Here is a 68,031-nt window from a genome sequence, read left to right on the forward strand (position 1 = left end):
GCCTATTTTAACTTCTTCTTTTAACAATTTTAGCCCATGACTCCATAATCAATAAGTAGTTTAAAAGTAAAACTTAAGAACGTCACGTGAAACGGAATTTAAGAAAAAAAAATGTCTAAAATTAATATTTGTAGCGACATCTCTCGATGATGCGACTAACTTTTATAGATTAGTCTTTGATCGATGGGTCGTTAGTTTTGATTTATAATGATAGATGGCGTTTGCTATTTTATAAAAAATATTATATAATTTTAATTTAATAAATGCATCATAAAAAACAATATCATCTTTAATAATATCATTATTTTTACATTTTCCTAAGTAAAACACTGGGCGGTGGATACATTGAAAACACAAAAGTCGATTTTTAACGCATTGTTTTTTTAAGCGCTCATTCGTACGGGGCTTAAAAAACTTACAACCGTAACAAATAGTAACAATAATTGATGATGGCGACTACAGTTTAATTCAACACAGGATGACAGGGATTTGTCAAATAAAATCACTAATTAATGTCATGACTTTTATTACTCTATATTTTACAGGTGATATTCCAACGATTAGTATAGGATATAAGAGGCTTAAATTTCGGAATAAAATGCATAACTTTCATATAATACAAAGGCAAACATTAAACACTATTCGTTATAAATTCATTGTCATTAAGATTAAATTGTATAATCTTTGTTATTTCAGAAATTCATATTTTAAATTGCAGAACTTACAAATATTGCAATAAGAATATTATTATGTCTTAATTATTCGTCTATTTGCGTGTTTTAGTGTATAAAATAAATATTGTGACTTAAGTTAGTAAATTCGCTTAACTTTAGGAGAATTTTAATTTTGTATCATTTTAAAAAATACAATCGCTTGCGATTTGGGCAACCCTGAAATACATTCTAAATTTAAATATATTTTCCGTTCATTATGTTGTGTAAAAAGAAATGCTGCGTTAATTGTACTGTTCATAGAAAAAGTGTAAAAATATTTATTTTAAATTTAGAATTAAATTCAATGTTGCCCAAACTATAAAGCCTGCTCCACATTCTTGCGAGAAAACGAGAAAACCGCGAGAAATGAGAATATAGCGCCTATACGGAACGGGTTTTTCTCGCGTTCTTGCGAGATTAACGCAAGTATCTCGCGAGAATGTGGAGCGGGCTTTATAGTAAAATTTCGATCACAAATATTTCTTTTTCGAGATGTGGAAGTAAACAAATTGAATAAAATTAAAAAGTTAACGTAATTGTAAAACAACTACCGTAATTTGCCGCCAAAGTTATCAAATACATTATGTCGTCATTTTTAAGCATGATTTAAATATAACATGTGTCCAGCATTTTAAGTTAAAATAAATGTTTTGGAAATGTATGTGTCGAATTACATAACTACTATTAAATATAATAATTATTATAGTTTACTTTATAGGCTGCAGTGTTTCAATTATAACATTTAAAATTTCGAGCGTTTTCTCACAATTTTCGATAATAAATAAAGACACTGAGATAAACAACATAAAAATTAATAATTTAATTAGAATTTATAAAAACAAAAATAAATTGTACGATCAAAAATTTGATTTAACAAACAAGAATTTAATATGAGACATTATTTCTTGGTTTTTACTATGTACCTATTGTGTTGCAGTATTTTTTAAAATCCATTTGTTGTTAATTCAATGAGTATGGTCGTTGAATAATATATATTTAATCATAGATTAGATACTAATCTATGTATTAAATAAAAACTTTTTATTTTTGGAAAATATATAACACAAAGAAAACTCTTACACACCTACCATCGAAAACCATCCTCGGTTATATATTCCCAGTATAAAAATATTATCGAAAATCGCAAAAAAACGCCGAAACAAAACATTCACAGACAAAAACAACGTCACATACATAGTATATATATAAAAACGCGTACAAACATCGCATTGTAGAAAACGTAACGATCCATCAACATCGGGCAATAATCCCCCGCCATATATAAATCCATCGCCGCAAAATATCAAAAAAACATTACAATACAATACAATATAACTATTTAATTTCTAACAAGTTAACACTATTCACTAAACATTTTAAACAATATTTCCTTCGTTTTCGCGTTTAAATCCGTTTTGTAACGAACGGACCGACAGTAATTTTATATAGTTACGTCCGGGTCTCCTTCAAGAGCATATTTTTGGACTGAAAATTTTCACCCTCGAAATGGAGGTGCCTTATAACTTTTCTCACTAAAGATTGATATCCAAAATACGTTATTATTAGTCTCTCTCTTTTTTAATAATGTGCGAGTGATAACGTCATTTTAGATCTTTATCTTGACAATTATTTATTTATTTCCAATAAATATATTTATTAAATTATGTCACATACGGTAGTGGGGTAGCGTCAAAATAATAATAATTGCCGTCACAATACATTTCAAGCCAACAGACAATAATTCATTGATTACGATTTTCAATTGTCATTATTAGAATAAGGGAATTGGACCCTGAAATATCAATCGAAGCGTCTCAACCACATTAAATCCTTTTGAAATGAAACCTTTATACAGGGTGAAGTACAGTCAATTTGACCATTGCACATCGAAAAAGCTTGAACACTACTGACCTGTCTGTATATCGACCCCTCCTACGTATAATATCGTAACCCACAAAAGTACCTTTTCGTTTTTTTTTGCATTAATTGCCTTATTTTGTTGCCTGTTTTATCGACATAAGTAACGTTATAAAGCGTTTAAAATAAAATATGTATACCAAATTTCATGAGATACCTGAAGAAATGCAGATTTTAAACGTATTTTAGCATATTCGAAACTTTGAAACGCTGTCCTGTAAAGTTGTCATTTTACAGTTATAATATTTTACTTAGGAGCGGTCGATATAATGATTCGTATAACATAAGTATTCGATTATATCAACGTGTGAAGTTTTCAAACACAAGTTTTAACAACTTTATTACTTAAAAACAGTACTTGAACTTTTACGCACAAAATGATACAATTTGACCTTAAATGCAAAATAAAACAACAAATTCAGATATAGGCGACTTTATACATGATATATCTATGTTCATACGCTTCATACATTTCTTTATTCATCACGGTCGTATATGGGCATTACATTTACCTACCTTTACGATACTTCAACAATTTTAAGCCAAAATTATCACTGGACAGAATAAAATACGTTTGAGCAAAATTATTAGTAAATTTAAAGTTAAAATATATTAATAGTTATTATGTTAAAATATCAAGTTAATAATTTATTATTATTATATTGTTCAATAATATTATAAGTAGCATATTTGGTCGTAGTATTCTATTTTTATATTGTTTGTAATAAAGATTTTTATATAGAAGATTGGAGTAGCAGACGAGCATGCAGTCCACCTGATGGTAAGTGGCTACTGCCGTATGGACTTCTGTGATCAATTCTATATAGAAAAGGTTCTACCTGAAGACGACCACAGATGCTTTGGGACAGAACTCCTGGGGGCCTACCACCATCTTTTAAAAACCATCATAGTTCAGGAAAGTTTTATTTCCTCCCTAAAACAGTAAAATAATCCGTCATACACAGTTGAACAAACTTAGACCCTTATTCATTTTCCGCTTATCAATTGTATAAAACCAATTGAAATTGTCATATTTTGCATAAAAAGTTAAATTTCCTGCAAAAAAATGTAAAAGTATGATTAAAATAATATTGTTTTAAGAGATGGTAGTAACCCCCCTGAGAACTAAAGTATTACAAAACGAAAAATATAAGGGAAAATGCATACAATTAAAAAAATCAAATTATATTTACATAAAATGCAATAGTATAATAATTATTGTTTCATTTTTGTCATCACTTCATAATAACATAATAAAAACAATTATAAGACAACTTGCACAAGAATTTGATTTATATTCATACCTTATATTCATTGAAATTAAGCTCATTATAAAGATAACCCTGCAAGTAGTCAATGAAGAAATAAAATATAGTTTTGTAATAAAAATAAAATCAAAGTACCACAATTTTCAAAATCAAAAGAAAATGACAACTGTATATTTTTTTTTGTTTATTTAAACAATTTTGTCATATTAAAATCACATATAAAAAAGAAAACTGTCAAATAATGATATTAAACTTTAAAAATTAAAATGTTTCCCTAAAATCATATCATTGTCAATATTTTAAAATTTTAAATCATTTAGGTGCCAGCCTTGAATAAATTAAATAAGGGTAACACTGGAAATTAAATAAAAATAAATGTAAATAATGAAAATCATCAGATTGGAAAGTAAATTATTTTCTTCAACGGCAAATATTTAGGAATTTTTATTCATTTATTCATCTCTAAATACATTGCAAATTACTAGACTTTTTATGAGGATGAATACAAAATAAAATATTATTTCATATGGGGAATAATTGCAAATTGAATTAATTTATACCCATTATTAAAAACCAATCTATCCAACTATTTACTTACCAAATATTGAAAAATGACGAATGACGATGTGGTATGAAAAAATCGACAAATATCATTATTTGGTAGGCAATTCATTGAATATATTGATTATTAATAGATCATTATTCATCTTTGCATACGTCACAAACTAGTATTTTGGTTACATTTCTACAGTTAAATATATTTGTGTCATGTCAAGGAATTCTGCATTCTACTCTACGTTAAGTTAAATATTCACATCATTGTATAGTCCGACAAACTTTTCTATATGTGTGGGAGGGCGCCACTGGCCATCATAATGTTGCTAGCTTTGTAAAACTATCTAAGAAGTGGGAAATTTCAACGATTCTATATGTCAATATTTATCATATTTTTACTACTCTCTGAAAATAATGGTAAAAACTATTAATTTTACTCACAAAAAACATAATTTCTCGTTTTTAAGACCGTAATATTATTGAATGAACATAAAAACTAAAAAGCAATAACTTTTTACTTGGGGAAATTATAAAAAGTAGCTGACAACAAATTACTGTTTTAGAAAATCGTTACACGCATATAAAAGTTTGTCGAATTATATGTAAATAGAACGCGATTCGACCCGCTAGTATAGTCCGAATTAAATAAGTCAATTTTAATATTTTTAAGGCCTTAGTAAATTAGTTGTTTAAGCATATTTTTATTAGTAGCCTAAGTCGATATATTTTATTACATGTGGACTATATTTATTTCATCTCATAAAGCGTAAACTAACTATAATTTTTTATATGTTTTCAGAATAATAGTAATGCTATTCAAATTCCAAAATGAATCGAAATATGCACAAAGTCTGTCTAAAATTGGTTGATTCATTGATTCATAAAATGGATAAGTTGAAGTATAAATTAATTCATTACACAGTAAATGTGAATAAATTAATTGACTGATAACAAATTAGCCTATGTAAAAGTCTGCTAAAATTGGTTAACTCATTTATTCATAAAAGTTATTAATTCAAGTTGTAAATGACTTCATTCACAATGAATGAATTGACCAATAACAAAATATGTGAATAATTAATCCGGTGATTTTTTTTTATTTAATTGATTTTTTTTTCATACACTTATGAGATAAATAACTATAGTAAACATATCTCACAGACCATACATACAAAATAAAATCCAACTAATATTTAACGTGTGCAAAGACATTAAGGTCCATTATTAATAACCAATCTATCCATTGTTTCGCTAACCAAAGATCGAAATTAGAAAATTTCTTTATACTAGACATTGTGAAATTTCTATCCTTGGTATAGGTAATGGATTGAATATTAATATCAGGCGTAAGAGGCATTTGCCCAACAGTGGTATTGTGAGCATGGATCACTAAGTCCACTGCTGGGAATCATGCCCCACTACACTACCCTAATTAGAGTTTGTAGATATTAATGTGTTATAGAGATTTTTGATTTTTTTTAATTCATTTTAAGTTAGAAATTATTTAATACTGGTATAAGTAGTGATATACGAAAAATATTGTAACTAAAAATATTGTATTAATTGTCTGTCATATAACTCAATTAATTAGTAGACCAAAATAAATAATTTTTGATTTTCTATTTTTCAGTTTAAGTATTTCCCAATTAGTATGTTTAATAAGACTATACTAAACAACATATTTTTATTTCATATGTAAGGTCTGTGGTAAGCGTCGTGTCCGTTGATTTTTTTTTAATTTTTGATGTGCTTTTACCGATGTGGTTTTATTTTTGGAGCAAATCAGCTTTCGGGAGCGTCCTTATTCGGCGCGGTGCAGTCTCCCATGGGCGCCTCCTTTGAAGGCTTTGCGTTTTTGCCCACGAATATTTCTACCTCCTGTAAACAAGAAAAATGTTATACTAATTAATATTACAAGTGCGAGTTTGTTTGTTATGTACATTTTCACAACTTAACTTTTTTTTATAATATAGGAGTAGCAGACGAGCATACAGTCAACCTGATGGTAAGTGGTAACTGACGTCCATGGACATCTGTAATCAACCCCAGATAGGATTAGATATGCCCACCTGAGGTCAGCCACAGATGTGCCGCTACCCCTGGAATATCTAATCCTATCTGGGATTGATTACAGGTGTCCATGGGCGGCAGTAGCCACTTACCATCAGGTGGACTGCATGCACGTCTGCTACTCAATTATAAAGAAAGATGTGGCGGTGGTGCCGCCGGAGTCGAACCACAAAGGGCTCTACCACCTTCAAAAGCAGCTCGGTGGAGGTAGAAGACTACCTATATAAGAATATCGGTATCGGTAAGATACCGATATAAGAATATCGGTATAAGAATATCGGTATCTTCTACTATTAATATATTTTTATTGTATACAACAGTGTGTTCACCTGGCTGCCCTCGATGCCCATGTCGTTGTCGTTCTCGCGGCTGCTGCTCGGCGCCGACGCGCGCGCGGCCAGCTGACGCTCACGAGCGACCCGTCTGGAAATAAACAATTCTATATCAACTAGTCGTCCCCGCGGCTTCGCCCGCATTTTAAAGAAATAATATGACATACATAAAACGGAAAATTTGTACCTGCATTGGAATGACAGTGGTGCCATCTGTCGAAAATTGGTCTTACCAACTCCCAAACCCTCGTGGGCTCTTGGACAACAACTTCGCTAAAGATCATCACTTGATCAAATGCATAGTTTCCGATTCTATAACTACTTACGTATTAAAAATTAATTAAAAAAAACCTTTTCCCACGGACTAAATTGTGAATCTGAACCATTCTCAAGTCCCCTTGAACACATACAACAAATTTCATCAAAATCAGTCCAGTCGTTTAGGAGGAGTTCAGTGATATACACTAGCGCATAAGAAATATATATATATATATATATATATATATATATATATATAAAGATTATTCTATATTTCTGTATCTAGAAAACTGAGGAAATTTAATAAATCAAGTAAATAACAGTTTAATAAAACTATTAAACCAAGTAAATTGAGCAAACACATTAAATCTTTAAATGGAAAAAATCAAAAACACACAATAGTCAATCTAGTAAACTCAGAAAACCTTTATAATCTAGTATAGTCCACGCCAAACTTCTAGTCCGCTCTGAAGTTTATACGTGTCAGAGAGCCAATGCGGTCGAACACAACTACAAGCATATAAAAAAGTAAGGGCATACTAACTGCGCGATGTGCCGTAAGGCGAGAGCGGGCAGCGGAGGGTGCCGGGGCCCGCGCTGTCTTCATCCCACTAATATCTAAAACTTGCTATTACGATGCGACTCGTTTATATATTCAGAGCGGACTAGCAATTTTGCGCGGACTATACTTCACAATCTAGTAAACCCACCTGCGGTGCTCCAGCATGGCCTTCCGTTCAGCCTCGCGCTTCTCAGCCGCGAGCCGCGCCTTCTCATTCTTCACCAACGGAGTAGCTCGAGCTCTTCCACGAGCGGGTGACGTCGTCGACACCGGCTTCGTTACCGGGGATGCTATCTGAAATGGAAATATTGCATATTGAACATTACGTCGAAATATATGATGGAGCAGACGTAGTTAAAAGAAAAATGTTGTTATGGAAGTTGATATTAAGTAAGTAGCTGTAGTACTCAAGGGTCAGCAAACCCGTGGTATACGATTTGCCTTCCTCTGGAGATCCTCTTACCATTTTCTTAAAAGAAAACCTATCGGCATCTATTGCTTAACAATAAGATTATAGGTATACCAGAAGTCCGGTAGATTTGAAGAAGTTCAGAAAGACTAGACCAATTTCGATTATATTAAACTAGTTATGAGCAGATCAGAAGACCAATAGTCATGTATTATTCAAAGATATTGGTAATGAGTAGACCAGAAGCTTCGTGGTCATAAATAATCTAGACAGACTTGAGATTACAAGGAGGCCAGAAGACAAGATGGTATATGTAGTCTATCAATTATGAGAAGACCAAAAAGACCGGTAATTTCGAGTAGACCAAAAGACCACCCACCTCTTGCCTCTTGCTAAAATATTGGTAATGAGTAGACCAAAAGACTCGTGTTCCATAATCCAGACAGCCTTGTGTTTGTGTTGTGTTTGTAATATAGACGAGAAGAGTACATTGTATGAGTAGACCTGTTTAGTCTACCAATGCAGACAGAATTAAAATTATGCAGTAGAACAGAAAAGTAAGTAGATCAAAAGACTAGATACTATAAGTGGACCTCTACAGGTCTTTTTCGTTGTTCATTGGCTACGAGAACACTAGAAAGACCGTTACTTTAAAGTAGACCAAAAGACCAGAGGATCTAATTCTAAACTCACCTCTTGCCCGATATTCTCCTTGAGAATCGCGATACCAAAGGTTCACAACTCACCTCTTACCAGTTATTCTCCTTGAGAATCGCGATACCAGAGATTCACAACTCACCTCTTGCCAGTTGTTCTGCTTGAGCGTGGCGATGTGCTGGAACAGCGCGTCCACGTTGCGCACCTGCAGGCACACCATGTCCCAGAAGCCGCACAGGTCCTCCACCGTCGTGGGGAAACGCTCGTCCAGCCGCTCGTTTATGTTGTTGTAGCAGAGGCCTGGAATTGAAGATAAGGGCTCGATTACAGTAGTAAGTCATGTGGAACTTTGAAGGTGGTGGAGTACTTTGTGGATCGACCCTGGAGGCACCACCGCTATACCTTTTTCTGTATAATAACAGCAGTGTTGAGAGTTGCTGTGTTCTGGTTTGAAGGGTGTGGTAAAAAAGACCTACTTATCTGAGGCGTTCCAACTTAGTCCTCAGAGGTAGCACGGCTCCTCTACAGCTAAGCTTAGGTAGGACTCTTTCTATTTTATCGGGGTTTAATTACAGATGTCCATGGTTCTTCAGATGGATTGCATGCAATGCATGCAATATTGTAAATTAAAAGAGAACATGGTTTAAATACAAAGAAACTTGCATCTATTTTTGTTTCATCTTATTTGTTAGATGATGCTCTGTTTTTAGTGGTGTTCAAAACTTACATGTACCGGCCATATCAACTTAGTCCTCAGAGCTTGTAAATCTTATGTGGCTAATCTCAGGTATGACTCCAAAACCTATTCAGGACTGCAGTTTCTTTCAAGAACATACTAAGCAGCTACTAAGGCAGAAGCATACTTAAGAAGTTTTAGACTTAGACCTCAGTTAAAAGATCTATAATATAACCAGTACCTTCAAATTGTTGCATCTTTTGCGTGGCCAAGAGCCGTGCTTTGCCCGACGCGGACCTCAGCAGACCTAGGACCTCCTCGCTTATATTTTCTTGGTTCTGAAAAACAAAAACACAAGAAATTAATAGCCTTCATACACCACTTACGTGCATAATTCATACAAGTAAATGAAATTATAGAATTGATAACCTAGTGGTTGAAACTTGGTTTCTGGATCGAGGGGTCCGAGGTTCATATCCCAGGCTTGTACCTCTGATGTTTCAGAGTTATGTGCATAATTAGAAATTAATTATCACTTGCTTTAACGGTGAAGGAAAACCTACCAAGGAAAACTGTATATCTGAATGATCTTTAAAAAAAATCTCAAAGGGATGTAAAGTCTACCAATACGCATTTGGCCATCCTTAGCAATGAATTTGTGGACGTCAGGTACGAATCTTATTGTAGCCGAAGTTAATTACAGATGTCTATTTATCTTCTGTTTTAACATTTGTATAAGTTTATAATTCCACATTCCTAACCTTTGATGATCCTTGAAGACAAACAATTCCATATTTCTGTATGTTATTGGATGGGAGGGCGGATAGCTTACTAATACAGTTTACAAAAATTTCCCTCACAACAAACTTGGAGCGTTTTATTAATAGTGCTATATTACACTGCTTAAGTAATGAAACAACATCTTGAATGAATATTTTGTTTACAAATACTAGCAAGGTCTTAATTTACAACAAAAGACCTTAGCCTTCAGTCAGGTCATTGTATCTAATCACTGGCTTTGAATGTTTAAGGATTCTAGAAACTATTATTGTGGTTTCAGGTATTTTAAGAACATTAAATATGAAGTTGATGAACTTTGTGGTTTGAACCAAAACAATGATTAACATTGCTCTTGTAAGAAATTGATGTGACCGTGGTGACATAACAGTCGCCTGAAGGGTCCAAATACATTTGTTCATACTAATGTCAATTATATAATATATTAAACAAGTGGGAACACACTGGTTTGAATTTGTGCACTCAAAAGGGTGGTCCGGGGTTCAAATCCCAGGCATGCACCTCACATATTTATATTATGTGGGTGTGTTAAGTATGTAGGTATGTTTATGCCATGGATACATATAAATACAAACACACAAACACCCAAAAGCAAAACAGATATCTCAATTAATCATTTAGATATCTGCCTGGCCGAGGATCGAACCCGGAACCATTTGCACATCCAACCGTTAGTTATGGTGACTGCTCCACGGGTCATATTAAATTTAATTCTAAACATATTTCTACTAATTTTTAAAAATATATTTATAAATTTATAAAAGAGTTAGCTTTGAATGTAGAATAGAAAGTATTGCATTGTTCTTGAGTAAACTAGTAAAAAACTAAATTACTTACTTGCAAAACCTCCAGCTCCTTTTCAGCGCTGACAGCGAGCGCGATCAGCCGTTCAGTCTCCTTCTTCTCCAAATCTATGAAGTAATGCGCATCCTTTACAACATCACCGTTCGCGTCGCCGTTCACACCGTTCACTTCCTTCACCACATCGCTAGTGTCGTTCAAACTTATCACAGATACACCGTTAGTCACTACGTCACACGCGGCACTCACTACCTCCTCAGTCTTCGCTGGTATTGGAATGTCATCTGGCTTTTGAGGCGACAGGTCCGACTTGAAGCTCTTCTTCGGGGAGAGTATCGGCAACTGAGCTCTGAACTCAGGTCGCAAGTGTCTTAAAACTGGTAGAACTGTCGCGTCGACTTCAGTCGGACTGGATAAGTTCTCGCTGTCGAAACTTTCGTTCGACTTCCGGGGCGACACCAGCCTGTCGTTGGGGCAGTTTAAGGATTTCTCTGTCAAAACTTTGGGGTCGTCATCCTCGCTCTGACTCTTCAACTTGTACCGCTTTTGGTTGAAAAAACCTTGCGCCAACGCGCCAGGCCCGTACAGTCTCTCCACGCGTTGCTGTATAAAACTCTTCATCGGACTCGTCAGTTTCTCACCGTTCTCTTTAGTGATTTCCACTCGCTTCGACACACCATTCGACGAGATGGTGTACGACTCCGAACTGAACCTGGTCTCTTTACCATTACTCGTGACAGTTTGCCTGAAATTCGTTTCAGAGTAGCTCGACTTGAACATTTCCTTCGCATTGTCGACCTCGTCCTTTTGATGGAGCATCGACGCCGCGAAATTCTTGCTCTCGCTGGATATGTACGGACGACTCGCGGTCGTCATGCTGGGGCCGAGGAAGTCGTTCTTCAGCTGTTTGTTCTCCGCCGCCATGTATGCATGCAACGGCGACGCTAGGTACGGATCGGTGTGCGCCTTGGAAGGCGCTTTTGGTGTCAAATCGGCACGGGTATCATGGGGCCCGAACGTCGGCACCAGCAGTTTGTTCGCGCTGACCGGAACTGGCACGAGTAGGGAAGTATTTTCACTTCTGTACTGATAGTTGTGTGTGATTGGTCTGATTGGAGACGCTTCCCTGCTTTTGTTTATGTCTTGGCGTAGCTTCGAGTCGTATGTTGTAAGATTGGTGTAGCCGTTGACTGAGCAAGCGAGGTTTAAGTAGCTGGGCTTCTTCTGTGGGATCTCGTCGCGTTTTTTGTGGTGCGATCGGGACCTATGACTGGCCGCGTCTATGTGTATCTTGGGCGGTGGTTTGAGCAAGTTGTCCGACTTCCTTGGGGTCGGTGTTTGGTCATCTGGCGTCCTGATGGGCGTGACCGGCGTGGGCTGGCCCAGGTAGCTCGGCTGGAGGTTGGACGCTGCTCGCTCCTGGATGCGCGAGGTGAAGTCCCGTATTCGGCTAGTCGTCGACGAGGGCGTCAGTAGGTTAAGGCTCCCAGATGTGGTATCTGGAAAGAGAATAAGAATTAATTAAATTTGGAAATAAAGATTTTCAATGTGGGGTTGGGCTCAAAAAATACATTGATATTATTTGGCTGACACACAGAAAACATACAAATGAGATTGAAGATGATGATATGGAAGACATTTAGTGCTGGAGATGCATATCTGCAGACATAGAGCGTATCAGACTCGTCTTGTGGCAGACAAAAATATATTCTGCTATACAGTGTGTTACGTTTGTGATATGCCCTTGTAAAATAGGATTTTACCTACCATTGTTTGTGCCTAACAAGTTCTATGTCTGTACATAATAACGAGGCAGAAAACGTATGTACAATTTTAGGTATATTTATAAAAGTATAGGTTTTCAGGTAAACAAGAAGTAGGTTTAATGACTATGATGAGTTTGTAAACTAAATGGATATAAAGTTACATATATTTACATGGACATATGAAAGAGAAATAAATGAACACAATAGGTATATAATATTTCAAAAAACTTACAAGAGAACATCAGAAAGTAATCGCACATATTTTTTCAAACATTAAAAAAATTGACACCGCACATTTTTTAATAACAAAAAATACATTCTCCGCTTAATATTACGACATAGTGAATTAATCGAACAGATTAGTGCTTTATCGATTTATCAAGGCCGGATAGATAATTATGTCTATTGGTGTAATCATTTTTTTATGATATGGTAGGAGCTCATTAACGTACCATTACTTTTATATTACGAGCATACAGTTCACCTGATGGTAAGTGGTTATTGCCGTCAATGGAGATCCGAAATCAATCCCAGAAAATATTAAATTCCTATCTGAGGTCTACCACGGATGCGCCGCTATTGCCGAGGACTAAATAAGAACGTCTTGGATAAGTATGTCTCCCTTACCACACCCTTCTAACCAGAACACAGCAGCGCTAACACTGCTATTATTAGGCAGAAATAGATATAGCGGTAATGTTTCCGAAGTCTTACACACACATATTTCTGCCTCATAACTGCAGTGTTAAACACTACCGTGTTCTGGTTTAAAGGGTGTGGTAAGGGAGACATACTTTTTCGAGGCATTCAGGCTTAGTCCTGTGCCGCGGTGCATCTGTGACCGACCTTAGGTAGGAATATCTAATCCTATTTGGGGTTGATTACTGATGTCCATGGGCGGCAGTAGCCACTTACCATCAGGTGGACAGCATGCTCGTCTGCTACTCCTATATTATAAAGTAAAATATAATCACAGAGGGTTCTACCACTTTCAAACAAACACAACCATTTCGCTTCATACAAATCTTAAACCCAACAATGATATCGCAGTGTGCGTACATGAATGAATGAATAATTAAACGGTATGCAAGTGTTGAATGTGTGCCAATTGTAACAATGGGGGCTAGTATGCGAAGATATGTTAATTTATTTACACTAACATACCATCGACACGTGATATCATCTGATACTTGTTATTCAGTATTTATGCTCTACATTATATTAAAATCAACCATATCACGAGCCTACTGAATGCGCTATTCGGCGAATAATTTGCTGTACAATGACAAATATGTAAACGCAGGGCACAAATACAGATGCTTTATTCGCGCCAAAAAGCAGATATTAAGCGGAGTACGGCAGAGTATTAGTGACAAGTTCCGAATATATCCGAGTAAGTTATTTACATACATGTATTCACGCATACTTGTCTTAATCCGCGAGTATTGCGTTAGGAGTAGTGGAAGAAGGTTGACCGCCTATTATCTACTATTTAACTACTATCTGCTAGTTTGAGTAACTGATAACTTTAGCCACTGAGTAGTGGTTAAAGCGACTGTGAAGTTACTTGACGCCTGTATAACATCGTACGCTTCCATACAGACGCGGCTTTATCAACTTTGCAATTGATTAAGCGTCAAAATGGTAGCCTACACAATTATCGCAGCCAATGAAAGGACAGCCGAAGAAAGTCAGAGATGAGAAGGCCAGATTGAAATGTAGAAAAAGGTTAGAGTAGTAAGTGCAAGTATGCATAAAGAGTCAAACTGGTTGAATCCTAATTAATCCTTCAATTGCCTCCTACGACACAGGAAGACAGTTAACTCTCTACACAGCTAAATAACACAGTATGTCACAATTCATGGTAATTCAGACCACTATTTTACTTAGATTTCTTATATACATATTGAAGTGTTTTTATTCTAATAGTTAAGATTATTCATTAATAAATATGCCCAAAGTATTATATTTAGTTTTATCCTTATCTTTAAAAATATATCACCAATTATATTAAATCTTTAATTTAGTGTATGCTTAAATATGTGTAAAGAAAAAGTTTATTTTAATTTATTCTTTTTTTCTATGAACTATTTTACTATTGTCTATTTAGAATATAGATTAACAGAATAAATTCTGTATTTACAGAACAACATTCGTTTTTTCCTCAAGAAAGATCACTAAACTATTATAATATATATAGTCTAAATATTACTGTGGTTAAAAAGTTACTCGGAATTCTCATCATAAATTTGTTACATTTGAGTGAGAACTCTATGCTTCTTCTCCATAAGGAACCTTGTGAAGTGGCGGTAAATATATTGACGTTAAAAAAGAGTTCTGTAAAAGAATTTATTTTGAAAAAAAGAATTGATTTATTTTTGAAAAAAAACATCAGTTAAACAGCTGGAAATCCATCCCTTGAGCCCAACTACTAATAAAACTGTACAAAGAATCAAACAGAAAACAGAAAGTATTTTTCAAAACAGATACATTCAAAATACAAGACATTATGAAGACACACTATAATTAAAAAATCTGATTTAGCAAAAAAGACAATAACAATTTTGATATAAATTAAAACAAAGTGCAAACTAATGAAGCAATCAAATCATATGTCTGTCTGTCTGAATTCCTTAATTAGTCCAGCTATTTCCTGCCAGATGTTACAATTGTTCGTAGTTGCAACATCTTTCACCATTATGGCAAATAGGAACTTTGCCTTTGGTTTCACTTGCTCTTAAAAATATAAAAATCGCTTTTTTATCCTCTTACATATTGTTTCTTATTATTTTTCTTTTGGTCCTTATTATTTTAAGTTTGTTCACACCACTTTTGTTATTTCAAGCAAATTCCAGAGGTTGGCTAGTATTTAATACTTTTTAGCTTGGTTCAATAAAGTATAAATAAATAGGTAAATACTCTGGAGATAACATTGGTTTTAATGTTTTTGTGTGAAATCCAAATCTTTTTTTTAAATAAAAATTGTCTAAGTTACTTCCATTTAGTAAAAATCTAAATTACAAACTACAAAATGATAGACACAATTTTTTTTATCTGTTATTTTAACATTACAGACAGATACTCCAATTTTATATATTCGAATAGATATCTATAGATGAGAAGATTAAAAATTAACATGTGGTAATTTATGTGTTTATTTTAAGATATGCTGATTTTAAATTTTTTATTTTAATTAGGACTATGTTGATTCAGCAATGGTATGTAAAATCTTGGACAGCTGTACTTATGCCATATATATTATACATATACCAGCTGACCCAGCAAACGTTGTTGCCATATAAATAAAAAAATGTTAAGGATGAACACAACCCTTATCACTTATCATTAGCAACCCATTATTGTCCCACTGCTGGGCACGGGTCTCCTCTCAGAATGAGAAGGATGAGGCCATAGTACACCGCGCTGGCCAAGTGTGTATTGGTAGACTTCACATACCTTTGAGATCTTTTTTTTTATATAAATCTCCCAGGTATGCAGGTTTCCTCACAATGTTTTCCTTCACCGTTTTTAGCAAGTGATAATTAATTTCTAATATGCACATAATTTCGAAAAATCAGAGGTGTGTGCCTGGGATTTGAACCTCGGACCGCTCGATCGAGTAGCCAAGTTTCTTAACCACTAGGCTATCACTGCCTTATCACTTAGGGGTATGAAAAATAGATAAAAGCCGATTTTCAGACCTACTGAATATACATATAAAAAAATTGGTGAAAATCGGTAAATCCATTTCAGAGGAGTACGGTAACTAACATTGTGACACGAGAATTTTATATATAAGATTACTGCCTCACAATAACAGTGTTTAGGGCTGCTGTGTTCTGGTTTGAAGGGTGCGGTAAGGGAGACATACTTATCTGAAACATTCCAATGTAGACCTCCAGGATATATACATATATATATATATACAGGGTGTCCCGTAAGTACCACGACAAACTTGGGGAGAACATAGGTGAGGGTCTGACCTCTCTGGGAAAAAAAAATTACCTTAATAAAAGTGTCACTGTTTTTGCACTATCAATTGTTTTAGATTTTTTGAGAAATTCAGCCCTCTTCATCTTCTTTCGTTAACTGCGTGTACAAATTTGGTGATGCAGTGTTTTTTTTTCTGTTAAATACTATCAGATAGTTGGTCTATCATACTGAAATGTAAATTGGTTAAAAGATGTAAAGGAACTATGAAAAAAATAGGGATATTTTTAGATTTTAATTTTTTTACTATTTTTCCCTCAACTTTGACTCGTAGCGGTGAAAAAAAAATGTACTGGACTATAAGTGTACGTTGCACCAAAAAATATGTCCAGTTAATAAAGATTTCAAAAAGGTACCACACTTACTATTTAAAGTTGAAAAAAAAAAGTTAAGGCCGTTTTTGCATGAAAGGGAGTGAAACCAACTAAAACGTAATGATCGAGTTCTTATTTAAATTACGGTTTCTACCGACTCACAACGTGTCAGGCAGTACTAAATCACATTATTACCTAGTTACACACTTAAAAATATCATTCTTCATTTGTAAAAAGACAATTTAGTAACTAACTAGCAAACAAAGTATTACAATTGATTAAGTCAATTTTTACCTACTTTGAACTGTCGTTTCGAAGTAAAACTTCGTACATGTATGTAATTTGAATGACAATACCATAATTTGACATCTTGGAACAGATCTGATGATGGAGCCAGCAGGTGCATGGTTCATTTCTTCGTAAATCCCTCGAATTTGGGCTAAATTGGTAAGAAATCTACTATCCATATCCTGGCTCCATCATCAGATCTGTTCCAAGATGTCAAATTATGGTATTGTCATTCAAATTACATACATGTACGAAGTTTTACTTCGAAACGACAGTTCAAAGTAGGTAAAAATTGACTTAATAAATTGTAATACTTTGTTTGCTAGTTAGTTACTAAATTGTCTTTTTACAAATGAAGAATGATATTTTTAAGTGTGTAACTAGGTAATAATGTGATTTAGTACTGCCTGACACGTTGTGAGTCGGTAGAAACCGTAATTTAAATAAAAACTCGATCATTACGATTTAGTTGGTTTCACTCCCTTTCATGCAAAAACAGCCTTAACTTTTTTTTTTCAACTTTAAATAGTAAGTGTGGTACCTTTTTGAAATCTTTATTAACTGGACATATTTTTTGGTGCAACGTACACTTATAGTCCAGTACATTTTTTTTTCACCGCTACGAGTCAAAGTTGAGGGAAAAATAGTAAAAAAATTAAAATCTAAAAATATCCCTATTTTTTTCATAGTTCCTTTACATCTTTTAACCAATTTACATTTCAGTATGATAGACCAACTATCTGATAGTATTTAACAGAAAAAAAAAACACTGCATCACCAAATTTGTACACGCAGTTAACGAAAGAAGATGAAGAGGGCTGAATTTCTCAAAAAATCTAAAACAATTGATAGTGCAAAAACAGTGACACTTTTACTAAGGTAATTTTTTTTTCCCAGAGAGGTCAGACCCTCACCTATGTTCTCCCCAAGTTTGTCGTGGTACTTACGGGACACCCTGTATATATATATATCGAAATATCAATTCATCATCATTATCATCATCAACCCATTAATGTCCCACTGCTTGGCATGGGTCTCCTCTCAGAATGAGAAGGATTAGGCCATAGTCCACCGTGCTGGCCAATCGGTAGACTTACATTACCTTTGAAAATTTTTTTTTGAACTCTGAGCTTTGAAACTCTATGCAGGTTTCCTCACAATCTTTTCCCTCACCATTTAATCGAGTGATAATTAATTTCTAATACACACATAACTATGAAAAATCAGATGTGTATGCCTAGGATCTGAACCTCGAACCCCTCAATCAAAAGGTAGAGTTTCTTAACCAATAGGCTATCACTGCTTTGTGAAATATCAATTATTAAGTGACAATCATTATTAATCATTACTAGGTGAAAGTCAGCTCGAATATATTATCTGACATAGATAACAACTGATTATAATGCAATGTCCTAAGCAACAATCTCGCTGCTTTTAACTTTGCAATATGCATTTATACTTTCTACACTTATAAGATTAAAAAACAGAAAATAGAAGCTTTTTTATAGAAATAAGCAGTGACTTTTTACATGTATTTTTTTTGTATCTGTATTGTGTGCATAAATAATAAATAACTAAATAAATGGATTCCGTGTTACGAGTGAAGTAGTACCCTACTAGTTAAGTTGGCTTCTCGAGGTGAGGATTCAAGTTTCGAATCCCAGGCATACACTTCTGATTTTTTGAAACTTAAATGTGTGTTCGAAATTAACATAGAAATGTTATTGGTGAAAATATAAAAGATGATGAAGGATTTTTATCGTGATAAAACACACACTGAGAGTTCTAACAAAAGTTTTCAAAGGTGTGTGAAGTGTATTAATTTGCACTTGGCTAGTATAGTGGCCTAAACCGTCTCCTAAGAGCTACATAAGCCCAGCAGTGGGACAGTAATGATCTAACAATGTGTTGCACGAGTCAACAACACAACAAAGTGGAGTACACTAACACCCATACCCTAAGTCTAGCTATAGTCCCAATTTATATTTTTATAATCTACCTAACTTAACAAGATGAGGCATTCAAACTTAGCCCAAAGCCTCAAGAGCAAAAGGACTTAAAGTAAAATTTCTCTCATATAAATATTATTGTAGTTGACCATGAGGACCATATCAAGATTGCATACTCATTGGCTAAAGGTAGAACAAAAGATTTTCTGAAATTTTGTTTCAATGTGTTCAATTACATAAGACTTTTTAGACATTCAAATACGTGATATAAAATGCGTAGATACACGTTATCCTTAAGTTATACAAACGGTAACTTAATACAGTATTTTTTTACGATATAACTCATGTAATTGCAACAATAAGATTTAAATTTAATGTGCCTACATGACTTATCGCATTAGTCATCTTAACAGGAACGCTATATAAAGACGCGAGAGTCAAGATCATACGGTACTCAGAATCACAGCAAAATTTCTCTATAAGTAAAACAAAAAAAATCTTAAGAAGGTAGTACCGCCGATCGTAACTTTAACGTAAATGAACGTAAAAACGACTCACCGGCCTCAAATGACACAACAAACACAAATTACACAACAATTACAGCATTTAACAATACATATAACAAATTATTTTCACACTTGGAATAATCTACACAAAATTTATGCATGACATCAAATCACAAACGTCAACCTTTTTATTTTTTCCAAAACGTCACTCCGCCGCCGGTTCTGCTAGTACCGTTCCGTTTCACGGTCGAGAGCGGATTTTCATTATTAATTCATTCACAGGACCGTTTAATATAACTTTTTGCATTTACGTAGCCGTAAAATAGCGTTATTAATTAACGTATTAACTCATTTAACTGTGCGTTCGCGTCAAGAGATTTGACGACAATGACCGAACTCGAATAGAAGTGCGTAGGCAGTGCCTTGCGAGTTGCGAGGTCGATATGATTTAGTTTGCATGTGTGCACGTTTTTCTTGCATTGTATGTGAATCTATGTGAATACTATAAAAGACCCAGTTATTTTTCGATCTATTAACTATTTTCTCATTTATAATAACATAAAAAAGTTAATTATGCATTTTTAACACGAGATCATCAATTTTAGTGTTATTTCAAAACAAAAACGACCTTCGACGTATTTCGCAATTCTTATGATTCAGTAGCAGTTTGACACACATTTTTTGCAATATGTTAAGTCTTGTAAATAGAATTCGTCAGACGTGTGAGAAACCTAAGCTTGCTTGACGACTACTTTGCAATATTTGCGAAACTTAGCAATATTGAATACCTACTCACTTTCCAACAACTTTGTAAAAATAATATTTTTTATTCGTTAAGTATTACATACCTACATACTATTTTCATAACAATGAAAAAGGCGGAATGAGATTATTATGTTTGTATAAAGAAAACCCATCCAATAGCAGATCTCGTATAAAGTTAAGAATAACAATAATAAAATAGTAATTTATAATAACGTGCCTGTTTCGATCCAATTAATACAAGGAAATAAATAGAAAATCGATTTGTGTTTAAGTTAATTAGTCACCCTACCCAAGGGCCAGTTATGGTAGGTCAGGATGGGGTGAGTATCCCCTTCTGCTTTGTAGAACACAATTACCATAATTTTATTATTGAAATTATGATTGATATTAATTTAATTGGTTTTTAACTACTAAATTAAATATTATATCGATTTTGTTTTTAAATATGAAAACGTGAAAATATTTTATGGCATTGCGTTTAAATTATTAATTATTTATGCGAAATTAGTGTGTGAAAATAAGGAAATCACTTTGTTGTTACGACTTTTTTATTATTGTCTTATTACGATGAAAAATATGTTATCCAAAAAGTTTTGCGAACTTTAAATACAAATAGTTGCGAAATATCACAGACAAAATGATCAGTCAGTTACAAGTTACTAAGCCCTTAAACTAAAGTATTTATTACTTCTGTGTAGTGAGCGTCCAAAATAATCTGTTAAACATTAACATTCGGGGCGAGATATGCTCATCTCGCCTTCTCCTTGAAAAATCTATTGCAATTTGGAAAATTGCCGTGACAGGAACCAGATGTTGTGTGAATTGGAACGTTTTGAAGATGTGTGAGTAATAAGAGAATCTATGGAAGTAAACATACTTGGACCAAGGACTAGGTTGCCAAAAAATGACAAGGTTTGTCGATTGGTTTCACCTGCGTTTAACAATTATCCACAGCACTTTCCCTACTCTTTTAGTATCGCTACTTGGATTCGAACCACTCTACCAAACGTATACTCTACTCTAAAAACGTATGTCGTATGTCACAGAGAGTTCAAGCTGGGAATGAATTATAGGCAAAATTAATCTCATTAGAAGACCTATCGAATTAAATAAGGTTTTTATGAAATCAGAAATTGGCGCGCACAAACCAAGAACTTATAATATCAGTTTTGATAGATTTATATTAAAAACTAGTAGTTAAAATAAGCTTCAATCAAAAACATCAATTTTAATGTATAACTTTTGAAACTAACTTTACCAATTATAAAAATATGGCCACACAATTTTATTATTTAGATCCAAAATTGGTGCAGTTACCTTCTTTTGGTAAAGACTAATTAGTCATTTGAATAACAAATACTTAACCAACTGTTTCTTAAATAAATAGAAATATTACATACACGTCGAATATTAATATTTATGCGAATATATTAAATTTGTTTATGCAATAATTTATTCAACTTTTTCTCTACGACGGTGCCCGCATAAACAATTAGAAGTGCGGTCTCGTAAACCAATTTGGTCCTATAACGGTTCATCCTTATTATGAAATAGTCTTACCACACAACTAAGTCGCATAGATAATATTACTAAAACTTATTGTGAGATATCAATATAAAACAAAAAATATAAATATAGTATATGTGTTCGCATTTTTCACGTAATTTAAGACAATGTTTATATATTTTTTGTTTCTTATGATAAGTTTTACTAACATAGGTTTTTAAGTACAATGCAAATCCTAACAAAATATGGACTATGTCTGAGTTAAATGGAAATAAATAAATAAAATATAAAAACAAAAAAATCCGCTGTTAACATATACTTGTTAATTTTATTAAAATAAGAAATTTTGTATCGACTTCATGATCGTGAAGACGCTTAAAATAATCAAGGGGCACGGCAGTGCGCCGCCAAGTCGTAATAATATTTTTCACAGGTTACATAAATATACGAAATAATCTTTTAGGTTGTTATTAATAATAATCAAAATATATTGTTAATAAATTTATAAGTATTATAATATCTAGCCATACATTAACGTAACGTAAAAAACCAGTTACAATGAAGCAAAATATAAGTTAAAAATGAAATGCAACACAGAGATCAAACTTTATAATGACAAAAATCATTGATGAATACTTGGCGGCAGAAAAAAACATAATAATATTCTAAAGATATTAATGATATGATACTATAAGCAACACAGTCACAGCACGAGACAGGAAAGAAAAGAAAACACAGACTACGTGATAAAAACAAATGATATTTATTATAAAAATAATAAATGATACCTATGTAGCAAGAGTTAAATAGAGATTTTAATACAAATTATAAATGTCGATATAAAAGAGAAAACAAGATATAATTATGATAAAAGTTAGTGAAGATTTTAAAAGTAAAGATTGTAAATGTTACGTTTAAAGTTATAATTATTAAAAGTCAAGAGATTATTAATGAAAGCAAAACTAACGAAATATTCATTAAAATTGATAAAACAATATATTTAATAAAAATAGTAATAACGATTAAAAGAATCACACACGTTTTTATAAGAAAAAGCTTTGCTTATTTTCAAATTAAGAGAAATATAACTCATAACAAAATAAATATTTCTAAATCAATAAAAAGATGTTAAAATAAACATGACAATAATAAAAATGATAACAAAACGATAGACAAACGATAAACTACATGAAAACATGCTGTTGACACGAAACACACACATTACTATTTACCTGAAAAATCTGTACTAGCGTCCACATCCAACGAGCAACTGCCTATGGAATCCACTGATTTATCCATCACTTTGACTATAAGCTTCTTTGAGCAGTCTTTCAATAAGTCAGCCTCCTTGACCTCAATCTCGTAGGCACCTATGCTATCCAAATCATTTTCTAAACTCCTCACGTCGTTTGATTTAGGCGAAACCGTCGAACTTGGGAGTTTAATATCAGTCTCATCAGTATTGATAGTCAGGATCGAGTCAGGCTTCAGAGTACCAGTTAGAGTGTCATTTTTATCCAGAATTAACGTACTCTGACTGGTGAAGTTGCTTCGTATAGGCTCAATGTATTCCACGTCGTCGTCATACACAAACAATTGATTGGAATGCCCGCTCGGTCCTTGTACGTCAGTGGCGTCAGCTGGGACCGCGTCCACTACCGTTTGTGACTTACAAAGGCTCTTATAGTAATGCTTTTCTAATTTCTCTAACTGTCGTCTAGTATTGGATTGTTTCTTCCGCACCGAATCTATTATAACGGGTAAGTTCAGAAGATCTGGCGTTTTCTCGCGATTCTGCGGCGGTATCTCTCGCCTGAAAAGTGGCGAATCATCGCTTTCTAGCTCGAATCGTTTATATTTTGAGGAGCAATAGTCATCTATTGATGACGTGTCAGACTTTTTGGAATCGAAAAACGTGTCTAGAGAGAAGAATGATTTCCGTTTCTTTTTAGGTTGACTTGCTTTCTCAAAATTTGGCGCGATGAACGGATCACCCGATTTGTACTGTTGGACGCAGATGTTACCCGTGTTTACGAGGGATTTTGGCCGTTTATCTTGTGGCAAACTGAGCGGTACTCTGTTAGTTTCGATTTTCCGCGAGTCTAAGCTTAGAGTTTTTCTGAATCTCTCGTTTAAATTCGCGAGCAAAAAGTGCCTGCGTTCAGTTGATTTTGGGGTAACGTTGTACGAGTTTTGTTTGCTGCTCGACGGTTGTGTGTCTGGAATGTGTTCCGTGTACTTGAATTCTATGTCATTCTCTGAAGTATCCCTATCAGTTCCGTAAGGCTCCGATGGGCAGAGAGACGACTGTCTCTGTTCTGGTCTGTGGAAAGAAAACGAGCCTCTGTTTGAAGAAGATTTGTTCCTATCACAGATGCAGCTCCCCACGCAGCTCAGCTTGATACACTTTCTTCTATCAGGTTCCACGGATATTTCATGACTGGGGTTTGGAATGTAAGTGTCCGGTCTGTGTTTGTGGACTAGGAGGTCTTGTCGTATCTTCTCCAATCTCTCGTCTCCATTGAGGCCTCTGGTGTATTTGGACTTTGGCGGGCGGAAGAATCGTATGGACCCAGACGAGTGGGGGTCGATGGACCGTCTCCGCACAAAGGACGGAGAGTCAGATATCTTGTTCACTCCCAGGAGGAGAACTGGTGACTTTTTATCCTCTTCATCGGGCAGGTCGCTGCAAAGAAGGCGCAAATTAAAATGAGATTGACATTGATAGTGATTTAGCTGTTTGGCAATTATTAATAAGGTTTTTGTATTATTGCTTTTGAAGTATTAAACGTTTTGATTTCAGTGAGATCAATATGGGTTTAAAATAAGCTATATATCTGGGATTAAGTTATATTATGGCTAATTTTAGAATTTGCCTAAATGTCGGGGCACATATTTGGGAGTATGCTTTAACTTAGCAGTTATTCAAAAGTGGTTCTTTTCAAAAAAATTAAAAACTTTTTCAAGGAACAAAACTGACTATAGCTTGCAGTCTCAGCGTTCATATACTGTCTTTTCCTCGAAGTTGACTGTCAAGTAATAGTCAGTAACTTCACGAAATGTCAGGTTTGTCCCAAGAATTATTTAGACGTTACAATTTAGTTAAAAATAAAAAAAAATATAATTTGAAAGGCAATTATTAACAACAATTGACACATAATAGGAAATAATTTCCTATACCACATAAAGTATACATATGACGTCATTACGGTTAATCGGTTAATTAATAACACAAAAAGAAAAGAATTAATTAATAAGAAAAAATAACACAAAAACCAAAACAATGCAAGCAAAAGTAACACGAAATCACAAAAAGAAAGAAAACAAAAGAAATACTTACTTGTGAAAGCTATCAGAGATGAAAAAAATGTTAAATGAAAAACACTGGAAGTTTGAAGTATCTATCTACGTAAAATAATAGTAAATGAATAATATTACTTAGGAAATTCACAATTGAGAAAAAAATATAAAGATGTAAAGACTCTTATGTGTTATTATTTTAATAGAAACATCAATAAAATATATAATTATTTGCTTTTATTAGCAAACGCGGATATACTCGTAAGGAAGATGTACATTTACATCTGTAATTAACCCCAGATAAGATTAGATTCCTACCTGAAGACATAAATACCCATTTGCTACCCGTGAGGACTAAATAAGAACACCTATGACAAGTATAGCTCTCTTAGGGTGTGGTAAGAAAGCTATACTTTCGAACTTGAAGGTGGTAGAACCCTTTGTGGTTCGACTCCGGCGGCACCACCGCCACACCTATTTCTACCTAATAACAGCAGTGTTAGGCGCTGCTGTGTTCTGATTTGAAGGGTGTGGTAAGGGCGACAGACTTTTCCGAGGCGTTCCAGCTTAGTCCTCAGGGGTAGCGGCGCATATGTGGCCGACCTCAGGTAGGAATATCTAATCATCTAATCCGGTTGATTACGGATGTCCATGAGCGCAGTAGCCACATACCATCAGGTGAACTGCATGCAAATCTGCTACTCCTATATTATTAAAAAAAACCGAAAGTCTAGATAATAAGTATAGATTATGTGTATTTGTAACCACAAGAAATGTATTCAGAGGTTTTGCTGGGATAAAAATTGAAAAATGTCTGGTTATTATGAAACTTCGGTTAAACCTTCTTCATATTGATACAGCAGCGATGCACTGCTGTTATGGCATTAATCTTTCCTAAGTTAAACCATCTTTAATAAATATAAATGTAATTCAATATAGTATGTGTACAATCCATTAGAACTTATTGGATACTTAACAGTAAACACAAGTGAAGTAGCGATAAAAACATAGTATTTGCTAGCTAGTAGGTTAACGGGCTATACGGCACGATCAAGATTCAATACGGCGGTCATTACTGTTTTTAGTTGCGCTAATGCAGTATCTGGTGAGCTGACATCTAGCTTTTTGCATGTTAAACCCATAGATTAGTAAAGATACTTCGCCGCCTTGAAATTGAATGAAGCCACAAACGGCTTATTAGTAAGTTCTTTTTTTGAATTCTTGACAAATAAAAACATTTTTAGAGAAAATTTACGAATAAATAACTAATACTGCGTAATTTACATAATAAATAAATACTTATTTCAATTATTTAAGGGACATTTTAGCACGGAGACGTGGCAAAACTTTTTTTACGCAACTATTTCAATTATCAAAACTGGGTACATTTTCTTGTTAGGAGTGAGTAATCTTTACTAATCTATGGTTAAACCATACATACATAATATAACTATTTGATATTAATTTATAAATAAGCGGTTTTTGATTCTTGCTGTATTATGCTTTAAACATATTTATGTAGGTACAGGATTAATTTATACGAAATATTTGTCAAATGAGTAATTAATAAAGTAATTAATGTCAATGCGTATTAGAAATTAATTATCACTTGCTGAACGGTGAAGGAAAACATCGTGAGGAAACCTGCATATCTGAGAGATTTATAAAAAAAATAAAATCTCAAAGGTATATGAAGTCTACCAACACGCACTTGGCCAGCGCGGTGGACTATGGCCTAATCCTTCTCATTCTGAGAGGACCCGTGCCCAGCAGTGGGACAGTAATGGGTTGATGATGATGATGATTTGTCAAATGTGATTCAAACTTACACATGAAAGGTATTGGTTAATGTTGCGAATGTAAATTTACCCGACTGCGGAGGGCAATGCATTTTTGAATGTACATGTATATAAGTCAGTGATAGCCTAGTGGTTAAGAAACTCGGCCTCTCGATCGAGGCGTCCGAGGTTCAAATCCCAGGCTCTGATTTTTCGAAATTATGTGCGTATTAAAAATTAATTATCACTTGCTAAAACGGTGAAGGAAAACATCGTGAGTGAACTTGCATATCTGAGAGATTTATAAAAAAAATCTCAAAGGTATGTGAAGTCTACCAATACGCAATTGGCCAGCGCGGTGGACTATGGCCTAATCCTTCTTATTCTGATAGGAGACCCGTGCTCAGTGCAGTGGGACAGTAATGGGTTGATGATGTTGATGATGATGATGTATGTGTCTCATTCTTTGACATAATATGCTACATATCTTTCATTTCCTACTGATTCTTTTTAAGCTGTTACGTTTATTGTTTTTTTTACAATAATTACTAGTTTTCCAAACGTTTTACCGTTTCACAACGTATTGATTCATCCGAGAACATCTTGTACTGAACACAATCGGCATGATTTGCATTTTATATGCGTAATATGTGAATACAACGCAAATCGGCACAACTGGATCCTTCAATATTGACTATGAGAAGTTACTATGTACCTTCTTACAATACTTCGTGACTTAAGTAAAATGATGAAATCAGAATAAAACTCTTATTTAACAAATGGTAATCATAGACTCCTCTACACAAGATAGAAGTATCCTTTTGTTTCGACTCCGGCGGTTCCACCGCCACACCTATTTCTCCCTAATAACAGCAGTGTTAGGCGCTGCTGTGTTCTGGTTTGAAGGGTATTCTAAAGGAGATATACTTATAAGAATCTAATTTTATCTGGAGTTGATAACAGATGTCGATGGGCGGCAGTAGCCAAGTGGCTACTGCCGCCCATCGACAGTACTGATGGTAAGTACCATCAGGTGGACTGCACGCACGATACCTACTTCTATTCTGTAAAAACGGATAGTAAGTACAAAAGATCTAACTAGGTAAAGGTTCAATCAAATACCAGTCTTATGAATAAACACATAAAAGTCACTCTTCTGTATTGAACTGTTATTGGTTCGATAATTCATTTGTAATCTACTTTTGCGTGTATGGAAGCAATTTGCGCTGCGTTATAGTAAGGACGGGGTCAAAATATCGATAAAATTTCCATGGTTATAATTTTGTTAATCGATATCGTGTCGTTTATCTAAATTGTTACATATCTTTACAATTTAGAGAATGAAAGATTTTAAAGGGACTTAGTGAGAACATAACAGAATTTGGTGAGAGTTTATTCTAAAATGTAAAGGACAGATTAACCTCTACACTAAGAGCAATATTACTAAAATTACTCTCATTGTCGCAAAGACGTGTAAAATTATTTGTAATGAATAGTTTTACCTGCATTCTACAAAGAGACTACCTAGTCGGAAACCATAGCTCCACTTTTAGGCCTGCTGGGAGAAATTACTAAAAATCTATTTGCATAAAGGATTTTAAGCAAACCACCCATTTCTATGCATTTCTATCAGCAGTGTTATGTTCTAATTTACTATTATGTTCTAATTTGTAGTGTGCGGTAATAGCAGATATAGGTACTTACACGACCTGAGGGACAACATGCTGGGTTTGTCCCTTTTCGTGGTCGTTGCAACACATATTATTGTAATAATTGAATGTACATTTTATTGTCCTTTTGTTGTTGTTTTATATTTTTTATTTTGTTTGTTTATGTTATTTTTATTTTTTTGTCTCTTTCTATTATAGTATTTCATTTGTGTTGCAATTATCCGAATAAATGTTTCTTTATTTTTTCTTTCTTTCTTTCAATGCTATTCATTGTAAATTATTTGAGTATTTACTGGCGCCACTGACTATTTACTATTAAGTGATATCTCAGCTGCATTTTCTACTTCAGAAAAAAAACAATATACAAATAAATTTATCGATATGTTTTCATAAAACACGGTACATCCCTATCTGTCATCAACTTTGTTGATCGCACGGAACTGGGTGCTTCATTGGCTGTTATTACTTTATTATCTGTGCCACCAGCTAACGGATTAGTCTCTATACAATGTATTATCTGTATACAGCTACGTAGGATTAGCTACTTTAGTGTTTACGTAGGTACTTTGACATTTCAATCTAGGTATTGATTATGTTATGCTGATTTTGTGAAACCCACAATTAACACTACCTTTGTATCAATATATCAAGTTATTCTGATTTCACCTAGCTAGGTATATAATGTACTGAACTATTATATTTCAGGGATATTTTTTATGCAGTTCTTGTCAGCCTCGACAAAGATTTTTTTTTTAAAGTGTAACTAAAGCTTTAGCAGCTTTGCATCCTGAAATAAGCTGTTAAGAAAAAATAAAATTCTTGTATATAATTCTTTACATATGTAACTAATTTTCGATCATTTATTTTACCAATGGCCAAAAACCAAGAAGTCATTGCACAAAAGAAATAAAATCCTACCTCTTTCTCAGGATAAATAATTGTTTATTTTTCATTCCTAATATGCAAATGTCTGATTGCAATGTAAATGTGCACAGCCGACAGTAATCATTTAGCTAGAAATGTGGTTATGACACTCCTATGACGTAATGACTATACATATTTATTTACTTCACTTTTGCATTCTACAAACTATACTTTTAACCTACTTAAAATACCCATTCTGTTTCGTAATACTACTGTCAGATGAAGAATACACTTTATTTCCGTTCCAAATGTTATTTGGCACCAATATGGTAGTATTCTTTAAATTTATGACATTCGAGTAACATTTTAAATGTTGAAACTGTAGTAAACAGTTATTTATGATACTTTAAAGTCAGTGTTTGTTAATATTTTTCGTTTGTCATAATAATAAACAACATAAGTTTTAAAAAAGAAAATTACAAATATACAAGATACGCGTGTAAAACATAACCCTTCCTTAGCAATTAAAAAAAGAGTTTCATAATAACAAAAGCTGTAAATAAGTATGCCAAGTGTGGCAAAACGTCTAATTTATGGCCAAAATACTGGTATTTATGTAAATGTAACATAGACTATATTTTATCTTAATATTTTTTTCCATTTGAATTTTTAGTACTTACAAAGTAGGTCGAAGGAAAAAGTAACCGAGCAGCCTTTACTCCTATATTATTTAGATGAATTTAAATCTTAAACTTTATTTAAAAAATAATAACTTAAATAAAATGAGCCAGTGTCGTTCGACCGGGGCGGTACTACCGCCACACCTAATTCTAGCGTGTAGCAGTCTGCGATTCGGAAAGGTGTGCATGTACTGACTTATATATAAGGCGATCTTTGTCCTCAGGAGTGGCAATGCACTTTATCTATTTTAGGTAGAAGCTGTTCTATATGGATTCTAAATATATATAACCCAAAGGTGACTGATTGACATAGTGATCTATCAACGCACAGCCCAAACCACTGGACGGATCGGGCTGAAATTTGGCATGCAGATGTTATGACGTAGGCATCCGCTAAGAAAGGATTTTGATCAATTCTACCCCCAATGGGATAAATAGGGGATGAAAATATTACTTCGTAACGCGAGCGAAGCCGCGGGCAAAAGCTCGTTGGTCATAAATGTCTAGTTGTGGCACTTACTACCAGGCTTATAAGAACCATCCGTGGTTCCAATCTGAAAGCACCATCGCCACACCGATTTCTGTTATAACAGCAGTGTTAAGCGCTGCTGTGTTCTAGTTTGAAGGGTGTAGCAAGCAAGATGGACTTCATATTCACCGATCTCTCATATGCCGCATCTGCCTTTGCAACATGGGGGTGGGTATGGATTATTCGAGTCTCGAGGTCGATTGAAGGGTGTAGTAAAAGAGACAATTACATGAAGCGTTGTGAACTTAATCATCAAGTGGACTACAATATTATATGCAAAAGTTTTTGAGTTATTAAGTTGTATCATCTTGTCCCAGTAGTTTCGGGACCAGAATAAGGCTACGGTATCCCCTGCCTGTCGTCAGAGGCGACTAAAAGGGGGCTTCCGGGGTTGCGGGTGGCAAGAGTGGGAGCTCGAACCGCTCAGCCAGTGGCCCCGGGAAGGACGGCGGTATGTGTGGTCGCATACCGTCGCACGCGCCAGACGGTGTGGCGAGCGCCAAGCTCACCTGGGCGGAGCCCGACGGGGCAACGCGCTAAGAGGGCTCCGGTTGCGTTCCTTTGGATATCCCGGACCCCTCTACGCAGCGCCGAGGACGGCCACCGGGGGGGTTTTAGCGCGGTAAGAATCCCACATAACCCTACGTCGCTCCCACGACACTGGGTAACTTTTGAAGGTTTCCCCATCGTAAACAAAAAAAAAAGTTGTATCATCTACGGTAAAGATCAGAAGATCTATCCAGTCATATAAAATAAAAAAAATGCATTTTTTTAACCCGCGTGACAACTTCTCATAAAGGCGAACGATTAAATTAAACTGTTATGCCACGATAAATCGATTATCGACAGCGATGAGGAATCGATTTTTCTATTGCATAAGTAAAACTTCCTGGTGTCGGCGATGCGGCTTACAATTGCGATCTGCGGCTTACGATAGTGACTAACGTATTAATAATACCTTTATTAAAGGTATTACGTTTAATAAAGGCATTATTAAAAAATAAAGGCATACTCAATATATTCCCACTGCTGGGCACGGGTCTCCTCTCTGAGTGATACGGCTTTACGTCATTTTCTTCCTCGCTGGCCAAGTAAGAATAAGTAGTGTACATTTTTTAAAGAACTTCAGTCTTATAGGCTTCTTCTAGAAGTTTACCTTCCCAATTATAACCAGTGAAAATAATTTTCTAATAAATGCACGCCTTTAACCACTAAGATTACTGATTTTAAATTAATTGGTTGGTTAGACTCTTCGATGGTAGGTATGTGGATGCGTCCCATTGACATCTGTGATCAGCCCTATAACCTAACTCGGATAAATATGTCTCTCTACCAGAACCTTCAAACCGAAACAGCAGTGCTGAACACTACTGTTATAAGCAAAGAACGTGTAGCGTTGGTGCATTGTAAATCGAACCACAGAGTTTATAAGTCACAAGATCAAACATAAGCCGCACGCGCAAGCCGCATAAGCCGGTAACGCATAAGCCGCACTTACCGAATGTTACGTGTTACATATGGGTAATTGAATTAAGACATCACGAACTCTCGAACATGCAATGGTTACGTTATTTACGAATTTACCGTTAAATATGCAAATTGTAATTGCCTTCAAACTTTTTACTTTATTTTTGATGGAAAGATAACTTTGTTCTCGCATGAAGATTGAAGCTGTTATTGGATTTTACTTTTTTATGTAATACGAGCTTTTGCCTGCGGCTTCGCTCGCGTTACGAAGTAATATTATTAACTAAGAATATTTATACAAACTTTCATCCCCTATTTTATCCCGTTGGGGGTAGAATTGATCAAAATACTTTCTTAGCGGATGCCTACGTCATAACATCTACCTGCATGCCAAATTTCAGCCCGATCCGTCCAGTGGTTTGGGCTGTGCGTTGATAGATCACTATGTCAGTCACCTTTGAGTTATACATATTTAGATAGGAGTAGCAGACGAGCATGCAGTCCACCTGATGGTAAGTGGCTACTGCCGCCCATGGACACGTGTAATCAACTCCATATAGGATAAGATTCCTTTCTGAACCCGGCCATAGATACGCCACTATTCCTGACGACTAAGCTGGAATGCCTCGTAAAAGTAGGTCTTCTTACCACAACGCGAAAACAAAATATTTTGTTTATGTCTATTTAACAAAATAATAATAATAAACTCATATCTAATATATAAAATTCTCGTGTTACAGTTTTCGTTGCCATACTCCTCCGAAACGGCTTGACCGATTTTGATGAATTTTTTTGTGCTTACAGGTATCTATGAGAATCGGCCAACATCTATTTTTCATCCCCCTAAATGTTAGGGGTAGTACAACCCTAAATTTTTTTTTATTAATTGGCAATACAATGTTTGCTGGGTCAGCTAGTTACTTGTAATAATAATAATATTTATTGCCATAACTGTTACAATTATAATACAATGGTGACATTTGTGATACATAGCGTCATAACACTTTACCTATATCGGGCATTGCAATTTTTTAAAGTAAATTTGAAACGGGAAATATTATTGAGATCGTATATTATATAGGCAGATAGCTTAATATTTCTTAGTCTAATGTTTATGTTTAAAATATTCGTTCAAATCATAGAAAACATTTTCAAAAAGCCAAACTTTATATCTTGATTTGAAATGAAACTTTAAATTAATTCAAAATCATCAATCATTCATCAATTATTTCAAAGGTCATTGAACCTGTCGTTTTCTTGTGACGATCTACCCACAAAGTTCACGGACAAGTGGCACTGTACTAGTACGCACTTCATAAATTACAAAGAAGCAATTTGGACAATTGATGAAATCGTCGGTCAATTGTCCAAATGCTCCGGAATTGAATTAGCAGACCTTGTGCCTCCAACTGTGAAGCTTATGGTCTTGTGGTGTAATATTGGTATAGGGTTCGATTCCCGGGTACAATTATTGTTGCCTATTGAAAGCATTGTTAAGCGCTGCTGAGTTCTTGGTTTGAAGGGTGAGGGAGACATACTGATCTAAGGCGTTCCAACTTAGTCTTCAGGGGACTTAGCCTATAGGAGTTCTGTCTGAGATGAACCCATGCAGGGTTTCCCCACATAAAAAATGCCAATATATGTATATGTTGCCAATCCCAGGTAGGAATCTCATCGGGGATTTTATAATAGATGTCTATGAGAGGCAGCAGACACTTACTATCAGGTGAACTGCATGCTTGTTTAGCTAATCAACCCCAGATCAGATTAGATTCCTATCTGAGGTCGGTCACAGGTGCTCAGCTATCGCTCAGAACTAAGCTGGTATGCCTCGGAAAAGTATGTCTCCCTTACCACAACTTCAAACCAGAAAACAGCAGCGCTTAACACTGCTGTTATGACAGTAATAGGTGTGACGGTAGTGCCGCCGACAAACCACAGAGGGTTCTACGGCCCTCAAAAGATTTCGTTTTAGCTTATGATTATGAACTAACTGAACTAATTCATTTTAATTTGAACAACATCTCAGCCTTAGGGGGTCGTTGACCCGCAATTTCGTGACTAGACAGACAGGTGAACTCAACAAAGGCTTCTGTTTACTACAAGCCATTTCCACCCTTATTACACTGAAAATAGTACAATATTGTACTATTTTCCTGTACCAAGTTTGTAATACACAGCGGGGGTTTAAACTTACTGCTGCAGGATTTTAGGATTTATTCCAGACGAATAAAGGCGATTTTCGTGTAAATATAGAGTACAGTTAAAAGGACTTATTGTTTGTTATATTTTAGGTAGTTTGTGTCAGAATTACCGACTATTCGTGTTTTACGTTTTTACTTTTGAAATTTCGCTTGAAATCCACTGAAATATTTTTCATGTCGCACAGTGATTTAAAATTTCGTAATATTTTCGTGATAAATGTCACGTCCTTCGAGGATATTTTTAGTTGAGAATGTGGTTATTATTTAAAGTTATACGCACTTTGGTGGTTGTGCCTAATTAACCCTTGATTCTCTTAAGCATTAATAGGGTAAAAATAGATTATGTCAGTTGTATATGTAACATTTTTATAACATTGAGAAGTAGCGAATTTCAGTGGATGGTAAGTGATCATTGCCGCCCATGGACGTATGTCATCATCTCGATACGGAACAGGGCCATTTGCCACTCCTAAGGACGATGGCCGCTACATTTATAAGTCACTAGCTGACCCGACAAACGTTGTGTTGCCATATAAATAAAAAAATGTTAAGGGTGAACAACCCTTATCACTTAGGGGGATGAAAAATAGATGTTGGCCGATTCTCATCGATACCGGATAAGCACAAAAAATTTCATCAAAATCGGTCAAGCCGTTTCGGAGGAGTATGGCAACGAAAACTGTGACACGAGAATTTTATATATTAGAGATTCGGCATCCACACTTTTCCACCGAAACGTAACAACTACTTCACGTTAGAAATAGGTGTGGCGGTGGTATCTCTTCTCGAACTATACCACCAAAATTAGAAAATGTTTGATAAATATCAGTCTCACACATCCGATATCAATACTTAATCCATCCAAATTTTGCCTAACCAAGATCTGACAAAAAATTGACAATTTCTACTACGAAATAATAGCCAAAAGTCGATCTTCGGCAAAGCATTTGATAGATCGGTTGTTAAGACCGGACTTTAATATATTAATTCAATTATGAGACCGAATGACGTAGAAAGAGTAAGTGATATCAATACCAACATGTATTTCATTACGTCCGCTCGTGCAAAAGTGAAAATGTGGATGTACACGTAAAATGATACTTAGAAAGTAGATAGTTCTCACAACAGGATTAGTTCGAGGGAAATTAGTTGAAAAATACAGATGCTAGTATTTGTCATTAATCCATTATTGTCCCACTGCTGGGCACGGGTCTCCTCTCAGAATAAGAAGGATTAGGCCGTAGTCCATCGCGCTGGCAAAGTGCCGGTAGACTACATACACCTTTGATTATTTTTTTATAAATATCTTGGAGTGCAGATTTCCTCACGATGTTTGGGATTTGAAACTCGGATCCATCGATCCAGAGACAGAGTTTTAACCAATGAAATGCCGATGCAAGTATTAAGTACATTTAATTTTTCAAGTGTGCGTGAATGACCAAATCTGAAACTAGATATACCTAATATTGAAAAGTACTGAAATAAAATACGATGCTGATTTCGATAAAATAAAAAACTGCATAATTAGGTCCATGAATAAAAAGCAAACTCGGGAATGGAATGAGACCGAAAATATCACAAACTGTATAAAATCGACATCGGATAGAGCTGCACGTGGCAAAAATTTCAGAGTTAAGACTCATACAACATACTGCCCGCTCGTTGGAGGCCCGGAGCTGAATCTAATAAGCTGAATAACCTGAATAATACAAGGTTAACTTGTAGACATTTGGAAGCCCCAGGCTTGGGGCGTATCGACCCTGACAACCCCCCATCCTCTCTCAATCCACTTAGTCCATCAGTATTTCGTGACAAGATTCGACATCCAACATTTAACTCCTCTCTTAATTAAATCAATTTTCGCCAACCAAAGATAGATTGAAAGCTATAGATTGATTATTAACATGTATCATTATTAATCTCTTTGATTAGTTACCAATGTCTCAAGTAACAAAACCTCCGATAACACAACTTCACACGCTTTCAAACCTTGTTTAAAACTTGGAAAACACAATGTCTTAGCGACGTGGGAAAATGTCACTCACTTTCTACGATATTACGTTACAGTGTAACTAATTTCGCTTTTACGAGCATTCGTAGTGGAACGTGTAATTGATATCAAAATAAAACTTTTCTACGCGAAGTAAATGACGAATGAAGACAGTTGTAACATGGACTGAGTTTACAAAGTTGATTTTATATAGAAGTGGCAGTCAAGCATGTAACATAGTGTTTTTTTTATGAAATATAATATAGGAATAGCAGACGAGCGTGCAGTCCACCTGATGGTAAGTGGCTACTGCCGCCCATTTATAAAAATCTATAATCAACCCCAGATAAGATTGGATTCCTACCTGAGGTCGGCCACAGATGCGCCTCCACCCCTGACTAAGGTGGAACGCCTCGCAAGTATATGTCTCTCTTACCATACCCATCAAACCAAAACATAGCAGGGCTTAACACATCTATAATCAACCCTAGACAGATTCCTACATGAGGTCCGCACTTGATGCATTGTGCGTGAGGACTAAGTTGGAACGTCCAAATTTATCTTGAGGTCTAAGTTGGAACGTATAAGTTTAAAAGTACCAAAAATATATATTTTTTTTGTTTACGAGGGGGAACCTTCAAAAGGTACCCGACGACGTGGGAGCGACGCCGGGTTATGTGGGACTTTTACCGCACTAAAACCCCCCCGGTAGCCGTCCTCACCGCTTGGCGGAGACGTCCGGGATCTCCGACGGAACACAACCGGAGTCCTCCAAGCGCGATGCCCTTATCGGGCTCTGCCCTGGGGGAGATGTTTACGCTCCTCCCGCACACCTGGTGCCGACGATGGTATGCGGCCACACACACCGTCGTCCTTCTCGGGGTTGCTTGTTGGACGGTTCGAGCTCCCACTCTTGCCGCCCGCAATCCCGGAAGCCCCCTTTTAGTCGCCTCTTACGACAGGCAGGGGATACCGTAGTCCTATTCTATTCCAGAGACTACAGGGACAACCAAAAATATACCCACTAGTAACATTACTATTGTTATTTTATCCGCAACCCACGTACTAGATATATGACATATGACCAAACTTTACAACAAAAATAAAGAAAATAGCACCCCGATAACCCCAGTAAAAGAATGCCTAAAAGATAAGATACAAATTACCTAACACCGGAAGCGAACCTACTTATCATGCAGATAAGCTGACGTAATTGGGTTCTACTAATTTACTGTTCTATATCTTTTATCTTAAATATTTATTATTTTATATGCCTTAAAAATAGCATAAACAATAAATTATTATCAGAACACTATCGAAAAATGGAATGGCGTTTGTATTAATTAAAACTAATTATTAATTTAAACGTATGGTTTTTTTCGAGATTTGTTTTTTACAATTTAGAGTAGCTAACGAGCATGCAGTCCACGTTTTTTTTATAATATAGGAGTAGCAGACGAGCACGCAGTCCACCTGATGGTAAGTGGCTACTGCCGCCCATGGACATCTGTAATCAACACCAGATAGAATTAGATATTCCCATCTAAGGTCGACCACAGATGCGCCGCCACCCCTGAGGACTAAGCTGGAACACTTTGGAAAAGTATGTGAATAATAACCACGTGATGGTGTCTGTTTAGTGATCTACAAAACCCATGATAGGGTTAGAGTTTTATCTGAGGTCGGTAACAGATGCATTAATACCCCTGATGACTTGGAAGGCCGCGTATGAGAGGCTCTCTCTTACCATACTATTCAAACCAGAACACAGCAGCGCTAATAGTTATTAATAGGCAAATTTGTCAATTTATAGTAGGCAGCAATTACAGTAGGTACACAAAACATTAGATTGATTGTATAATTAAGGGGCGTTAATTTGACATTTGACAATTTCTTCTTATTAGACATTGCTAAATTTCGATCTTAGATAGCTAAACATAGATCGAATATTAACCAGTAAACCACGGACGTCGTTAATTGGTACCGATTGGTTAATTGCTTTCCATATCACGCTAAACGTTGGATCACGTTGGTATTCAAGCAAGAAATTAACACAATCACCAAATTCCGTGCAACTACTAGTGCATTCTGAGTTTCGAGATCGTGTTCTTTTATAAAATAGGAGTATCAGACGAGCATGCAGTACACCTGATGGTCATTGGCTACTGTCGCCTACAGACACTTTTTTTTATACATTTGAACCTGACGATAAAGTAGACATTTGCAACACCAGAGGAGTAGCCAATGCGTCGCCGGCTTGAACATTCTGTAATTAACCCTAGATAAGATTAGATTCCTACCTGAGATCGGCCACAGATGCGGTGCTACTCATGAGGATTAAGCTGGAACGACTCAAAAAGTATGTCTACACCCTTTAAACCAGAACACAGCAGCGATTAACACTGCTGTTATTAGGCTTTTTCTAGACATTTATGTTCAAGAACAGACTTAGACTTTGAAGGAAATGGACTAACAGACAGATAATTGAAAGCTGAAAGTTACATTAAGAACAGAGGAATGAACGGAATGTAGGATATTGCACAGTGCACAAGTCACACAAGAAGTGTCGAAACCGCACATAAATAGAAAAGAGAAAACGCTATTCTTATCTTCCGGTGTCGTAACGCACCCAAAAATTTTGAAATAACAAAGACACGAGAATTTATAAACAAAATCCATAAATATGTTTAATGTTTAGAAATAGAATGCTGTGGTTATGATCGCGGCGTTCCAACTTAGTCCTCAAGGGTAGCAACGCGTTTGTACGAGAGCTCAAGAATAAAATTAAAATTAAAATATAGTTTAAGATCTTAAAACCACGCCAAAATCGTTCAAGTAAAATCGTTAATCCTGATTCCTAAGGATCCTGATGAGGAGAATAGGATAATATTATTAAAATCGTGTATTGTCATCGGTTCTTGATAATTGATTAAAATTTTAAATTAATCAGACCGTTCAAAGTGGGTATAAATCGAGTTCAAATATTCCGTTACATACAGGTCAAGCTAATAAAAGCGTGGTAATTAGAAGTGGGTAACAAGCATACACGGCAGTGATAGCCTAGTGATTAAGAAACTCGGCCACTCGATCGAGGGGGCCGGGGTTCAAATCCCAGGCACGCATCTTCAGGTAAAACCCTAGTTCTATATGAAGTTGGTTACAGATGGCCATGGGCGAATGCTACTTAACATCAGGTGGACTGTATACTTGTTCATCATCACCATCATCATCACCATCAACCCATTACTGTCCCACTGCTGGGCACGGGTCTCCTCTCAGAATGAGAAGGATCAGGCCATAGTCCATCGCGCTGGCCAAGTGCGTATTGGTGAACTTCACATACCTTTGAGACTTTTTTTTATAAATCTCCCAGGTATGCAGGTTTCCTCACGATGTTTTCCTTCACAGTTTTTAAGGCAAGTGATAATTAATTTCTAATACGCACATAATTTTGAAAAATCAGATGGATTTGAACCTCGGACATCTCGATCGAGAGGCCGATTTTCTTAACCACTAGGCTATCACGGCCCTTGGATAGATAGAATTGTAAGAACCTTTGGAATATCCAAGCCCTAAAGGTCTATAGGTCTACTACAAATACAATGAAGTAGTAAAACTTGCAAAAGCTGTGTTGCGGATGGGAAACTGGATAGAACCGAATAAAAGTCCATCACAACTTATCTGTCATTTACGTTACCATTCTTCAACTCCTGTCATCGTGACTGGATTTATTAACCAATTGTGTATCTGACCTCCACCTTGATAGAAACGACGGGAACACGATTGCCTTTACCTTCAAGATAGGGTTGCCACGCTTTAGATTTAACGGGACAATTCCCGATATTTGATCTGGATTTATCCGGTTTTTGATTTTACATAATAGACGCACGGCTGAGCGTCCACCAAATTCATGGTATATTTTCACAGGAATAAGTATTTTTTTTTTATTTAAAGCACGTCATCGACACCCATAAGGTTTTATAATAAACTCCGGACAATTTTGAAAGTCTCCATCGGCCACAGGTGCTATATGCTACTCCTGAGGACTAATTTGAAAGGCCTCGTGTAAATATTTTTTTAAGATGTGTTTTAGTTAAATTCAGTTTATTTAAAAAAATATATTGAACATTGTGCATATAGAAATTATAGCACATAAAAATGTACCACAGGGACATGTCGTATCGTGTCTCATTGTATTATGTCATATCGCATCATAGAATACGATACATAATCGTATCCTTAGTATCAACCTAAATATAAAATATTTTAAATGATCTCTTCGGTAGTATTTTCTCCAAAACATACGACAGTTACTAGCCAATTTATGATATCCGTTTAAAAATCACTCACAAAGTATTAATTGTGAACTTATATGAACTTAAATGTCCAATCCGTCTTGTTTTTGAAGTCTGGTGACCCTACTCGAGGCACTTCCAGCTTAGATTAAATAATAGCTATTCTTTGTACGCTTAATATCTGAATTCCGTTAGCAATTATTTGCGTGCTCGATAATAATTGGGTTTGATTACTTCGCTCGGAGGAGTTTGTTGTCCAAAAACTTTATGCTTATGTCCGCTACGCAATAGCTGTGTGTGTGGTAAGGCAGATCGACTTTTTACATTATAGACTTATAGAGAAAAATGAGCATGAAGTCCAACTGATTGTAAGTTGCAACTGCTGCCCAGACATTTTTATAAGATAGGAGTAGCAGACGAGCATGCAGTCCATCTGATGATAAGATGCTACTACCACCCATGGACGGCTGTAATCAAGCCCAGATAGGATTAGACTTCTACTTGAGGGCTAATGAAATAAGCTGGAACGACTCGGAAAAGTTTGTCCCTTATCACACCCTTCAAACCAAAACAGCAGCGCTTAACACACCAAGATATGAAAAGTATATACAATAGTTACAAATTAAGTTGATGTCCGTTCTTCAATCTTAAACGAAGAAAATATAGAATATTCGAAAATAAACTTTCGCATAAATATAGCTAATCCAAACATGATATAGATCAAAACAAATTATATTTCAGCTCGATTCGATTCGATCAAAATACTCGTATGTTCATATTGCAAAAATCTGAAATCTACGCAGCTCGAGCAGCGGCTCTTAATATTTCTTGACAATCACAATAATTTAAATTCAGTTGAAAAAGATAAAAGTAGAGTTAAATTAATTCATACTTTCTTACTAGCTTTCTAACAGTAATACATTTAATTTCATTACGTTTATCTTATAAAGTTTTATACTTATGTATAAGTAGCATACGAGCATGCAGTCCATCTGATGGTAAGTGATGTCCATTAACATCTATAATTAAACCTTTTTTTTGTTTACGAGGGAGAAACCTTCAAAAGGTACACGACGACGTGGGAGCGACGCCGGGTTATGTGGGACTTTACCGCACTAAAACTCCCCCGGTGGCCGTCCTCAGCGCTTGGTGGAGAACGAAGGGATCTCCGATGGAACACATTCGGAGATTCATTTAAACAAATTAAAACAAAACAATTATATGAAAGTTTTAATTTTCTGAAAGCGTAAATGTCATGTTGTAAAACATTTGCACTTCACTCAAAACATCGTAATCTTATAATCTTTACCAGAACTTAAAAGTTTCAAAACGAAATTTCATTAAGACTCATTGCTCAGTGATTCATCGTTATAACGTTAAATTGAACCTTACGATCATGTAAATACTCTTACAATATCGGCCCACTTGTTTTTTAATGCTTAGTCATTTGTTTTAAGAGTTTACCGGCTTCAAAACAGCTTTCTCTACTTATTTCTAACTATAACAGCAGTATTACAGGCTACTGTGTTCTAGTTTTAAGGGGAAGGGTGGTAAGGAGTTAGATTGGCAATGTACAAACTCAATGTATATAATGTTTTTTCATAATGCTGTGTCACATTTAAAGCGATGTCAATTCGCTGTATTCGCTGTCGTACAGTTGTATAATGTTCACTGAATAAATATGCTAAAAACTCCAACATAAGGTTTTTTTTTTATAATATAGGAGTAGCAGACGAGCATGCAGTCCACCTGATGGTAAGTGGCTACTGCCGCCCATGGACATCTGTAATCAACCCTAGATGGGATTAGATATTCCTATCTGAGGTCGGCCACAGATGCACCGCTACCCCTGAGGATTAAGCTGGAATCCCTCGGAAAAGTATGTCTCCCTTACCACACCCTTCAAAACGGAACACAGCAGCGCTTAATTCTGCTGTTATTAGGTAGAAATAGGTGTGGCGGTGGTGCCGCCGGAGTCGAACCACAAAGGGTTCTACCACCTTCAAGGGTGCCGAGGCGTAGTCCTAAGTAGCAACGCATCTAGGCCGATTTCAGGTACTCCAATCTTATCTAAGATTGATTACAAATGTCCGGGAGTGCAGTTGCCACTTACCATCAGGTCCACTGCATTCTCGTTTGCTACTACTGTCTACTATATTATGAAAAAAATAACTATATATAATTACTTTATATTTGTGTCCGCAAAAATGAAAATGTAGTCGATGGAATAACTTGTAACTTTTACAAAAACTTAAATTTCTATATAACAGTGTTCTTCTATACTTTTCATTTCCAAGTTTCTACAGGAAGACACTTACTTTAATTAATACCGAATTGAGCGACAGAGCGTGAGAATTAACTAGAAACAACATCTTTAAGAAACAGTTTTACTTACACATTTCATTCATTTCGGCGATAAAACACTTAGTTCATAATCAGATCATTTTACCAAACAATTACTGTAAAACTACAAAATGCACAGCGCAACACTCATACAAAAAGTTCTCGTATCATAAATATTTATGTAAATTGACACTAAATTATGAAAACTTTAATTTCACTTTACATAAGGTCTTTAAGTCCAATAGCGGTACCAATTACGAATAATTCGTCAATCATACAGAAAGTTAGTGGTCCGAATATGGTACCTTGTAGTGCACCAAACAATTTCACTCCGTAATGAAAACTTTCTGGCGCGCGCGCACGTCCACTTTGCCGTGGGCGGTACAAACGTATGACGTGGACTCCGTACGATTGAAATTAACTATCAAACAGCATTCTCACGAGCGGAACCAGCGATTAAACCGAACGACACAGCGTCCAACGCTGTGTACACTCCTAAAAATAATCAAAATCCCGTTTTAATGGAGCAATGTATAGCGCGTTGAACGGTATACTGTGGTGAAAAGTGGTGTTGGTTAGTTTTAAAGAGGGGGAACAGCCCAGACGCTTTAACTGTAGTCGGCCGGCTTACTAGACACGGTCGTTTTCGGTTTTATTTGTTAACCGTAATCGTTACGTACCCGTTATTTGGTTTTCATATATGGAAAACTATTTTCTTATATTAATATCAGAAGTAGAGCTTGTTTCAGTTGCAAACGATTGGTAAACGCATACATTTTTATACAATTTCCTCCGACTTTTTCTCTCTTTCTCACTTTAGCAGCTGCTGAAATACCTCAGAGAATTAGCGAATATAAATTAAAAAAAAAACAATTTCGTTTCACGTTTAGTTTAGTGTCCTACGTTTCTCCATGCATTCGTTTTTATGATCTAGTCTCGACATACATACCGAATATCGATATACACCATATATAGATAAAAACGGTTTTTGGTTAGCTACGGTTGATAGCAGCACATGCTTACGACTTTCTTGTTTATGTTTGAGCACGGCACGTGCCGGGAACATACGAGCGATGATTATTCAACACCAGATGCTTTTTTCGTGTGAACTTGTATATTTTTCTCTTATCTCTTAAGGTATTGACAGACAGCGTTCATCTTTCACTTTCAGCTCAATATCCGTTGGATGTTTTGATATTATGCAAATATGTAAGGGATGTTACAACTGGTTTAACTTGTTAATGTGAAGATATCTAGGAACCGGTGTTTTTATTCGTAGATGCATTTAAATGCAGAAATCCTAATGTCGTATAAACGCTAACTTGTTATAGAATTTAAGAAAAGAGAAGAAACATGGCGATTTCAATGCTTTGGTGCTATAGATACAGACTTGAGATTTATTTAAAATTTTGAAAATGAAATATTGGAATGTTTTTTTTTATTTTATCAAAAGAAAAATTGTATTTATTTGTCATTGCTTCAAGCGCTAGCTAGTAAGGCAATGGAACATCTGTGGACTGAGATTTTCAATAGTTATGGTGGTGGTATTTTGAAGGTGGTAGAACCGTTTGTGGTTCGGCTCCGGCGGTACCACCGCCACATCTATTTCTACCTAATAACAGCAGCGTTAGGCGCTGCTGTGTTCCGGTTTGAAGGGTGTGGTAAGGGAGACAGGTTTTTCCGAGGCGTTCCAGCTTAGTCCTCAGGGGTAGCGGCGCATCTGTGGCCGAACTCAGGTGGGAATATCTGGGGTTGATTACAGATGTCCATAGGCGGCAGTAGCCACTTACTATCAGGCGGACTATATGCTCGTCTGCTACTCCTATATTATTAAAAAAAAGTTATTGTCTCTTAGTTGATATCTTACTACACATCAAAATACATGTTTAATTAACCTAAGAATCAGACCCCGGTGCCTTTATAGTTGTCACACAAAGAGTTCTACCAATTCAGTTAAAACCTTTGAAACAACTGAAATTATTAGAACGATTAATATAGTTTTTATTTTTACCAGTGCTACATATTATTTGATTATAATTTAACTTTTGACTTTGGCTCCACTTTGCCAAGCCCTGTACATAGATATATGGTTAATTATACTCTGAATGGCCGGATATATCACAATAGTCCATTACAGTTATGTCATACTCATTGTTTCATTATGCTAATGGTGCCTTCGGAGCCATTGACGGGAAGTTACACTTAAATCGAGTTTTTGTTTTAAAACAAAGGTGTAATTTGTTTAATCTGTAAAATGGGAAAATTGGACTACTTTATGTCAATTTAGAAACGCATAAAGCAGCGGATTGTGTTGATTGCAACCGATCTACAAATTTAAGCAATGTCGGTTAGTCGGCGGCTGGATGGGTGACCGCATGAGTACAAATTTAAGCGCTTTACAGTTATCATTGGATAGCTATCGTTAAACCTAGTCATAAGCCTTATGGCAGATTAGAAAATTTTCGACTCAGCATGGACTATTAAGCTACTAAGTACTAACCCATATTTCTATCAACTGAATTACATGAAAGCAGCGAAATATACCAAGCTCAAGTCTCCCAGTTGTGGGAATGTAAATCGTACCCAGCAGTGGGATATAAAAAGGAGTTGGAAGTTTCCTAACACGACTTTCTACACATCTTTATGACCGTGTATGAAATACCTTGTGAAAATCTCATCAATAATGCAATATTGGTCCAATTGTTTGCCATACCATTCCATACAATAACTTTTGACCTGAATAAAAAAATGACATTTTGAGTAATAGAAATCGTTACCAGGGCTTGTAACTTTTTTTTTCTACTTAGAAAATATGATATCTGTCAAGTGCCTTCCACTAGCGTTGTTACAAGTTTGCTCCCATTTTATCATATTTTCCACGACTTACATAACGACTTACAAAATTTATTCAAAAACTTAAATAGGGTGAGTCATTTTGCGCCACCCTATTTGATCTTCAAATGGCAATTATTAGGAATTTATGGGCATATTTTTCGTATGAATTTGTGTAGATTTTATAACATATATTTAAATTGAAATAGACTTCACACACATTCTCATTATGTTCACATTGTATTACATATTCAATAAATTACTTACATCTTTCATTAAGTAATTAATAGACAATAGAAATTGCGATTTCTATTCGGAAAAGTTGCTTGAACGCATCGATCGTGAAAATTGATGGAAAAGTCAGCAGCAAAGTTATGGTTTAAGTAAATAACGACATAATGACAGACTACAATGTTGCTACAGTAAGTGACGATATTGAACATTATGGTGATGCACTGATTAACACATGAAATTGTGGGAAAGTTAAAGGAGGTAAGTCATGGTTAATCAAGAGAAACGGCGATAAGTACTGAATAATGGAAATTATTTAAAAATCTGATGAAATTTACGTTTTGGCTGGTTAGATCAGGGCCGGATTTGGAGGACATGCAGGGCTATTACCCGGGGCCTTCACAAGAGGGGGGCCCCACATTAAAGATAAAAAAATATCCAAATTTCTATTGATCAGCAACTTTTGTCTTTTACAAAAAAAAAAAAAATACCTGCACTTGACTGATTACTAAATTCTTTGTTTAACTTATTTTATTCTATGAAAAAAAAAATGAAAGACTTGACGGAAAAAAAACATTTATTCGGTATGGCTCATAGGACATACGAGTATTATGCTCGTAGCATATAATTATGACAAGAGTATTCCTAATATTGTACACAGTGTTGCCATTGAGGACCAAGTTGGAATGCTTGATGTCTCCTTATAGCATTACTAGTTTTTGCCCGCGGCTTCATCCGCGTTTAAAAGAAAATAATATGACATACTAACATACATAAAACTGAAAATTCGTACCTCCATTGGAATGATAGTGGCGACAACTGGCGAAAATTGGTCGTACCAACTCTGAAACCTTCATTAGCTCATGGACAACAACTTTGCTAAAGATCATGACTTGATCAAATGTATAGTTTACGATTCAATTCTTACTAATATCGATTAAAATAATCGTTTTTTTTTGTCAAAAAGATCGATTCTCCGATTAATCGATCTTAGATCGCCATCCCTACTTCCCGTCGGATATCCGGGATAAAAACTATCCTATGTCCTTTCTCGGGTCTCAGACTATCTTTGTACAAAATTTCATTAAAATGGGTTCAGCGGTTTAGGCGTGAAGAAGACACAACCAGACTGACAGACAGACAGACAGAGTAACTTTCGGATTTATAATATTAGTAAGGATTCAATTTAGAAAATAGAACACAGCAACATACACGATTTAAAGTACACAGAAGTGACACTCATTGACGTATACTAAAAAAAAAGGTCTACGTCATGTAAAACAGACACAAAACTATCTACAAGTTCTAACGAAAAGGGTCTTAGAGACAAATGGATAAAGCAACTTTTTACCAAAAATATAGAGCGCGGAAATCCCAAAAAGGAATATAAAACCACAAACAGGCAGTCCAATTCAATAAATTGTACCACACCGGAAGATAATAGGTTTATGCAAATGGTTATTGTATTAGTCATGCAATATGATCTTTAGTTTGGAAGTATTGATCCGTGAAATTTATAATACTGAGTTCTATGTTGCATTCAATTAATATTTTGACCAACTTCTCGTTTTTTAAGTAACGTTAAGTGGTGTCTACCTTAAAAATAGTTTTAAGGAGGTAGAATCCTTTTTGGTTCGGCTTCGGCGGTACCATCATCACACCTGTATCTGCCTACCTAATAACAGTATTGTTAAGTGTTGTTGAGTTATAATTTGAAGGGTTTAGTAATGGAGACGTACTTTTTCGAGGCATTCCAAGAGTCCTTAGCAACAGCTACGCATCCTTGGTTGATCTGAAGTAGAAATTTCTTTTCTGAGTTTGATTACAGACTGCGGCAGTAGCCAGTTACCATCAGGCAGTGACGGACTAAATCGTCGAAGGCCCGGGGCGGAAAGTCGAACTGAGACCCCGAGTGTAAAAAGTTGATTTGATTTTACAAAATGACAAATGTGTCATAGAATTCTCCTGTGATTTGGAGAACTTTTTTTCGCTGTGTGATACGCCTTTCAGAGATTGTTTGGTTCTGACGACCTTTCTTTTTATTATTAGCAATTGTGTTAGGAGTACCCAGGATCACGCTGTTTGTCCACTGCACCGTCACCGAGCCGATACCGATAATTAAAGACGGCGCCGAAGTAGCGTACACATACATTTACTATGGGATGACGGTGCTCGGGTGACGGACGTTCGGTGGACAAGCTGCTATAGCAAATGTATGTACGCTACTTCGGCGCCGTCATTAATTTTCGGTATCGGCTCGGTATCGTGGTTGGTGGACAAACAGCGTAAGGCTCCCCCTAGTCGCTAGAGCCATCAGGTGAATTGCTGGCTCGTTTGAGGCTACTGTTACTTCTACCTAATTATAATAAAACTATCACCATCAACACATCACTACCCCACTGCTGGGCACGGGTCTCCTCTCAGAATGAGAAGGATTAGGCCATAATCCACCGCGCTGGCCAAGTGCTTATTGGTTGACTTCACATACCTTTGATACATTTTTTTTAGATTTCTCAGATATGCAGGTTACCTCACGATATTTTCCTTTACCGTTTAAGCAAGTGATAATTAATAACATTAATTGCAAAGTCATGTGACTTTGTAAAATCAGTGGTGCGTGCCTGGGATTTGAACCTAAGACCCCTCAATCAAGAGGCCGCGTTTTTGAACCACTAGGCAACCACTGCTTAAACTATTTTATTAAAACCACCTTGCAGGTTTCCTCACGCTATTTCCCTTAAATACCTACTGATCTGTTGTCAAAATAAGCCAAACCCAAAATAATCAGCTTACGAGAGCTAATCTTTAGTCGCCAAGGTGAGCTGACCGCGTGGGTGGTCAAAAATTGGATTTCGCAAGGCTTTGCCCACGTCGACTGATGTAATAAACAAAAGTGTAAGGACTTGTTCTAGTTTTGTTGGCAAACTGGGCTCCGCCTGTGACTTTGGAAGAAAAAATTGTATGAAAAGAATAAAAAAACCTTGTAGCTTTAATGTCACTTGGATTATTAACCATATGTGTCTAAGTTCTCAATGGAAATTTTTAATAATAAAATGTCGCTTGGCGTTTTAAATGTTCGTTTTAAGGAGTATTTGTTGATTTTTAGGGTGCCATACGAAAAATCGTAAAACGGAACCCTTATAATTATTCTTATAATGCGTAAAAATCTACAATAACGTGATTCAAGAATCTAGTGGCGCCATCTTTTACAGAATTTAGAATGTAAAGAAAAATATTGTGAATAAGCTATGTGAACCGGACGGATGTTTTTATCCTATAGTATTTTATGCGTGTTTCAACAGGTAGGGGACGCCCTGCAGAACGCTGGACAGATGAGATAAGGAAAATAGCGGGCACAGACTGGATAGAGAAAGGAAAAGATAGAGGAATGGGGACGTCTGGAGGAGGCCTAAACCCAATTAAAGTTCGTTATTCCCAATTAAAAAAGAGTAAAATACATTTTACGCTTTATTTTATAAAAATGGGACTATGCAAATAATCACAAATTCTTTATCTATGCTCAGTTTTTTTTTTTAAATCAAGTCCTCTAGACTTTTTAGTCTATATTCTATAGTATTTCTCTTTCAATACTGTCTTAAGAACATTAAGTACAAAATACGTTTCATTTTACATTAGTTACGTACACAACAGTTTAGTCAAACGCATGCTAGAGTTATTTATACAAAACCAAACAGTTAACAACTTCGAAACACCCGCTATTTTTACCTTCGAATCCAGCGAAAGAATCTGTTAGTTCCCCGCTTTCCTTGCTTCTTCTTCTTCCCCATTTTTATTCACTTCACCGAACATAAAACACTTGGTCACTGCACTTTTAAAACTATATTATTGTCTATGACTTGTCAGTTTCAACCATAGACAAACTGTCCTTTGTTTAAAAACTTAACACTGTTTCTGGCCGGCACAGGACTCCATGCTTGGGCTCTATGAGAAAAAGTTAACTTTTAGATATTCAAACTATTTTTATTTTACAGAAACGGCATATACAATCAATATATAAACATAACCTAATTTAAGATTCCAGTGAAGTTTCACACATTTTTCAAACAACAATTAAAATTATTTATTATTAGGGTAAGGATTTTCCAACCGATTTCTACACTAAAGGTACATACACACAGCGGATTTTAGCGCGTTTAAAACAAACGTTAATCACAAAAATCGTCACCAACGGAAAAATTACCCACCGATTTCGACAGATAACGCAATAAACTACATTTTTGGGCACAGGTTATTGAAAATATTCGTATTCTGTACCAGAACGCGTCGTGAGGAGCACGGGGCGCGACTGGCGCGTGGCCACGTACCAAATTAGATCTAAAAAAAACCAATGGGTGCACATTGCGAGAAATGCATAACGTCGCCACACGTGACTTTTGGACGGGACGGTCCTGTTTAGAACTGTCCCTTACATTTTTCATGATACTATATTGTCCTGCTACTAGGCATAGCAAGTCTCAGAAAGGTTTAAGGAAAAGTTTAGCCCATAATACAGGAAGTACACTTCACAGATGAATGGAGGAGGAATATCAGAATTTAGATTTTACTTCTATGTCCTGTGATATGCAAGATTACTATCTTGCATATCTTGTAAACTTAAACTAGTTAGGAAGATTTGATTTGATTTGAAACCGCGGTCCTATTATGCAACCCTATATATAGAGACAAAAAACACGTTCCACGTAGAGAAACAAGAAAAAGTATAGTGGTTTGAAATTGGGTCTATTAGGCTTGGAATCCAATCTTAAAACCCCAACCAATATTTCAAATATATTTCAATATTCAAATATAATTATCTTTAACAATGAAAGAAACTTCTAAAGAAACACTGAAAGAATAACGTCCTCAAAAGTGTATGAAGTCTACTAATCCGCACGTAATGAGACCGGACTTTAATATAAAACCTCATTATAAGACAGCCCAGCATTGGGAAACTAATAATTTGATAATTATTCAACAATATTTCGCAATTGTCCTGTTCTGAAGATAAATAACTGGTCACGTTCAAATGCAGCGTGTGAGTGTCAGTTTATTTTTAATCGTCATCTACCTTCGGAGGGAGATACTTGTCTTATTTGGATTCTTTCGAGCACCTCTTAAAACACTCCGCTCTTGTTGATTATTCTAGGATAAGCTTAGAGATATTTCAATTCGATTTTTTCGGTTCTTTATTCATATTTTTAGACCTAAAATATATACGTGACGAATAGAGAATAGATAACTTCGTTCAGGAAGTGCGTTATAATAGGAGGTTCTGTATTCAAACATAATTTATTTATCTTTGTATCTTTTAGGTTTTTTCAAAATAGACTGATTCGATTTGGAATTGGTTTCGTTATTGAGATAGTGATTACGTGCGTTTTGAGAATAACTCATTTTTTTAAGATAAATGACTTTTATAAAGATAAACAATGTCATAAATTAAATTGATCCTCTGCTACTTAATAATTGCTGGTGTAATTCAGTAATTATAATATGAATTTATGAATATTAACGCACTCTTTTATATAAAGAGGCTAATTTGAGTCCTAATAATAGTTTTTCGACGGCCAAAGTTTGATGAAACAACTTTTGTTGGTTACATTGACTTTTGATCTTTATTAAGTTACCCTAACTTAATAACATTTGACCTGCCATCAATTAATTTCTTAAGGTCACTCAAAGGTACCGTTGCCTGACCCTTGAGAATCTGCCAAGATCTTAACGTCGCGTAAACCTATTTAATTACAAGGTTTAAAAGTATTCGACTTTGATAGTATTATTTTTATAATTTACTAGTATCTACTGACCTCATTCTGTAATTGTTTACTGAAGTTCATTACTTAAGTGTTACTAATATCTAAGTGTAAAAGAAGTAAAACGTTTTTAAGAAGAAACCTGAGTACGTAAGTGTCGCATAATGATGATGTTCTCAACAAAGCAAAAGACGGCACTTTGATTTTTAAAAGGTTTAATGTACCTACCCATTATCACTCTCGCTGCCAAGACGAATCTAACAACACAAACAAAATCCCAACTGTTTAAAATCTAGCCTATGTCAGTCATACAATTGTAGAATCCAACGACACCTCATACGAGGGCGCGTTTTTAAGTCCGCGGAATGGCGGGGTTGGAGGGATGATAGCGGGCTTGTTAAGGGCGGTACGTGTTAAGTGACTCATAAATAGTATAAATATAAAGTTTTATCACAATTGCATCATTAGTTTTAAAACTATCGACAATTAAACAACTCAATCCGGAAAAAAAATAAAGTATGGAGAATATCGAGCATCGCGCCGTTATAAAGTTCCTTACCAAGCAAGGAAAGTCTGTGCAAATCATAATGGAAAAGATGTCATCGGTTTACGGGGACTCTTGCCCTGGAAAAACGATGGTTTACAAGTGGAACAACCTTTTTAAGCTAGGCAGGGATTCACTTGAAGACGACCCACGACCCAGACGGTCTGTTGAGGTGACCACTCCGGAAACGATGGCGAAAGTCGAAAAATTAGTACTGGAAGATGCTCGGCTAAAGAAGGAACAGCTTGCAGAAATGGTTGGAGTATCGGATACAAGCATTTTTAAATTTCTGCATGACCATCTTGGCATGACTAAGGTCAGCGCGCGGTGGGTGCCGAGAATGCTCACGCCGCCTCAAAAACAACAGCGCGTTGAATGTTCCCGTGCGTTTTTGGACCTCTGTGGAGAAGATAAAGATATTGTATTGAATCGAATTGTTACTTGAGATGAAACTTGGGTTCACCATTATGAACCTGAGTCTAAACAAGACTTCATGCAGTGGCATAAAAAGGGTACAGCACCTCCTAAAAGGTTTAAGGTGTCACAATCGGCCGGAAAATTCATGGCGATAGTCTTTTGGGATTCAGAAGGAATTTTGTTAATAGATTACAAAGATAAAGGTGTCTCTATAACCGGAGAATATTACGCAACTATCCTGGAGCGGTTAAAAGAAGCCATCAAAGAAAAAAGGCGGGGAAAATCAACCAGAGGTGTCCTGCTGTTGCACGACAATGCGCCCGTACACAAAAGCCGTATTGCACTGGCTGCCCTGCATAAGGTGAGCTTTGATATTTTAAATCACCCACCCTATAGGCCAGACCTGGCTCCCAGCGATTATTATCTCTTTCCAAAAATGAAAAAAGAGCTTCGTGGAAATAAATTTTCTACAGACGAAGAAGTTAAGGACGCAATTTTTCCGACAAGGACGAAACATTTTTTATGAGGGTTTAAATAAGTTAATACAAAGATCTTAAAAATGTATTCGTCTTGCAGGAGAATATGTAGAAAAAGAAAAATAATTTTGACATTTTATTTTCCCTCCTTGTCCCTCATTCCGCGAACTTAAAAACGCGCCCTCGTATGTTAAAATTCGTCAAACCGTTTGGGCTGTAGGGCGTGCCCATAGATTCGTAAAGATTACTCGTTCTTAACAAGAAAATGACGATCATTTATCATTGGAAAATACGATCATTTACAAATGAAACGAAATTTCTTCTTACTTTTTCTTCGATTTCGTGTCTTAACTGCGCATGTCGGCATTGTTCCGCGTAAATTACACCATGACAGCCATTAAACGGCTGACAAAATTGTCAGCTGTTTAAGTCATTTAATGGCTTCCTTCAATTACAAGGCGGTGAGATATTTATACTTATCTATGGGCGTGCCAAATAATGACACATACGTACTGATACGTACGAACAACATTACCTTCCACTAGTCAGGTAAAACTAATTATCCTCCTTCTGGGACAGTTACGAAAAAGTTGTGTCGTAGGCAGGAAAAAATAAACATTAATTTTCAAACAGCCCTGAACGTACCACAAACCACAACATAAAAGCTCAAAGAATAAACAAATATGACGTCACAGTGATGCAATACATTAACTTGGCAGGCCGCCATTACCTGTGACATAGACAAGAATGAGGAAGGGTGAAAATACGCGCCAACGAAACGTCAAAATATGATTTTATTAATGACTAACCGTTGTGTGAATTCGACGTTTAAATTAGTCATAGGCTTAAAATCGGCACTATTTGGACATAATTTAGATCGACCAGCAAATTATGTACCTACTTTATATTATTATGTTCAGAAGTAAGTAATTTTCAGAAGTATGTTAAGTTATTTTTCCATCATCATATTATCATCAATTACAGAACATTTAGGGGAAAGGGATGGCCTCGTTGTCTATGTTCCGTTATGGTTTAGATTTTTCACTACTGTAAGCACTAAGTCGAAACGTCTTGTGCGTTTTTTTATAATATAAAAGTAGCAGACGAGCATGCAGTCCACCTAATGGTAAGTGGCTACTGCCGCCCATGGACATCTGCAATCAACCCCACATAAGATTAGATTCCTACCTGAGCCCGGCCAAAGATGCCCTTTCCCTGAGAACTAAGCCGGAATGTTTCTGCTAAGTACGTCTCCCGTACTACACCCTTGAAACCAGAACAGCAGCGCTTAACACTGTTAGTCAGAAATAGGTATGGCGGTGTTACCGCCGGAGTCGAACAACAGAGGTGTCTACCACGAGGTGGTCAGTGGCCTCTGACCACCGCACTGAGCACACAAAGCACAAGCACCGTAATAAACTCGAGCGCGCGAATAGAGTCCTGCGTCGGCGCACACTTGTAACGACTACTGTCTGATGTATTTTGGTGAAAATACGAGAATATAGGCCATAGACTTAATAATGCATAGAAGTCACAAAATCTTACGCAGTTGCTACACCAAAACGCCCGTCTTTTTATTTATTTGTTTGGAAAATTTACAGCTTGCTTAGACTAACATAAATATACACTATTATAAAAACGGAAAGCCGATTACAAGTTTTCACGTATATAATAATGTACTAGTAATATATTTATTACCAGTTATAACAGAACGGTAGAAACACAGAGAGTATATAACTCATTAAGTGAAATGAAAATTATAATACATACCTAGATTAAAAAAAAAAAAATATATATATATATATATATATATATTTATATACATATACATACATATATATATTTATATACATATATATATATATATATATATATATATATATATATATAATATATATATATATATAATTTGTAAAACTACTTTTGTAAAACTATTACGTACAAATATGGCGATAATACATTCCTTTCAATAAAAATAAATTTCACGTTAACGGTCGAAAAGAGGTTTTTAACAGAAAAATAACAGCAATGTTGGTGTTACCCCACCCTTTAAACTAGAACAAGTAACACCGTGTTCTTGTTTGAAGGGTGTGGTAAGGGAGACATACTTTTCCTTATGGGTAACGCATCTGTGGCTGACCACATTTTGAAATCTAATCTTATCTGGAGTTGATTACAGATATCCATGGGCGGCAATAAGCACGTAGCAGGACTGAATGCTCGTCTGCTACTGCTATATTAAACAAAAAAAAATTAAAAAGGGACCTGTGAACAATTAGTAAAAAGTATTCAGTACCCTTACCATGAGTTTTTACGTATTGACAAATATGACTGTTTTGGTATTTGTTTACGTACTTGCCCATACAATTTCCAATCAGCGCCCCTAGCGTATTGTATTAGAACTATAGTGTCAGTAACGTATCATTAAATGTCTAAATTGACAAATAGCGCTTTATGTTTTGTCTCTCTTTTTTTCGATCATGTGAGGTAGACAAAATACTTGAGCATTCACTTACTGTTACGTTAATCAGTCTACTAAGCAAACGGAACAGAATAATGGATTGAGTAAACGTAACTTAAAATTGTGGGATGTTTTGAAAACTCATGGTAAGGGTACAGATAATATTTAAACCACAGAAAACGATGCATATACACATATTTTAACCGCGTTTAATGTCATTTCTATACGACACACGCCCACGATTTCAACGCGGGATAATTATAGTACGATGATTCGTTACGATACACCGCGGCATGAAAGTTCAGATACTGTGAATAAGCTATGGATAACCGTTAAGTGTTTTCTGACAATCTCTACTGGACGAGTATAATAAAATTAGTATTTTTACTGTATAATATGTATATATATTTTTGAAGGTGGTAGAACCCTTTGTGGTTCGACTCCGGCGGCACCACCGCCACATCTATTTCTGCCGATTAACAGCAGTGTTAAGCGCTGCTGTGTTCTGGTTTGAAGGATGTGGTAAGGGAGACATACTTATCTGAGGCGTTCCAGCTTAGTCCTCAGGGGTAGCGGCGCATCTGTGGCCGACCTCAGCTAGGAATATCCGCTTTTTTTTCTACACTCACAGCACCATACAAGAATACCCTATGTCGTGTATGTACACAGACAAAGACAAATACAAAACACCCAGACCCAGAACAGATATCCAAATTCATCATACATCATACAGACAGATAGTCTGGTCTGGGATCGAACCCGGAATCCTTTGCGTGTCAGACCGATTTGGTGACCGCTCCGCCATGCGAGTTGTCAAATTTAGGGTAGCTCAATTTACTTCATATATATATTTATTTTACGATTAGATAATAATAATAAAAACAAAAACCCGACCGACAGATGCGCCGCTACCCCTGAGGACTAAGCTGGAACACCTCGGAAAAGGAAATTCTCTCTCTTTCACTTTGAAACCGAGCCCAACAGAGGGATAGTAATCGGTTGATAATGATGAAATTATGTATGACTATATGTCATCATCATCATCATCAACCCATTATTGTCCCACTGCTGGGCACGGGTCTCCTCTCAGAATGAGAAGGATTAGGCCATAGTCCACCGCGCTGGCCAAGTGTGTATTGGTAGACTTCACATACCTTTTAAGATTTTTTTTTTATTTTTTTTTTATAAATCTCTCAGGTCAGCTCCTCATCAACTCAGTACTGTCCCACTGCTGGGCACGGGTCTCCTCTCAGAATGAGAAGGATTAGGCCATATTCCACCGCGCTGGCCAAGTGCGTATTGGTAGACTTTCATATCTTTGGAAACTTCTTTTTTAAGATTTTTTACGCGCAGGTTTCCTCACGATGTTTTCCTTCGCCATTTAACCAAGTGATAATTAATATCTAATACGCAGATAACTTTGAAAAGTCACAGGTGCGTGCCTGGGATTTGAACCTTGGACCCCTCGATCAAGAGCCGAATTTCTTAACCACCAGGCTATCACTGCTTTCTTTAAATTATCAGGTATTATATTTACAGCTAATTATCAAATGAGCACGCAGTACGGTAAGTGGATACTGTCGACTATGAACATCACTATGGAAAATCAATCTCAGATAAGATTAGCGTGCTATGGTTAGAGATCGGCCACAGATGCATTGCTACTCCTGAGGATCGGATACAAACCGGAGTACGTCTTCCGTACCACACTTTTGTCTTATTTAAACTTTAAAATAAATATAAATGACAATATTCACTTAACTGCCAGCAGAAAACAAAGCAACAATATTTTACGCCGAAAACAAAATGGCCTCCGACCCGCCATATTTTAATATTTGAACGAGTGTGCGCATAATGTTAAGAAATTCTCAAGGATTTCTGGCTTATGTTAGCTTTGCTATTCGAGACGGTATGCAAACATCGCAACATACACACATACATGTATGACACATACACTAATAAATAAAATGCAAGGAATATTATTTTAACGAAGAGAGAAAAAAGTTACTTAAACGTTAAGTAACTTTAAAAAAAGTTACTTAAACGTTAAGTAACTTTTTTTTTAAATATGACTGAAGTAGCAAATAAGCGCTCAGTTCAATTATTACCTTCAAATCAGAACAGTAGGTACTGCTTTGTTCTGATTTGAAGGGTGTGGTAAAGATGATTTCCGCGGCATACCAGCTTAGACCTCCGGGGTAACTAACTGCGCAACTATGGCCGACTTCGGGTAGGAATCATATTTGGAGTAGGTTACAGATGTACATAGGCGACAGTCGCCACTTACCATCAGCAGTTCACCTGATGCTGTATTGTATGTAAAATGTAAGTACAATGCATAGATTAGTAAAGATACTTCGCCGCCTTGAAATTGAATGAAGCCACAAACGGCTTATTAGTAAGTTCTTTTTTTGAATTCTTGACAAATAAAAACATTTTTAGAGAAAATTTACGAATAAATAACTAAAACTGCGTAATTTACATAATAAATAAATAATTATATCAAATATTTTAGGGGCATTTTAGCACGGAGACGTGGCAAAACTTTTTTACGCAACTATTTCAATTCTCAAAACTGGGTACATTTTCTTGTTAGGAGTGAGTAATCTTTACTAATCTATGGTACAATTTAAGTCTGGCGGTATCCACGCCGTTCCAGTGAAACGCAAGAACTACTGCACATTAGAAATAGGTGAGGAGGTAATACCTCATCGGTTGAATCATACTGGTTGTATAATCATTATTAACCCTTACTGTCCTAATGCTAGGCAAGGGGCGCCCTTGGAATGAGAGACTTCACACACCTTTGAGAACTTTATAGAACATGTAAGTCATGTTTATTTCATTACAATAGTTACGTTCATATAAAATGGGCAAAAAATCCATAGGGGAATTAGAACCTTGAGCTCTTATGATAAAAATTGAAAGTCAAACTTAACACAGTGTAGATTAAAAAAACTTCAACTCAATAAATACCACTCGCTTCTTTTGTCTGTGGCCGCGCCTATATTTTATCTGTGCACTAGTCTATATAATCTGTTCCAATCCAATCATAGATTCGACTGCACTTTTTGCTTGGACTCCAGCCAATTTGGGTTCGACGACCGACTACTCAATGCTCTTTTTCGCGACATAATGTCTATGAATGTTGTTCTATTTAGATCAATGTGCCCGCCTGAGCAATAAAACTGCATTGCGATTCAATACTGTAATAGAATCGAATCATAAGATAACATAAGCCTTCCTTGCAGGCAGTTGGCAGTAAAAACTAAATAAATACTTATATGTGTATTACATTTTAATCTCTGAGATCATTCAAACTGCGTTTTCCCTAACGTAAACGAACGAAAGCAATATACAGAAAATGAACTTACAATTTTATAGCGATATGCGTGAAATTGAGATTCCTTTATTTTAAGAGTATTTAACTGATATAGCGTTTCAGTATTGTATTTCCTTACCAGTAGATACTATTAGAATCCATCACACTACTGTTATGAAGCAGTTTGTCATGTAATCATTACTATTGCAACTAAACAAAGCATTTTTCCAAATACATTAATATTTTAATCAGTTATTTTTTTTCCAAGGAAAAAGAAACTATGATCCGTGGTTTTATTCTATCACAAACCATGTTAAAAACTAAAAAAGCATAGTACTAACTCTATGGTTCAGTAAACTAGAGAGTCGTAAGTCCACATATGTATAAATAAGCTGTAAAATGCGGAAAAAAACTAAATTTCACTTTTAAAAAGTCAGTAAATGTACAAAAAAAAACAGTTATAAATATGGAAACAGCCGCGTTGTTTTAAAGCGATGCACTGGCCAGAAACAAAAAGTAAATCGCGAAAAACAGTTCGATATTTGAACGCACCAACAGCGCGCCATTTCGCGGGTTACTGCTGTCAAAACGCATGGCGGTAAACGGGCTGGATATAAAAGGCAGTGCAAGTCATCTGTCTTATAAAAAGGATGTAAGCGATAGGATTAAAGACATACCTACACATAATTGATTAATGGATAATTATGATTTTGGCGATATTGAAGTTTTGTCACATATTATTTTTGGCATCAAGTATACGTATTTTATTATTGTGCCACTGCTAGGCATGCTCATCTCTACCGCTACCGCTGAGGAGTAATGCCTCGGAAAAGTATGTCTTCCTTCAAACCAGAACACAGCAGCGCTTAACACTGCTGTTATGACGCAGAAATAGGTGTGGCGGTGGTGCCGCCGGAGTTGAGCCACAAAGGGTTGTACCCCCTTCAAAACACAGTAAATACACGCTCATTTACCTAGGGGATATAAAATAACCGCGGTAATTCATATCGCTTGCTCGTCACTTAGCAATGCGACAAGACCTTAAGATCCATTAGGATTCAAGTGAGCATCGCTGTCACCAAATTTGAACGAGTATTCTGTTGGATGAATTCATAAGGCGCCAGAAAGAGGTCATTGGATAAGTAATTGAGCTGTAACGGCGTTATTATAAAATGTGAATTATTGAGCTCAGCTGCCATAATATTCTAATGTGTTTCTCCGGCTCAATAATAGATGGCAGCACATGTATCTTTAATCACGCTATTAAAGTTTAAATAATTGGCTAAATCCAGATTTTTAGTATATGTTATCATAGCAGCTATAAAAGTAAATGCATTGTAAATATTTAGGTACATCTTGAATGTACCTTATGTACCAAAATCTATAAGATAATTCTGAACCTAGAACTCCTAAAATTCTGACCTGTTGTAAGAAATCGTGTAATACTAAACTGAAATGAAAAGGTGGTAGAACCCTTTGTGGTTCAAATCCAAAGCAGTAACAGCAGTGTTAGGGCCTGCTGTGTTTCGTTTTGAAAGTTGTGGTAAGGAAAACATACTTATCTGAGGTCTTCCAACTTAATCCTCGGAGGTATAGTCCGCGCCAAACTGCTAGTCCGCTCTGATTATAGAAACCAGTCGCGTCGAATAGAAAATTGTAGATATTAGCGGGACGAATACAGCGCGGTACCCTTCCCGGCAACCGTCCGCTGCCTGCTCTTGCCCACGGGTATATAGCTGCGTTAGTGTGCCCTTACGTTACAGAGTATAAACTTACTAAACCTGCGTGCAACAACTTCAGAGCGGACTAGCAATTTAGCGCGGACTATAGCACCACATCTACGCTGACCTCAGCTAGGACAGTAATTATGTCTGGGGTTGATTACAGTTGTCCATGGGCGGCAGTAGCCACTTACCATGAGATGGACTGTATGTTCGTTTGCTACTTGGTATATCATATTAAAGTCGGATGCCTATATATATGTACTTGTCGATTCGTCAGCGGAATGCTACGATACTCTATCCCTAATGCAGCCAATAGCCAAGGAATGCGTTAATTACACCGCCTTATCAGTCATTACCTAGTTGAGTTGCATCAGACTGGAATGTTATCTAGTTTGTAAATTGGTTCAATAAAGATTGGAATACTAAATGACGGCTTTTAGGACGATAGGAGGCGTTGCAACTTTGTAGAAACGCATCTGTGGACCGCCGGACGACACTGAATCCTGGGGTAGATAATAATATTTTTTTAAAGACTTGTTTTATTGATAACTAGCTGACCCGGCAAACTTTGTACCGCCTCAAAATCTATTTATCAAATATATTTCGTATAAAATATAGCCTAGTGGATAATGTAGCTTTCGAATGGTGGAAGGATTTTTAAAATCGGTCCAGTTTTTGAGCCTATTCATTACAACCAAACAAACAAACAAAGTTTTCCTCTTTATAATATTAGTGTAGATTTATTTTTGGCTGGAAGAATTCGCCTCCGTGAATGATGCGCTCCTGAAATCCATGGCTCAGGGCAACCTTTAGCTATGACGCTGCATTTAAGCCAAGCATTTCACCTTATTTCTTAGCATATTTTCATTTTTAATCCATCGTAAATAGGACTTCAATAAATATACTCTTATGACGCTTTTTACACTCACACTAATGTAATGTATGGTATAAACACACAAAAACTCATACATAAACATTAGACCTCATTCAGATATTTAAATTCATCATTTAGATTCGTGTCTGACCGGGGACCGAACCCGGAACAGTTCGATTCGGCGTCAAACAGAACGCGCATCAGACCGGTATGGTAACTTATGGTTACTTAATATCAGGTGGACTGCATGCTTCAATAAAAAAACAAAATACAAATAAAGTAACAAGATAACTACTTAAAATAGTTACCTCCACGCCGCAAGCGATACAAAGGGAATGAGTCACTGTGCGAAGTAAACACTACATTAATGGACATTAACAGGAATGAAAAAACCACAGAACTCTGTTTTGTCTCTTTATGTACTGTTCTTTGAACCCTAGTGGGCCAAGTAAGAATCTTTATGGTCTCTACTGGTAGGATTATCTTATATATAAAATTCTTGTGTCACAATGTTAGTTACCGTACTCCTCCGAAACGGCTTTACCGATTTTCACCAAATTCTATATGCATATTTAGTAGGTCTGAGAATCGGCTACTATCTATTTTTCATACCCCTAAGTGATAAGTGTTGTTCACTCTTAATATTTTTTTATTTATATGGCAACACAACGTTTGCCGGGTCAGTATGGTCGGGTAGTAACTACTAAATTTTACCCACGGCTAAGCTCGCGGTAAGAAATCCATTACACTAGTTGTCCCATTTATACCTCGGGAGTTTACTTTTTTTCGGGTTAAATGGTCCCTATAAAGGTGCGCCAACTGCTAGTCCGCTCTGAAGTTGTTGCGAGCAGGTGCAGTCATACATTTTGCTATGGCGACGCGATTCATTTCTATATTCAGAGCGGACTAGCAGTTTTACGCGGACTATACAAAACATGTTCGATTGCTATTTCTATATTAAAACAAAACATACAATTAAAATTATTCCAATTGGCTATCTAAAAATTTAAACTCCATACATCATTAACTAAAATTTTCACATCATCACATCTTCAAACATCATTAATTAAGTTTCTGTAACTAACTTTAGTGTTTCTTCTTAGTCGAATCCTCATTACTGAGGGTCATGACCATCAAGAACAGCCTTGTCTATGATCTTGTCCGACTTTAGTGTGTGTGCAAACCCTTAGAACCAGAATATTAATCACTCATTTCATACTTCCATTATATAAAGAGAAAAAATGAAATTTTCTCTTTACTACTTTTGATACATAACTAATTATATCTATAAAAACCTTTGGATTTACACAACATGTTTGCTTCATTAGACATGATAAAATAGGAATATGGTAAAGATTGAACGCATTCTTGCATACTATTTTGTTACGGTACATTAAGTTATTATGTTGATTGTTATCAGTGTAAGAATTATTTCCCTCCTTACATGTTATCCAGTATTTTAATAATCCGGATCAGTGTTTCCCAAAGTAATAAAGGCTCCTTGAAGACACTAGAGGCTTAAGGATTTATATAACATAATATAGAGTATGCTGTCCACCTTTAATTAAGTAGTTTTTACCACTCTTTTATTAGCTTGGGTTGTATGTATGTATGTATGTATGTATGTAAAGGAATCTTTAAACTCGATTTTTACCCACTTTTATCAGTCCAATTAATTTAAAATTTTGAACAATTGTCAAGAACCGATGACAATACATGATTTTAATAATTTTATCCCATTCTCTTCATCAGGATCGTCAGGAAGGATTTTAGTGTGGTTTTTAGTTTTTAAACTATAATTATTTTTTGTAATATAGGACTACCAGAGGTTCATGCAGTCCATCTGATAGTAAGTGGCTACTGCCACCCTTGGATATCTGTGATCAACCCCAGATATGATTAGTTTCCTATCTGAGATTATCCAAAGATGTGCCACTACACTGACAACTTAACTAGAATGCCTCAGATAAGTATGTCTCCCTTACTACACCCTTTAAAGCAAAACACAGTAGCGCGTAACACTGCTGTTATAAGGCAGAAATAGTTGTGGTGGTGGTGCCACTGGAGTGCAACTACAGAGGTTTCTACCACCTTTATATAATAAAATTAAGAGTTCAAAGAAAATTGTAGGGTTGAGCTAATATTGACACTAGAAAGGCAAGCATATTAAGCTAAATTTAGTATACATAACAAGAGTGATTTAAAGTTGATATATGAAAAAGGAAACCTTATTTCTCAGTATATATTTTTAAAACTCAAATCAACATTTTAAAGTGTTAATGAACACACATAATTGACAAACTGATAATAAAGAAATGGTTAACCGAATAATTCGGTCAAATATTAGGTTCGGTAAAGGTTAAACCGAATATTATTCGGTATTCGGTGAAACCACTATTCGGCGCATCTCTAATAAATACCTATTAAATTCTTAACCCTGTGAAATTAAATAAATTGTCTTTAAAAATGATAACAATAGGATTTAAATTAAGAATGGGTTTAAGAAATACTTAATTATAGATAATTACGAATATATTTCCAGAATCAACTTTAACTCTGTTTAGTTTTAAGAAATACCGGTATTTTATAAATGTGGGTACTTAGCTGACTGCCTTTTCCGACAGCAACACAAATAAATTATAAATGTTTAAGATTCTAATATGAAAATTATTTATTTTTAAGTTTCGTATTCCATATGAGCGCACATTCATAAACAGGTTTAGATAAACCTCACTTAAAAGGAAAACAATAAACAATACGCATTGTTCTGTATCTGGGGGCAGATAATTACATTACAAATATGAAATAAAATCTCATTAAATTTGTCAAAATTAATCTTGGCCCACAAATAATATAAATTTTAAGAAAAAAAATTAAGTAACAGATAAAATTTGAAAAATTCGATACCGAAACTTTTAAAAATAATAACAACTTACCCGTATCAGGTCTTAAAACGTAAAATCTTTTTACACAAAGTTACAACATTATTTTATAAAATACCACTGTACACTAATTAACAATTTAGGTTTCCTATATCACATAAGATTTCATCACAATTCACGTTAATAAAATAAAAACAAACAGTTTAATGCACAATAACAGGATACACCACCAAAATACATTCGATTGATTGATTTCTGATTTGGTTCGCTTGGTTTTGGTTGGTTACCGTAAAAATATTTGCACATGGCAACACTGTGTGTTTTATGTCATAAAAATGTAACGAGATAATCCTGTAAAATATTTGTTTTTACTATTACAATATATTATCAAGATTAATATAATTTAAATTTTTATCATTTCTTAAATATTGTAATCGTAGATATCATTATGTAAGGACTTAACGAGTCTGTGCATCTAATTTGGCGGGAAACTTTGAACAAATGTCAGGATGGTGTATCATTGTATCAATATCAATCAACTTAAATTTCGTTTTATTTACTTAAAAGATTTTGTTATTTTTTGTATTTGTGATGAACTACAACTACAACTAAAGAAGTACATGAGTGAGTAAGTGAAAACTTAATGTGTCTACTTTTATATATAAACCGAAATACGCCGTTTTCGAATATAGGGCCCCACTTTATATTTGGATTTCGAAATTTTTATTATTTGTTGTTACATCAGTAATAAATACTGAATAGAATTTTCAGGCGTCCGTCTATTATGTATTATTTGTGTCGGACATGTAGACTTAGTAATACGAAGTATTTCCCTTTTGGCACCAAACCTTAATATTATTTTTAATATGTTTTCTACCTTAAATTAACGAAAACTTTATAATGGATGACAACTTAATTAATTTTGGTTATTTATATATTATTATTTTTGCATTTTAGTTATACAAACTACAATAAAACAATTTTAATTAAATATCATTTATTTTATCAATCTACATATTATAACTAAATTAATATTACACTACTTATTACTAAGAAATGTTAAATACTCATATATTACATCTGGTCGAGTCTATGTATTAGACATAATTATGGAATACACAATATAACTAATGATAAATGCTATTATCATTCGTAGTAACTTGGGCTAAATAGGGAAATTATGAGACAATTATCAAACAAGGCTATAGAATGCGACAATAAATTTAAAAAGGTTTAAGAAGTATAGTCCACGTAAAACTGCTAGTCCGCTCTGAATATAGAAATGAATCGCGTCGCCATAGCAAATTGTATGACTACACCTGCTCGCAACAACTTCACAGCGGACGCGTAGTTTGGCGCGGACTATACTTAGCAACGTAGCGCTGTTCTGGTCTCAACTCCATAATGTTATTTGAACTAGTAAGCAGTAGTGATCCTTCATATACTTTGCCGCCAAAACTGCCCGTCCATTGGTTACTCTCACGTGATAGTTGCGTAGACAACAATACTGTCGCTAACGCTACTAAGCAGTTTCTTTATCCACTGCCGCTCAAGCATCCATGTTGTCTGAGCAACACACGACTGCAACGAGCAATACATGTTAGATTTTATCTAATAAAATTTGTCAACAGTCCATTTTCTAAGTGTATGTATACATGTTTAAGCTACTAAATAGTCACAACAAATTTAAACGCACGACATATAACCACTAAAGCTTTTTAAGAGCAGATTAAGCTTTAGCAACCTAATGCGCTGTCACCCATGAGAAAAACAATGAATATTACAGATACTGGACAAACTTCTATTTGCAGTTGCAGATGGACTACAATGATCATGTAACAGTTGAACTGCATACCAAACTTTCCTTAATAAAAATAAGATAAGATAATAAATAAATACAATTATATTTGAACAAACATACATAGTAAAAACGAATACATAATAAAATACATGTAAAACAATACACAATACATTATTTACATAAATATTGTGTATATTGCACCGTTACAATCAAAGCAATACAATTTAAAAATTAATTATAATATAGTTAAATCAACGTGATTCTGGCATTAAACCTATTTTACATTTAATTAATTAAGAATAATAACTTAGTCATCGAGGGCAGTAACACACCTGTAACCAACTTTATATAGAAAACCCGTTCTATATGAAATAGGTAACGAATGTTAATGGGCGGCAGTGACCACTCACCAACAGGTACACTGCTAGCGGTCTGCTACTATTAGTATTGCTCTTCCAATTTTACAAAACATTAACTTGGAATTGTTTGGGTCTGCCATGCGAGTGTTATATTTACTTCCACGGACGGTGATGTCACATTTAAATCTTGTTTGTAAAAGCAGAGAGGTCGGCGAAAAAGCGTTTTTGCTATGCTCCTCATATGCTAATACTATGTGCAGTAAAAGCAAATATAATATCCAATACAATATCTACAAATGCCCACCATGACAAATATTTGGCCAAATATGCATAAAAAAGCCAGTACTGTCATAGTGAAGTTATGTGTTGAGTTCCTAGATAATATTAATGAACAATATTTGTCAAATTTATGCATAACCTTAATAAAATTATACATTTATACTTTCCTGGAGAATCAATCACATAGACAGACAGATAAACAAAAGTAGCGGGAACATTATTTTATAATATTTATATATACCTATCTACACACGGCAGTGTATTAGAAAAGTCTTCTATGACATAATATTTCACGAAACTATATGACCAATTGGCGAATCTTACTTTGCACATTACATAAAAATATTGAAACTAACAATTTGTTATTGTCCTCGTAACGCCAATTATTAATATTTAATCTTTCCAAATTTGCAAAATAAATTTGACTATTTCTAGTACAAATTAAATGTCAAATTCATCAAATGTTTGTTACGAGTATATACAAAACATTGGATAGATTGATTTTTAGATAACCGGCGTAAATCTGTATCGAATAGATAATATATTCTACTACGACTCATGTACAGTTACAGGGATTGTGAGAGATCACCCTTTACCAAAGGGTCATAAAGTTAGGCGAAATATATTATACATATTGTGATGAAAGAAAACACTATATTGGTATACAGTTAATAACATAGATATATTATCCTACTGACGTAATATATCTATGGTTAATAATACTATTGATGAATTGTGACTACATTATCATATCAATGTCACATATCATAATTACAAGTCAAACAGGGCCGGATTTGGATTTTGGCGCCCCGGGGCACCAAAAGGAACAGAGGCCCCTAATTATTTCACAAAAAAA

The 68,031-nt window shown here is 35.5% G+C and overlaps 1 protein-coding gene across 1 annotated transcript; it reads right to left on the reverse strand.

The window, feature by feature from the left end:
- Window positions 1-5,934: 5,934 nt before the first annotated feature.
- Window positions 5,935-50,071, reverse strand: vlc (disks large-associated protein 2). The gene is made up of 8 exons (XM_073081304.1): window positions 50,010-50,071; window positions 23,333-24,873; window positions 11,053-12,515; window positions 9,659-9,755; window positions 8,884-9,041; window positions 7,824-7,969; window positions 6,853-6,946; window positions 5,935-6,331 (listed from the first exon to the last, which is right to left on the reverse strand). The coding sequence occupies exons 1-8, from the start codon at window positions 50,069-50,071 to the stop codon at window positions 6,236-6,238; spliced, it is 3,657 nt and encodes a 1,218-aa protein (XP_072937405.1). The 3' UTR covers window positions 5,935-6,235.
- Window positions 50,072-68,031: the final 17,960 nt, after the last annotated feature.

Source organism: Epargyreus clarus, unplaced genomic scaffold (genome assembly GCF_041222505.1).
Source record: "Epargyreus clarus isolate Ecla_fem2 unplaced genomic scaffold, WU_Ecla_fem_2.2 ptg000016l, whole genome shotgun sequence".
NCBI classification, from domain to species: Eukaryota; Metazoa; Arthropoda; class Insecta; order Lepidoptera; family Hesperiidae; genus Epargyreus; species Epargyreus clarus.

Bases quoted from the DNA above. Each gene is read 5' to 3' on its own strand.
- vlc (XM_073081304.1), bottom strand. From the start codon at position 50,071: ATGGGGAAGAAGAAGAAGCAAGGAAAGCGGGGAACTAACAGATTCTTT. The intron at 24,874-50,009 runs GTAAAAATAGCG...ATACTTCAAAAG, and splicing joins TTCTTTCGCTGGATTCGAAG to CAATAATACAAAAACCTTAT. The intron at 9,042-9,658 runs GTACTGGTTATA...CTTCAATTCCAG, and splicing joins AAAGATGCAACAATTTGAAG to GCCTCTGCTACAACAACATA.